The sequence below is a fragment of the Natator depressus genome, chromosome 15 (assembly GCF_965152275.1).
Source record: "Natator depressus isolate rNatDep1 chromosome 15, rNatDep2.hap1, whole genome shotgun sequence".
NCBI classification, from domain to species: Eukaryota; Metazoa; Chordata; order Testudines; family Cheloniidae; genus Natator; species Natator depressus.
In genome coordinates this window covers 5690815-5757454 of record NC_134248.1, presented here as the reverse complement: position 1 = coordinate 5757454, position 66640 = coordinate 5690815, and the positions used below count along the sequence as shown (strand labels likewise).

Genomic DNA, 66640 nt, shown 5'->3' with positions numbered 1-66640 from the left:
TGTGAATTGTTAAGGGTTGAGTGTAATTAACTATTGGAACACAGTTTACCAAGAGTCGTGGTGGATTCCCCATCACTGGCAATTTAAAAAATCAAGATTGGATGTTTTTTGAAAAGATCTGCTCCAGGAATTATTGTGAATCAGGACTCTGGCCTGTATGAGGAAGGAGGTCAGACTAGATGATGACAAAGATCCTGATGGTCTTAAAATCTATGAACAACACAGGCCAGACATGGTGTTGCTCCTTCCACCAGTTCAGGAAGCTCTTCACATGCAAGGGGACCATGACCTGCCTGTCCAAGGTGTCCCTAGTCAGAGAACAGGCAGTTCTCAACCAACATTGGAAGCAGTGGAAGTGTAACCTTGCACGATTGGTCCCAAAGGTACATGCTACCATATTGCCAAGGAGTTGAAGACAGCTCCTTAGTGATGTCTGAGGGCTTCCCTGAATCACCGCTAGCAGTCCCGACAGTCACAAATCTGTTTGAAAGGAAGTACACACCAGCTGTCCCGGAGTCCATGTATGCCCCTATAAATGGTATTCCTTGCACTGGTACTAATGTTGGTTTCTTTACAGACAGCTGTAGGCCCAACTCCTAGAACAGAGCCTTCTGACTGGATGACAACACCGCCTGGAAAGAGCAGCCTTTGAGACGCCAGTCACTGAGGTACAAGTAAGCCACCACAACGGCTAGAACCTTCAAGAACACTGAAAACAGACCAACAGAAAAGCACTTGTTATTGGAAATGATCTTTGCCTACAGTGAATATTTCCTATGTGATGGGTGTTTGGTTATATGGAAAGAGGTTTCTTGTAGGTAAAGGGATGAAAACCAATCCCCCTCCTCTAGAGCAGGAATTATGATTGTTAAGAGTCACTATCCTGGTCTTTTCAGGCTTCACAAATTTGTCCAACTGTCTTAGATCTAAGAGTGGCCTCCAATCTCTGTCCTTTTTCAGTACTAGGAAATATTATGAATAGACCCCCCCGCTACCCCTGTGAGGGGAAGGGACTGGCTCTATTGCTCCTAGCTGGAGGAGAGTCCACCTCTTGCCTTAGTAGAAGACCATGAGAGGGTCCCTGAAGAGGGACAGGGAATGGGTGTGAAAGGGAGTGGCAAAAACTGGATGGTGTTGCCTGATGTTATGACCATCATTGGTCTATGGTGATCCGCTCCCAGGCCTGGTGAAAATGGACAACATGGTCCCCACAGGGAGTGAGGGTGTAACTGTAAAATCAGAGGAATGGAAGGAGTTGAACCTTCATTCAACCCACCAAAGCTGCTGTTTAGATGACACCTGGGTGGTTGCAGAGGGTGGCCCTCTTCCTCTGAAATCTGTCTCTTTCTGGGGAGTTCCCTGGGTCTTTGGTGCCTTGAGAACTGAGCAGGGCATGATTTTTGGGCAGTCTGGGACCTACTGAAATGGTTCTTGCTTGTAGGCCTATAAACACCCAACTAATGTAGGGTAGCCCTGGTGTCCTTAAGCGTGTGCAGGGAGCCATTTGTGGTCTCTGAGAAGAGTTTATGACCATCAAAGGGGAGGTCACCTATTGTGTTTTGAACCTCTATTGGAAACCCTGAAAGTTGGAGTCATGACTCCCTGTGCATAACTATCACCGTGGAGATAGACCTGGCAGCCGTATCCGCAACAGCTAAGGATGTTTGGAGAGCTGGTCTGGTCAACAGTTGACCCGCCGCAACAATAGACTGGAATAGTTCTCTACAGTCACATGGCAGATGTTTAATATTTAATAAAGGCTGTAAACTTCTTGTAATTAGTTTTTTTGGCCATGGCCACCTGATAGCGCGTGATGCAGAATTTCAATATTGGGGACGAGTAAGGAAAGACTGGATCTCTTTGCATGAAAGTCTGATCCTTGTCACAGGGTAGCCCTTGAAAAATACTGCCTATCCTGCTCATTCACAGCATCCACCATGCGGCAGTTAGGTTGCTGATGGGAAAACAAAGTCTGAGTCCTTCAGGGCACATACTACTACTTGTTGCCCTTTTGCATGTTGGTGGCATGGCCTCTGTCATGCTGTCTGAGCTGGATCCAGGAGAGCCTCATTGACAGGCAGTGCCACTCTGGAGGGTGTTGCTAAGTGCAAAATATCAAGCAATCTGTGCTGCTAGTCTTTGACATCCTCCGGAGGGATCTGTAGGGCACTCGCTACCCTTCTAATGAGGCCCTGAAATTTTCATCGATGGAAAGAGGGGGAAGCATGAGTGCCTCATCCAGTGGCAACAACAAAATGGGAGTTTCAGGGGTGACTTCCTCATCTGCCCTCCAACATCTCCTGCCTTGGAAGGGTAGAGGGAGGATGTGGAACCCTGGTCTCCCTAAAGGACAGTACCAGTAGTTTACTGGATTGTTGCAGATAAGTAGCCCACGGGTCCCAATATGGTCATTGTGGGGGTCCATAAGGGAGCAGAAGTTGCGTACAGGGCTGATTCCACCATGCTTGATGAGCCACAGAGTCCTCACTGTGCGAGGGCAGGTTCCTACAGGGCTAGGTAGGAGAACCTCAAACAGAACTTGAGGAGACCAACGGAATCCTCTTCTTTTTCCTCAAAATCTTTCCATGGGGGAGCAGCCACTGAGGACAGAGGAGAAACCTCTGCCAGGGAGCAGCCACTCAGAGACCGAGACCTTGGTACCACAAGATGCTCGGTACCTGACAGCAACAGGGACTCTGGTTCATCCAACACTGAGCGATCCCTCGAGTATCAGAACTTCTGTGGTACTGGACAGGACCCTGGTACTGACACCATACCTGAGGCTGCTGTGGCTGGAGCTGCCAGTGCCAGTAATGAGCATACCACAGGCTTTGTGGGTGTCAAACACCAATGCTTGCTTGGTACAGAGGGTCCAGGCACCCCGAGCTGCGCTTGCATCGGTAACTATGACTGGTGTATCACAGCACCCATGGCTGAGCAGGACGCTTCAGTGCTGATGGGACCGAGCTCAGTGGTACCTTGTGCTTACGCTCCTTAGTGGTGGAGGGCACAGGAGCCCTATCAGCCATGCTGCCTCTCCTTGGAGCCCCAGGCCTTTATGGGCCCACCGGTACCAGAGGAAGAGTCCTCCAGAAGACAAGGGTCCCAAGGGAAAGAACAGTCCTCTTACCTTCAACTAGCAACCACTCTAAACTAACGGCCACAGCAAACAGAGAAGGCTGAGCACTCTAGGCAGACACACCAGGGTTCTGTCCTGGGCCGAGGTGGTAGGGAAGAAACCGAGGGCGGTTTGCCTATGCACCTGAATATAGCCTCTATGTCTGCCACAAGGAGGCTTAGGGGGCACGTGTGGGCTGAATGGGCACCAGGAGCTAGAACTCTCCGATAAGGGCTTGAGGGGCACATGCAGACGCACACCTGAAGTGCAGCACCCATGGGGCCGCTACTCCAAGAAGAAGGGGGAGCACTTGAGTGGAGGGGCAGAGAGTTCAGGAGGAAATTGCAGTGAAGACCCCAGGGGCAGTGGATTAGGGGAAGGATTTGGGGCGGGGGGTGTCAGCAGTTTGTGGGGTTAGCGAGGGAGGGGCTGGAGAAGTGCTCAGGGTGGAGCAGTTTAGGATGATGTTTGTGGCTGGCTGTGGATTAGGGGGAGGGCTATATTTGGAAGTGTTTGAGTTCTGGCTGAGCCCCCTGGTAGATTAGGGAGCACATGCCCAGGGGCTGGGTTTACAGGGAATACACTCACGGACAGAGCAGGGCAATAGCTGATGGTTCAGTTAGGTGGCCAAAAACAAACAAAAAAAAAAAACAAAAAACCGATTGCTTCAGTTTTTCCACCCCAAAATGAAAACCTAAAAAAATCCAGTTTCAGGTCACATGAAACACTGACCGGGGAGTCAAATCAACACTTTTAAACAAAACACGGATTTAGATCGACATTTCATTTCAAAAATGTCATGGCAAAACATTGTTCGGAAAATGTCAATTCACAATGGAATGTCAAAACTGGTCATTTAAAAAAATGTCCAACCAAACCCAACCGTGACTTTTCCAAACACATTCCAGGTGAAACTACTGGCTGAATTTGACCCCGATTAGTGAGTAGGTGCAGTGCCCCTCCCCATGAACTTTTTGGGGCACATTTACTATTCACGAAATTCACCACTATTCACCTCTCTACTCCAGCAGGAACTTTGTGCAACACTTGCTGATACTCTATTGTGAACCCTAAGGCTTCCAATCATGAATCACAAATCAGGCCCTTCAAAATCCTGCGACTTTAAAAATGTCAGGTTCTGTACGTTGACCTTCTGGTGTTTCCATCCCAGCCTCTAGGAGCCACATTCCAGCTTTTCTCCCCACGGAGGAGGGCTAGAAACCGACCCTTATTTTAAAGGTCAGCTGAGATTCTCCCATATTCATGATTCCAGGAGCTGGGGTTTCACTGAATTCATCACAGATCATGAGACTCTCACTAACACCCCTAGCCACAAGCTTTCACTCTTGTCCCTCTCATTAACAGAAGTTGGTCCAATGAAAGGTATTAACCCCACTCCACCCCCAATGCCCTGGGACTGACATGGCTACAATACTGATAACATCCTGAGTCAGCCACACTAGACAGCAATTTGTGGGTGAGGTCGTGACAGTGGTGAACACAATGGTAATGATGTAAGTAGGGCCCTTATCTTCAGGGTGAGAACTACCTGGGGGGAGTGGTGGTTTCGTGTGAGCACCAGGGGGAGCAAGCCCTCTCCCAAGGACTTTGCTTGAAGACTTGTGTGCTGAGGGGAGGAGGAGCAGGAGCTGCATTAGCAGCTGCATTAGCAGCAAAGAGTCTGTCATGGCAGCGTGAGAACCACTGGCTGGGGGGAGGCTAGCTCCCAGCCCCACCCCTTCCACATCAGAGCCCATAGTCCCCCACTGTGGAGGCAGGCCCCTGCCCCAGGCTAGTACCCACAGCCCCAGGAAGGTGGGCAGTGCGGCTGCAGCCGCCACAGCCCTGGGAGGCATGGCCCCAGCCTGAGCTGGGGCCACCGCACAGGAGGAGCAGCAGAGCAGGAAGGGGTCTGGGGGAAGAGCATGCTCAGAGCCACGCCTGGCTGTTTGGGGAGGCACAGCCTCCCACAGTCTAGGGTACCCACCGCCCATACAGCCTCTAGTAACCCAGAGGGGGAACGAAGGAGGGTAGCATTCCTAGGGGCTGCAGCAGAGCTAATCCCCTGAACACCTTTCAGGCAGGGGCACTACTCAAATCCTGCAGCAGGAGAATCAAGAATGAGAACGAAGGGCTGCTTTCTCCTTTCCCTTGTGCACTGCCAAAGGCAGCTGGGCACATTCCTGGTCTTCTAATGAAAGAAAGCTGTTTTAGACTCCTCCCTCTCCTGAAGGGGAAGCTTTATGAGCCAGGAAACCATTTCCACATTACTTTGTTTTATACCCTGCTTGGCAGCACTTCAGCTAGCGGATTGACCAGGGGAGGAGGGAACTGCAAGAGGCAGATACCTCTACGTCTTCACAGGCATGCCTTAGACCCCTGGCCTGCAGCAGGGAAGGCGGGACCCCTCCCCCCCTTCTGCATTTGTGGGATCAGTTTTGGGCCCCGGGAGTAGGTGCAAACAGTGGCAATAGGCCCAGCAGCTACCAAGTCATTTTAAAGGACACTCTGCGCTAGTTCTTCTAGAGGAGGCAGGACAGCAGTTTGAAAGTTTAGGGCCCTTCCACCCACACACCTTAGAGTCGCACAAGACCCTGGCTCCCCAATTTTTCCCTCCTCCAAAAGCAGCCTGCATTTTATTCCCTGCCCTCTTTGCTACTCGCTTTGGGGCTGAGGATGAAGGCTCAGAGCAGATTGCTAAGAGGTACTCAACAGTACTCATCTAACGTGACCGTGCTAGCCCCAGCCAGGACTGCTGAGGGGGAGGTCCTTCTCCCCTGGGGCCCAGGCTCACGGGCCTGACAAACAGCACTGATGCTGGTCTGGGAACATTGGTAGATTTAATACATGCACAGTTCTTTTGTCACCGCAGCCAGCTACAAATCCAAGAAAACCCAGCGGTGCAGACAGCTGGGCCACTTATAAAAAACACAGTTCTGTTCTAAAGCAGCACATTCCCCCTTCCCTCCCTGAACCCCCCCCCACCCAATTTAACCTCATTCCCAGCACAGGTGCTTCCCCTTGTGTTGCAGTCAGCACCCCACCCTTCCTCCTTCAGCTGCAGGACAAGGGAAGAGCTGCCAGAGGCTGGCTGTGTGCAGTCTGTGCATCAGAGACCAGCCGCGCTGCCCCCCAGACTCTGTTCACAGATAGGTTGAGCAGCAGCTTGGAGAGGCATTACCCCACTGGCATGCTCTGCTACTGTTTCTCACCAATCTCCTCCCACCCTACACATTCCATCAGCTAGGCAGGCCCTGGGCTCTAGTGACCAGCATCAACCGCCAGGGCTACAGGCTTTGGCTGGTGAGGGTATAGAGGTGGGGCAGGAAAGGGTGTGATGAAGGCACTAGCCTGAGAATCATTCCTGGCTCTATTAGACTTCCTTCCCGTGTGACCTCAGACCCATCACAAATCATTCTGTGCCTCAGTTTCCCCATCTGTAAACCAGGGACATTCCCCCACATGAGGACACAATTCAAGATTTAAGTAACCCCTAACAATGTGCAGGCCACAGAGCTGCCTGGATGGAACCTCCCACTACAGTATGAACACCCAGTTCTCACCATCCTCACCCCACCCTGGAGAGCTAGTGGGGGTGCCAAGCTAGAACTGCTTTCTGATGACTTAACCTTTGACCCCTGGGGCATGCCATCCATCCTCCTAGGAGCCAGGAATGTGATCGTGCCAGCACCAGGAAGTTGGATGGAGTCACAAGCAGGTGGCTATGACTTGCAGGGACATGATCGAGTCTCCCACTGTTTTACACCTGTGGCTGCTCTCTCCCAAAGCCCTGCCTTTAACTAGGGGCCATTCTGCAGTTGTATTAAATCCCAGAGAGGCAATGGTGTCCTAGGACAACATTTAACTGCATTTAACTTAAGGAAACAGCTGCTGCTGAACCATCCCACAGCAGGGGCAGTGACATGGGCCTGCAGCCGAGATGTTTATTGGAGGGTCACTGGTGCAGGTCAGATATTAATGCACTAGAGAGTGTCTTCGCAGAGGACTGAGATTGGTGGAGAAGGGTAGTTGGAGAAAAACAGCAGCAGTTCTATTAAAAAGCCACTAGGTCTGCCAGTCTGGGATATTTGCCGCCACATGACAGCAGTTTTACTTCTATATCCCAGCCCAAGGCAGGCCAGGTTAGTGGCTTGGATCACAGAAAAGGCTGCCAGTGATCAGTCTTCTCTTCAACTCACTCCAGAGGAGCTCCCTCTCGCGTTTGGCTCTCTTCATGAAGCCCCTGTTTTCCAGAGCCCTTCTGGACAGGTACGGCAACACTTCGTTCACAGGGCCGTAGGGAACGTATTTGTAGACTGGATAACCTGCTTGCCCTGAGGAGAGAAATCAAGGTAACTTACAGGATACAGTGGGCAGGAATCTCTGCTAGTGCAAATCAATCCCACTCCATTGACTGCTGAGATACCAGTTCACACCAGCTCAGGATCTGGCCTCCCAGAGCAAGACTTTGGAATTCCATCTGGAAAATGCTTCTAGAAAGTTACTCAGTGCAGACAGCACTCATTTTAACCTCTCAAGCAAAGGAATTTGCACCCTGGCCTCAAGGCAGCACTTTCCCAGCCCAACAGAAAAAAGTCACCCTACATAATCTGCTAACACCATTTCTTCTCATTCCTTTGTTACACCCCACCACGTTTACTACGGTGTGACAGCGGCACATTGAACCCTTTCATGCTTCAAGTAGAGATCTGCAGAGACCTCAAGACAGGGTGTAGTGAGGAGCAAGAGCAGGCCCAAGGTGCTACAAGGGCGGAAGGACAATTCTGGAAATGCTTAGAAGGTACCAGCAAAGGGACTCAACGGGCAGTGATCAATGGCTCCATGTCTAGTTGGCAGCCGGTATCTAGCAAAGTGCCCCAAGGGTCGGTCCTGGGGCCAGTTTTGTTCAATATTTTCATTAATGATCTGGAGGATGATGTGGATTGCATCCTCAGCAAGTTTGCGGATGACACTAAACTGGGAGGAGTGGTAGATACGCTGGAGGGTAGGGATAGGATACAGAGGGACCTAGACAAATTGGAGGATTGGGCCTAAAGAAATCTGATGAGGTTCAACAAGGACAAGTGCAGAGTCCTGCTCTTAGGACGGAAGAATCCCATGCACCACTACAGACTAGGGACCGAATGGCTAGGCAGCAGTTCTGCAGAGAAGGACCTAGGGGTTACAGTGGACGAGAAGCTGGATATGAGTCAGCAGTGTGCCCTTGTTGCCAAGAAGGCCCATGGCATTTTGGGGTGTATAAGTAGGGGCACTGCCAGCAGATCAAGGGACGTGATCGTTCCCCTCTATTCGACATTGGTGAGGCCTCATCTGGAGTACTGTGTCCAGTTTTGGGCCCCACACTACAAGAAGGATGTGGAGAAATTGGAGAGAGTCCAGCGAAGGGCAACAAAAATGATTAGGGGTCTGGAACACATGACTTATGAGGAGAGGCTGAGGGAACCGGGATTGTTTAGTCTGCGGAAGAGAAGAATGAGGGGGGATTTGATAGTTGCTTTCAACTACCTGAAAGGGGGTTCCAAAAAGGATGGATCTAGACTATTCTCAGTGATAGCAGATGACAGGACAAGGAGTAATGGTCTCAAGTTGCAGTGGGGGAGATTTAGGTGGGATATGAGGAAAAACTTTCACTAGGAGGGTGGTGAAACACTGGAATGCATTACCTAGAGAGGTGGTGGAATCCCCTTCCTTGGAAGTTTAAGGTCAGGCTTGACAAAGCCCTGGCTGGGATGATTTAGTTGGGATTGGTCCTGCTCTGGGCAGGGGGTTGGACTAGATGGCCTCCAGAGGTCCCTTCCAACTCTGTTATTCTATGATTCTATGACTCAAGAGAGAAAGGTTCAGACTCCAGTCTGAACCTAAGTGACTCTCCCATGAAGCAGAGCTGAGGAAGATGAGCCATAGAGGACATGTCTGAAACATTCAGCAGTAGTCCTGAGAGGCACATAAGATCCCCTTAAAAAAAGGATCCCCTTGAAAAAGGTAGGGGTGGGGGAGAACTGGGAATTCCCCTGAGCTTGGGGAAGAGAGAGAGAGAAGTGGCTGGTGTCACAGGAGGAAACTGTGGGAAACCCCAGAAGCAGGGAGGGTTGGGCCAATTCAAGAAGCACTCAACCAAAAATACCCAAGTTATGACATAAACGTGGTCTTTTCCAGCCAACGGGCCAGTGACTTGGCTGAAGGAGACCAGAGAGGCCAAGCCACCCTCAGCTTGCCACGGAAACTGCTGTGACTCCAGTGGGGTGAGGAGTAACAGCCCAGCACCGCCATTGCGCTATTGACAGGCATGTGAACAGTTACTGGGTACCTCAGCACTCCTCATCCGTGCCAGCCCAGGCAGCTAGAACAGTGATGTCCTACGAGTCACTAAAGCAAGGGTGGGGCAGCGCTGGGCAGCTCTGCACAGTGCCACAGGCAGACCACACCACAACTCCACCCACAAGACATTCCCATGTCAATTTAGTTCCACAGTAGCCACAGCATCATGCACATGTTTCTACCCCTTCCCTCTAGGCATAGCACTCGCCAGCATTCCTCTGCTAACATGCATGTGTCAGCAAAATATGCGGGGAGACTTCTGCGGAGGATGGGATCTGATGCCATGGCTACTTACACAGGCCAAGGAGAAGAAACCACTTGACTCAGCTTTTCCAGTTGTCCCACAAGCCTTAGTGACTAAGAGCAGCCAGCGGGTCCACCGTGAAGGTGCATCAGAGCTCCTGCAGCCAGGCCTGTGTGCACACAGGTATTGCCAGACTGGGTCAGCACTATGGCCCACTAGGCCAGTATCCTGCTTCAGGGCAAGGTGCAAGACATCTCACAATAGGTAGTGATGGGATAGTCACCTGCCCCAGGGGAGTCCCCTTCTGACCTCCAGTAGTTAGTGGGCTCCAACCCAGAAGCAGGAGGGTTGATGTCTTTTCTTGAGCTTTTTAAATTGCATTTAACTCCTCGGGCTATTTGTTACTCATAGAAGTGTCCAATAGCCTTTGAATGTGGCTAGTTCTCTGCCTTAATAATACACTGAGGCAGTGAGTTCCACAGTCTCCTTACACCTAGAATGAAAACATTTTTCTATTCTTTGAATTTTTCACCTTCCAATGTCATTGGATGTTCCTTGCTCTTGTGCTAAGACAGAGGACAAGCACATGATCTCCCTTCTCCAGATCAGCCATTTTATATACTTTTCATATGCCTTATGTATCTCCTTTCATAGGAGACCAGTGCCGGTCTTCTCCATCTCTTCATCCAAGAGCTTTTCCTGCCTCTGGTCATTGTCACTTGTCTCTGTGCCCCCTCTAATTGTGCAACATCCTTTGAGATAGGGTGAAAGGTACAGTACACAGGCTCCAGATGTGCACCAACCACTGATTTGTAGAATAGCATTACGACTATATTGTCAGTCCTGTTTCTTATGCACCTTAAGATCTTGTTTGACTTGACCACAACCATTCAGTGAGCAGATCTTCAGTAAGCTGGACACACGTGCCGGTCCCTGTCCCGAGTTGACACAGTTACAATGTGGCAAGGTGCACAAGCTATTAATTGTGTCCTCTCCTGCACTGCTCAGCATTGAGCTGTCCTCTTGCCTGGATAGGCCCCTCAGAAGCGCTGCCGTGCCCATGTTGGACTTGACTAACCTAAGTTACATCCTCTGCCAATTGCATCACTTCACTACTCGTCCCTTTCCCAGATCACTAAACCCTGCTCCTTACATGCAGCCTTCTGGCACCTGCTCTTAACTTTTGGCCATGACAAAAGCGATGTATTCCTCTTGTTTTGTCCTCTCAGCCAGTTTCTGATCCATGATAACACCTAGCCTCCTATCTCATGACTCGTCTCTAGTAATCACGCATGAAAGATCTTGTTCAAGGCTTTTTTTTTTTTTTTTTTTTTTTTTTTTTAGATCAGCCAGATGGATCTCCACTCACTGACTGAAAGCAGCACAGCAACCCCTTCCCCATCTTGGGCACCAAGAGGAATACACCAGACACTTACCCAGAGGGAAGGTGATCTGGTCACACATGCCCAGCAGCTGCCCAAAGTACACCTTTTTCTCAGAGGGATGAATGCCAAGCTCTGCCATTCTGTAATGGAATCACCAGAGTCACACCAGGAGATGCCCAGCAGGAAACACTACACTAGAAGGACTGACAGTGAGCTGGAGGGACCATGAGAATCCTGCTCCTTTTTCAGAGATCTATTGCCCACAGGCCTAAATTAACTTCCCCCAGAGTAAAAAAGTAGACTGCAAGAGAAGCACAGCAGAGTTGGGTAACTAGTGCCCGTCCCCTCAAAGTGCCAGGCACAGCTCTTCCCTGGAATCACTACATGCCCTTGCCCAGCACACAGTGCTGTATTGAACAGTTTACAGCCATAGCATATCTTTGTCTGGCCGCTGGCCTTCATACACCCAGTGATACAAAAACCCAGGAGTCTGGTATTCAGCACTGGTGTGAGCGAACACATTTACACCTGCAGGCCAGAAAGGTCACCACAGAGCAAGCAAGTCCCTTCCTGAAAGCGGCTTCTGCCAGTGTCTGGTCTCCTATTTGCCAGACACCCAAGGGCCCCAATTCAATAGCAGCCCTGGGGCTATTCTCCTAACGAAACAGGAAGGTACATGAATTCAATTCCAGACCATGCACAGGCCCTCTCCCTTCCAGCCTCTTTCCCCAGCTATGGCCAGCCACCGTTCCTAGTGCAGTCAGATGCTGTGCAAACGTCACCCACACAGTTCTGCTGCCACCCTTCAATCCCTTCTTGCAGCAGCCCCTGCTAGCCCCACGCTAGGCTCCCACACAGCTGCTCTGCTGCAGCACCGTCTTCCACTGCTATTCGAGGCCTGGCACCCATGGCTCTTGCCACGCTGCCACATCAGTGCCCTACCTGCGAAGGACGAACTTCACCGTGTCCTCGTTGTGCGATGCCACCATCATACTGACTTTCCGGCTATACTTGATCTCCTTGAGAACGTAGTCCAGGCACCTGCAGGACAGATCACACGTGGGCCCAGGGAAGTGCCCAGGGCACCACCTCCTCACCCCGGCATCCCAGCTGTGGCCCTCCTACCTCTTGTACATCTCGCTGGTCTCTTCATACGTAGGGTTGAGGAGATCCTCGTAGCCGACTTGGGCAGCTCGAGCCTGCTCTTGCTCCATGTATGCGCCTCTGACCAGCTTGGCCCCAAAGTGCCAGCCCTCGCGGTGAGAGAGCTCCATATCCATCGTCACGTTGTCGTATGCCTCCTGCAGTGGAAAGACGGAGCGGTGACATCCACTGAAATGCTGTCTGGGGAGCAAGGCTCCAAGCCTGCTCCTGGAGTAGTTCTGCCCTGAGACAGGGCTGCTTGCACAAACTGGCATTGAAGCACCCCCTCCTGCAGCATGACCTATCTCCATCCCATTGCCTGCCACCACTGCTTGGAGCACTGCCATCACCACTGCATCTGGGGCCCTTCAGGCATGCAGGCTGTACCCCGCATACTGCTGGGCCCTAGATCCCCTGCCCGCAGGTGGCACTGGCCAGACCCTCACCTTCAGGTAGCACTGGAAGGTGTTAAATATGACTGCCTTCTCCATGTTGAACTTGCGCTGCATCTCCAGGGTGAGCCGGCTGATGGCTGGCTGGAAGTAGGTCTGCTCAGCATCCACCATCAGCCTCACTCCCAGCTCCAGGGCTCTCTGCAAGGGGAAGAACACTCCGCAGGTCAGGCCACAAGCAGTGAATGGGTTCTGCCCAGGTGGAGTCTGCAGGGCCAATGCTGAGCCCACAGCTGTGTGTAGTACTGCAGGGGTCCTGCAGATGGCAGCACTCACCCCTGCAGGCCAATGCCTCCAGGGAACACCTGCTAGAAGAGCCCTGTGACCCTCGCACAGCAGCGTACAGGCCACAGAGAGCAGGGCTTACAATCTGGGGCTCACCCAAAACGCTTCTGGCACTGAGGCCATGCTGGGTCATGGGTGAGCAGGTCCATCTCCCTCACCCTGAGGTCAGGGCCCACTCTACCCCACCCCGGCTTGGAAACTTCCCACCAAGACCCCCATGACAGTCCAGGCAGGGCTGCTCCTAACCGTGGCCAGGATGTCCATCCTCTGCAACATTCGCTTCATCTGCAGGTCTTCCTCTTCGGTGAAGCGTGAGAGCAGGGGCTCCAACTGGCCAGTCTGAAAGGAGAAGCACCGGACAGCCTCAGTGCTATGCCCCCGTGGCCACAGCTTGGACATTACAGACCATAAGCCTTCCCTTCCTCACCCAAGGTGCAGAGCAGGACATGGCACAAGGCCTCTGGACAAGCGCTAACCCTGAGAGCCCATGCAGCTATTCACTCCCTCCCCATTTACACACGTGGGACGCAGGCATGTGGGACAAGCACTGTGTGCTGAGCTCTCTGCATCAAAGTGTGGGGGGGGGGGCCAGCTAGGATCAGGTTCCAAGGAGTAGGAGTACCAGCATGCTCCAGACTCTAAGGGGCAGCCCCCCAGCCCCATTCACCAACCCTGTGCACCAGCCACCTTAGACTGGGAGCTGGAGCTGCTGCTCCCCAGATGTTACAGAAGGGGCGTAGAGCAGTGGCTCTCAAACTTTTTTATTGGTGACCGCTTTCACATAGCAAGCCTCTGAGTGCGACACCCAGTTTGTGAACCCCTGGTGTAGAGGGTTAGGTGCCTGGGGTAATGGCAGCTGCTGGCCCGGCAGGGCCTGGGAAGCAGGATGGAGCCCTTCTATCTGAGGAGCCCCCCCAAGAAGCTGTTTGAGAGAGGAGAATGCTTGCACCCCTAGCCCAGAACTTGCCCTAGTTCCATGCCAGGCGAATGGCTCCACTGACAGGCCTGGCTGAGACAGCCTGGTGAGAGTCCAACCCATTTCTCTGCTCAGGCCAGCACAGCAGCACTGGGCTGTGCAGAGGTGGGGTTGAGGCGGATGCCCAGGCTGGTCTCCCCTCCCAACCCCACCTTGTCATCTGGAAAGAGCAGATTAGAGCACAGCTCGGCTGCTGACACCCGCAGGGCCCAGCTCCCAGCCCAGCCACGAGGGGGTACTGCAGCGCTGCTACAGCTCTGAACTGCTGGAGCTGGATCCCCAAGAGGCAGGAATGCCTCAGACAGAGGACCCTGGACTCTTTCCCCATCCAGGGCAGATGGATTCTAGCCACCCCTCCCCCCAGACCTGCTCCCACACAGGGCTCTGCTTAGCCTGGGAGTTCACTTGCATACACTGGTGTTAAAGGAGCTCCACCATGTGCATCTGACCAACCATCTCCCCCATCCAGTTCAAGAAAGAGGGTAACCCAGGGCTGAAGGGTGCAGACCCCAAGGGAAGAGAATTCTTTATGGTGCATGGTGTACGTAGAAGCAATGGGATGCAATCAAGGGATCAGACGAGTATCAGGATGAAGTACCTGACAGGAAGCACCTCCCATGTGACTGGCTGATCCCGGTTACTTGGAAGTTTTAGAACTGACTGGCTAAAACATTGGAAGGTATGGTACCAAGGGAACTCTCCAGCTGCAGTGTTCCGTGCCATTACCTGGGGTGAGCTCTACTGCTCAGGAGGATTCCCTTGGGGCCTCTCCCTGGGCCAAAATAGTGCCACTCACCCACCTTCATGTTTGGGATGAGCAGCAGCTTGGAGAGTTTCGTTCGGCTGTCAATCAGGCTGTTCCAGTCCAGCAAGTCCACGGTGCTGCAGCCAGAAAGACTCTCGTTAGCGCCAGCTCCAAGCAAACTCCCCAAGGGGTGCACTGGCAACTTCCTCACTAGTTGGGATGGATCAGTGACCCAGAGGCCACTGCTGCCTGTCCTGGCCCAACTGGGGAGGATTTCAGCAGAGCTCCCTGGGTGTAGATCCTGGCACTGGGATTTTCCTTGGTCACCAGGAGCCTGGCAGAGCAGCAGGATCAGCATGGCAACTCTGGGTACTTATCCAGTCAAACTCTTCCACCCGAGCCAGCTACGGCTCCGAGAACTAACACTCCCCTCAAAATGCCTACAACAAACATGGCCACCACCACTTTTTACCCCTTCCCAGTGCAGCTCCCTGGCCTCTGAGAAAGGCAGCCTCTCCCAGGACCCCTGCCCTGAGCCATTGCTCTAGAATTTGGGAAGCTGCCCTCTCCACCTCCTACCCCAGTCCCTTTGACAGTACACACACTGGCTGAAATGGAAGCCTTTGGGACCCCTCCACATGCTCCTTTCCATAGCACCCCCACCCCTCCTCACTCTGCAGCATGTTCCAGGAAGGCCAGAGGGTCAGGCTGGCTGTGGCCCAGGAGGGAGCTCACCCAGACACACCCAGGTCCTCGCCCGTGAACCAGTGCTGGCTCTCTGCTTTGGTCGCAATCCCAAGGTTTGCCAGGGCCTCCTGCAATGAGAAAGGAGCAGGTCAGAGTCCCTGCTGCTACTTGCTGTCCCCAAACGCTGCAGTGAGCAGCAGCCCTGCTGCCTTTGCACTGCAGGCCTGGACTCTGCCCTGAGCCATGACCCTGCTCCGAGACGATGGCTGGGGTTGGACTGTGCCAGTCCCTGCACACCATAACACCAGGTGGCTGAGATGCAGACAGCCCCCGTGGGCTCAATGGTACCAAACAGGCACTCTGAGCTTCCCAGGGGGTTCTCCCCTGCTGCTGAGCAGCTCTTGGGAGAGAAGGGAGCGCTAGCCTCATGGCTGCAAGAGGGCTACTGCAGGAGCTATGCAGGCACATGCACCAGCACCTGGGGCAGACCTCACAGGTACTGGCACAAGAGGGGCTCCCCACATTGCTCTGCCTAGAAGGGGCAACAATAAATCTCAAAAGACTTACAGTGCACTGGGACCGATGAAGGGGAATGGGGATTACAGTGCAACCGCAGCCCAGGGGAAGGACTGGGGGAAATGCACAGAAATGAGCCTGCTTGGAAAGGGAGCGACAGGGCGCGGATTATACTAGCTGCTGCATCATGCTCTTTTGCTCACTGGGCATGGAACCAGAACAATGCTCCTCCCAGAGTCAGACTTTAAGGCCAGAAGGGACCATCCTGAACATCAAGTCTGAGGTCCTGCACATTGCAGGGCACAGAACCTCCCCCACCCACTCCTGTAATAGACCCCTCACTGCTGGCTGAGTGACTGAAGTCCACAAATCAGGGTCTAAAGACTTCAAGTTACAAACAATCCAGCATTTGCACAAGTTCAAGCCAACAGGTGACCCATGCCCATGCTGCAGGGGAAGGCAAAAAACCGCAGGGTCTCTGTCAATCTGACCTGAGGGAAAATTCCTTCGATCCCCAAATATGGTGAGCACATGGGCAAGACCCACCAGCCAGACACCTGGGAAAGAATTCTCTCTAGCAACTCAGCCCTCCCTAGTGCTTTGACCCAAGGCCCCAGAGCATTTCACAACCCCCAGAGAAATGTGGGGGAACAGTCCCCCAGGAGGGTGATGCAGCCAAGGCATGAGCAGCACAGATGCCCATGGGGCAGAGTGGGGAAGACCGCTCCTTTGGGAGCACTGCGCCCAGCTCACCTGCAGCTTCTTCACCTCCAGCTTAGTCTCCACCACAGCCAGCCCGGCCTTGCCCTGCTCCGCTGCCATCTGGTGAAAGAACCTCCTCCACTTCATCAGCACCTCCGAGAACTGCAGCTGGGGGAGCAGACTGCAGGGTGAGCTCCCCCTCCTCTCCCCAGCGGGGATGGCTCAGACCCACCGCCGTGATTGTACCCTAAGGGCACTATCCACCCAGCTGGGCACTCTGCCACGCCAAGTAAGCAGGACTGGCCCTGCTGGGCCCCAAACAGGACAGTGCTGGCACCTCCCACTACCCCAGGCTCCTCCTAGTAAAGATCAAGGCCCCTAAAGCTGACACTAGGCAGGGGTCCCAGTGAGATAGCCCAGCATTTAGCCAGATCTCCATCCTCAAAGCAAGAGGCAAGCTCAGGCCCTTCTACATCAGATAGGAGCTCTGACTCTCTAGGAATGGACTATGGCCCAAGCTGCTGCCCTGATCAGGACACTGGTCTCCCCAGGGAGTCTACTGAGCATCACTGACAGACACAATCCATAAGCATGTGCCTGGCATGGACCCGACAGGAGGGACCATCCTGCCTGGCACCCAGCTCGCTGCACTGAGCCCAAGTGGTGGGGTGCTGCCTGCAAGGAGAGCAGTGAGGCAGATTTGGTCCCAAAGCCCTCATCCAGCATTAGGGGCCGCCATCCTTTCACACGCCAGAGCCACCTCCAGGTGGCAGGAGCTGCAGAGGAACAGTCTCCAAGTAACTCCCAGAGCTTGTCTCAGCCTGAGCACCCCTCCTCCCTGCCTCTCCCTCTGCCATCGTGTGAGCCCTGGCACCAAAAGTCACTCACCAGGAACTGAGGCCTTCCTAAAGCCGTCAGCTTAATGGCCGAAAAGCTGTCCTCTGAGCTGCTACCTAAACAAAGCAGGAGAGAGCTGAGGTGACTGCAGCATCCATAACTCCAGTGCAAGTAAAGGAAAGCAGTCCAGGGGAATCCAGAGAGGGAGGAGGAATTTAGAAAGCCAATCTGAGCTGGCAGATCTGTCCTTCGCCCCTGCTGGATACCCTCCAGAGACTGCAGCAGCCCCTGGCCTCTGCAGCAAGCCACACAGCGCTGACAGTTGCAGCAGGAGGGCACCCGGAGAGCCATGGCCCGGGGGTGACTATGCAGCCTGTTCGAGGAGGGGCACACTGCCAGGTGCTCCCAGAGGGACAGTCAGGCACAGCAGACACAGGGGCACTCTGGGGGTGGCACATGCAGGGCACCTACCTGAGGCCTCGATACAGCGCAGGAACGTGTCCATGTGCTGGTCACACTTTGTTTCGTCTGCATAGAAGTAGGTGCGGGCACTGATGACCTTGTCCCGGCGATCCCCAAACTCCCGATGTGCACGGTACTGCTTCTCTCTCTGGGCGGCACCTGGGGACAGGTAGGGGGAGTGTGCTGCAGACATGGCAAAGTGGGGGAGATCGCAAACAGCCCACATGTCCCTGGAACAAACCCCCTTACTCTTACCATTCCCATCAGCCCAAGCCTCCGGGGATCTCTCAGGCCCTAGGAGAAAGTCCCAGGGCTAGATTCTCATTGGATCGAGGTCCTTCTAGAAGATCTGCTCTAGCTCAGCCACAAGCCAATGGGCTGGAGGCAGGACTCGTGGGGCGGGATTCCCTGGCCTGTGCTATGCACAAGCGCAGATTAGATGTTCTAGTCTGAATACCTATGTGAGAACTCAGCAGCTGCCAGACCGTAGCAATCTGAGACCCCCACGAGCCGAGGCTCCCCCGGAGCACTTTAAACGCACAGTCTGTGCCTGGGTTTTCAGGGTTTACGAACAGATCAAGGTACAATTGGCCATCATGCCCCAGGCAAGGGTGAGGCCCAGAGCCCTGGAGCATGTTGGGGAGGATGGTCTGGGCCAGAGTCTCAATAGATTAGCATCCAACTAGGCTGTGTGAGGAGTGGTTGCATCACTCACCCCCCGTCTCCTTCTCAGATGCAGAGGTACAGGACCTAGAGGAAGGAAGCAGACGGTGAGACTACAGTCCAACCCCCTCACAACCAGCTCTCTTGGCTTCACATGGGTCAGCTCCCTGTACCCAAAAGGCCACTGGGGTTTGGCCAGATCCCCACAAGCCCCTCATCCTCCCTGTTCTTCACTCCAGCAATGGCCATTCATAGAAGCGCTTCTCTCACACGCCTCCAGGGCCAGAGCACTTTGCTGGTGGGGAAGGGGATATTTTCCAAAGCCTCCTTCGGGCCTAAGCCCATCGGAGTCAGTCATGTGCAAACCCCCCCACCCCCGGCCACATGAAAATCAGTGGGACCTTCAGTGCCTTGGAAAATGTTAGCGGAGATTCCTACCCTACCCCACCCCACGGGGCAGCCAGCTCTGGGGTGGAGAAACTGCCATAGGTGAGGAGAGCAAAGTTGCCCCAGTGTCCATGCCCTCTAGAATGGTGGTGGAAGCATGAAAGGACATGAATCTTTAGTGCATCTGCCATGTAAATATCTTGTGACACGAGCTACAAAAATGCCATGTGAACACCTGTTCTCACTTTCAGGTGACACTGTAAACAAGAAGCAGGCAGCATTATCTCCCGTAAATGTAAACAAACTTGTTTGTCTGAGCAATTGACTGAACAAGAAGTAGTACTGAGTGGACTTGTAGATTCTAAAGTTTTACATTGTTTTATTTTTGAATGAAGTTATGTTTTGTACATAATTCTACATTTGTAAGTTAAATTTTCATTAGAAAGTGGTTGCACTACAGAATTTGTATTAGGTGACTTGAAATATACTATTTCTTTTGTTTTTTACAGTGCAAATATTTGTAATAAAAAAATATAAAGCAAGCACTGTACACTTTGTATTCGGTGTTATAATTGAAATCAATATATTTGAAAATGTAGAAAACATCCAAAAATATTTAAATAAATGGTATTCTATTATTGCTTAACAGTGTGACTTATTGCAATTAATTTTTTTTAATCGCTTGACAGCCCTAATTTTAATATTTTTTGTATTTAGTTTACTAGGTTTTTCTAAAAAAAGCGCAAGTCCCCTCATATGCAGCAAACGATCTCTCACAAGCCGTCAGCAAGGCTGGAAGGCACTGTTTGGCCGGATTTTGATAGGGACAGCGAGAGGGACCACCCTCATGCAAAACTACCTCCTGCTAATTTGAGTCTCTCCTCTAAACCAGAGGCAACGTAGATTAGCATATAAACAAGTGGCTAGGACTAGCATGAAGCTGGGGGGAAGGACTGGTGGGGCCCTGGGGTCAGCAATGGGTCCTGGTTGGTTTAGAAGCAGAATGAAATTCCATATGAACAAGCTACAAAGACGTCCAATTGCAGCGAGCACAGCAGCATGGGGCCCCCTTGCTGAACTCAGCGTTTTGCATACTCTCTGCTATGGCCAATGGCACTACTAAGACCAAGAGCAGCATAGGCAATACCCCACCTGCCTCTGCAGGTGTGCATTAATCTGATCGTGGCAGTGAGTGGAGGAAACACCAGCAATTCAAACAAGCCCAGAGAGCTGCAAATACCAGCCCCTCCTCACCCCCCTAAGGGAAAGCTGAAAGAGAAAAGTCAGGAGGCAGCATTTAACAAACAGAGGTATTGCCTAGAGAGAGCAGCCACAGAGCTCGGAGCAAGGGACATGTAATACAGCAAGGCACAGTCCTCCTACGAGTACTGCTGGGCAAGGGACATGCTAGGGGTGGCAGGCCCCAGATTCCATCCATGAAGAGGATTTCTTAATTTCACTAGAAACAAGGAATTTTCAATGTGCAGACACTAGGCTTTGCTAGGGCCAGCCTACCCCGGTTGTGTACCAATTTGGAGACTGACACAGTTCAAGCCATGCAACTCCGTAGTGCTGGTGCAGTGATCCCCGTACAGCACTGAGTGCGTTGTACATTTAGCAGAATAAGCACCTTTTATGCAGGTGTCCCTGTGCCTACACTAAGGGGTTGCACTGGATTAACTGTATGTGCTTTCAAATCTGTACACTGTGTAGCCCAGCCCTTGGGGTTTTCAAGAGCAACTGTGCAGCTAGAGGCTAAGTAGCAGGAAGTGAAACGGGCCCGCCTGGTGTCCCTGCGCCAGGCCGAGTAAAACACAAACTGGAACAGCAGCAAGAAGTTCCCTGTTGGTTTGTTAATATGGGAGAGCGCACTCATGTATCAACATGCCCACCTGCTCAGCATTCCTTTCGCAGTATAATACAGTGCAGCTTTCTGGTTCCTGGCCTGGGCTTTTAAAGTATTGGTCAGAATTGTGCATTCATAGAAGGGATTTTGCATTTTAATAAAGCCAAAAAGAAGAAAAGCCTTTTCCCAGCTGAACAAGCAGACAAGCTCCCGTGTCCTTTTTGGAAAGTTAGTCCCAGCCAGCAAAGAACTCACAGCAGATAACCCAGACTTGCATAAATATTTGCCTACAACAATTTACGGGATGGAGCAACAAGGGAATAAACCTTGTCAGGAGAGAAAAGACATCCCCTTTAACAGAGTGCAAAGCAGCCTGCTGGGACACCAACACACCCTGTGCCAAAACAGCCAGCTCCATGCGCACACAAGATGAGACTAGCCCAGAGCCCGGAGGTCTGGCAGGGTTTGGAGGAATTACACACCTGATAGTAGCACCTCTCATCTCCCAGGGCTCAGCTGACGGTGGTTCAATTCCTTCCCCATTTGTGAACTCCTATGGGCAGCCCAGCTCTGAAGGAGGCAGAGCTAAAGTGTATTTTGATCTACTTGGCACAGTGCCCCACAGCCTGGGACCACCCTGGAAGAGCCTCCGATTCAGGGCCAAGAGCATCATGCTGGCTCTGGAGTTTGGGCCATGATGAGGGCGGTGGTCTCTGGAGTTACAGCAAGAACCAGGTGTTCTGGAGGCCTGGTCACAGCCCAGCAGGGGCTTTAGAGATTAGGACCAAGCCAGTGACTTGAACCTGGAGTGGCATTCTGGTGCCACGTGCCTTGGTGCTGCCGTGAAACACATGGGCTACAGTTAAAGAGGCCTGGACTGATGTTCCTAGTTACAGTCATCCAGTTTCTGAGTGACAATCAGGGTTACTAGGTTCCCACCAAGAGGAACAGCTGCAGCTTCCTAGCTAGCTGGATGATGGGCAGTCATTGGTTTTGCTGTGTGGTTCTCAAGGAGGGGGTGGGGGGGGGGGAAGAGTCTATTAGTATGCTGTGGCTGCGCCTGTGTGAGGCCCACCTCATGTCTAACGGGCACTCCAGATGTCACTGGATCCCCAGACTCGCTGGACACTATTTCTGCTGTCTCTGGACTCAGCCAACCATTGCCCTGCACCTTGTGCAGTGGGTGTGATATGCTACCAACCAGCCCCATTGCACTAAGTGCACAAGGGAATGGTGAATCAGGCTCATTTCTTACACAGCATCAAGAACTCTGCCAGAACTCACAAAGCTAAGCCAGGCTCCAGGCCCTAGAGAAACAGCCCAGTTTACAAAACACTGTCCACACGCAGTCTGATTTGGCTGGAGGGTTAATTCTGACCACTCTGCTTTGGTGAAAGCCTCATGGTGAGGCAGAAGCTGAAGCTGCTCTTCTGGGGAGAAAGCATTTCATTGTTGCTCCAACACAGACGACTATGCCATAGTGTTTCTATGGGAATGGCTGGGGCCTCAATTTCCCCATTTTCCAAAACAGAGGATGCAAAAATGGGCACAGTGAACTGATAAAAATTTAGCATGGAATTTTATGAAAAATATCTCCACAACATTTGCCTTGGTCTAGCCCTGAGCACCACAGCAGCAAGGGCACAGAGATTGCCAGCTGATAACGGCTAAACAGAGATCAATTTCCTTAGCTGTGGAGTTCCAGGGCAGAGCAGGGCTCCCTCTGCCATCACACTCTTCACTGCACACCCAACTTAGCCACACCTACAGAGAGAGCACAACCATTACCAGCTTAGCATAAACCCCTGTGCCAAGTGCACTGTGTACGTCCAGCTTCTTGGTGGTCAAAAGTCACAGCTTTACCAAATCAAAACTAAATTTCACCAGAACACTGGAGATGTCCTTGGCAGTGAGAACCATCTCATGTTCAGCTTTCTGCCCCAGCCAGCTCTGCTGTGTGCCGGGCAGGCATAGTCTCAATGACTGGCGAGGCACTCCCCTTCCCTCACCCGTTGATCCTTGTTCTCAAGCAGCTGAATTTTCTCCCTCCAGCTTACAAAAATGGAATTCTTACAATGGTCAAGGCGGGACATTTTTTACCCAAAAATGAAGTTTCAGAAAGTTCTGAATGCTTGAAAACAGGGGCTTAGAGTGGAAATAAGGGTAACTTCAACTCAGTGATTTACACAAGCACCCTCTAGTCTACACTAGAAGCCCTACACTGGCGCAGCTACACAGATGCTGCAATCTGTCTGGTGAAGATGCCCTATGCCAATGGGAGAGAGCTCTCCCGTTGTGAGGTCTGAGGCCTTTTCTGCAGCCACATTAGGGGAGCAGCAGCCATGACCCAAGAAGCAAAAGGTCACATCCTCACATTCCCTCTAAATTACTTTAAAACAATGTAATATCAGGCAGTGCAGGAGCCTTCTGAACAGCCTGATATTACATTAATAGTACCCACCACCACCAGATACAGATCTTCGGATGTCTAAAAAAAACTTGTTTGATCATCTTCTGTCTGGCAAGGAATCACTTCAACAGTTGTGGTTGTGAAGTCTCTACTTCATTATTTTGAATTGTCTATGGTCCCTGCTTCCCTGTTTATCTGTCTGGTTCTTTGTCTGTTGCATAACTAATTTTGCAAGATTTAAATCAACTAAGGTGGTGGGGTATGATTAGACAAAGAATTGTTTTGCAATATGTTAGGATTGGACAAGGAACTGTATAACATTTTAGTAAAATGATTGGTTAAGGCAGGGGAGGCCGATCTGGGGCTCCGGAGCCACATGCAGCTCTTCATATAGGCACTGACTCTGGGGCTGGAGTGACAGGTGCCAACTTTCCAACGTGCCAGGGGGTGTTCACTGCTCAACCCCTGGCTCTGCCACAGGCCCTACCCCCACTCTACCCCCTCCCCTGAGCCTGCCATGCTCTCACTCCTTCCCCCTCCCCCAAGAGCCTCCTGCATGCCACAAAACAGCTGATTGGGAGGTGGAGGGAGGGAGGGGGAGGTGCTGATTGGTGGGGCTGCCGGTGGGCAGGAGGCGCTGCGAGCAGGGTGGGGGAGCTGATGCATGGGCTGCTGAGGTATTACTGTGGCTCTTTGGCAATGTACACTGGTAAATTCTGGCTCCTTCTCAGGCTCAGGTTGGCCACCCCTGGGTTAAGGTATAGCTAAGCAGGACTCCAGTTTCACTGTATAAACTGGGTTCCAAGAAGGAGACTGGCTGGGCAAAAAAAGGAAAAGAAAGAAAGACCTGGAAGAAGAACTCACCTCCAAGACACAGCCCAAGAGCAGAGCTGCTAGAATCCTATGCATGACCCTGACGTGCAGCAACAAGAACTCAGCTGAGACCGATCTTGCCTCGCCAACAGGTAAAGTCTGCCTGCGTGACCAGGATTGGTGAGCACAGCATTGTATTCTTAGCATGTGTATTCTGCTCTGTGATTGTTAACAGAGGGAGGTTAAGAATTTCTGTGCAAGGCTCTTTCACTGGTAAAAAGGTCCTGCAAACCCACAGAAGAGTACACCTTGATCCCTAGGAACTAGGTAAAGGTGGGTGCCCTAGACCGTGCAGGTAACACAGTCAGCATAATAAATCCACCTCTCCGAGACTTCGCCTGACAACTGCTGTCCATACTGTCACTTAGGTCGGTGTAACTTATGTTGCTGGGGGGGGTGGCTTATTCATAACCGAGGGGGGACAAGTTATACAGATGTAACCTGTAGCATAGACAAACCTTGGGAGGAATCTAGGGACACAAGTCTTGCAAGAAATTGTCCTTTTGGGGCAGAACTCAAGGACACCTCCGAGAGGATGGTGATGGATCCCTGCACCAGCTCCCAGCGGAGGCAGGCAGGCTAGGAGAGCTGCTTGAAGGGGGTACTCAATCTGAGCCTTCTGGGAAGCAGCACAGAACTTGGCAGCTCCAGTGCTTACCTAAAGGCTCTGCCTCTATGACAGCCAATCAAATTGAAGGGGATGGGCCTTATTGACCAATTGCATTACCAGGAAGAAGCTCAAGTCCTTGGCAAGTTTGAAAGGGCACATTCTGTCCCAGGTACTTGCAGGCGGAGGCAGAGAAGACAATTTCCCTTCAACTGCAGCAGGTGCTCCACAGTAATCTAGTCCTCGCCCACTACCAAGGTTACAGCAAACTGCCCCAGGCCAGGCTTGAGGATTCAGCAGCACTGAGCCCACCTCCCTGCGGGGAGGACATAGACCATGTGCACATGGGTTCAAAGCACATGCTGTATTGGTGTAGGTTCCATTCAACACCACAGGCCAGAGACAACCCGGCTTTGCCAAACGCAGCTCTGATCCCACAGCAGAGGCAGCTCCGGGTTTGAAAAGGATGTACAGATCAGAGTGTCGGGTCACACAGGTCGGGTCCTGACTGAGCATAACATGCACTGGCCCTGAATTTCCAAGTGACCAGTGATTTTGGGGATCCAACCTAAGACAGCTTAGGGACCAAATTTACAGAGGGTGGGTGTTCAGAACTTCTTAAAAATCAGACCCTTTGAAGACATCTCAAATTGGGATCCCAGAAAAGAGGCCCTTTCTCCACACAGGAAAAGGAACATGTAAATGCTTCGCCCCACCTTTCAGGCTCTGAGAAAGGGCATGCAGGAGGGATGATGTCCCAGAAGGGGTGCCACTGAGCATTTTCCAACTACACTATCCTTTGGAGGCAGGGGTGGATGGGTGGCTTTTTGGTGCCAAAGCGGAGCAGTGTCAGCACCTGGGAAGCTAGAAATCTGAACTGTACGTTCTCTTTTCACACATGGGCTAGTCTGAGGAGAACATGACCAGAACAGCAAGGCAAGGTCAGCACGTCCATGCAGCACAAACTACAGTGTGAATGAGCGAATGATTTGAAATGGCCATGGTGAACATGTAACAGCGTGAAACTGTCTCCCAAGTCACCAGCTCAAATCTTAACCTTAAGGTAAGTTTGAGGGAGAACAGATATGATGAAGCTGTCATGGGCCTGAAGCAAGGCCAGGAAAGGAAAGCAAAGGGACCAGAAGACAGAACAGAAGCAGCCAAATCAAAACCTGGACATCACATATTATGGGGTGTGATTCCCTAGGAAAGCTCATCATGGACACAACAAGCTCCAGCCATTCCCTTTTATAACTAGGCTGCTTGAGCAACAAGGCCTGAAAAAAGGAGCTTAACTCACACTATCAGATCCTTCCTCCTCCTGTGCCAGCAGCAGCCCTGGAATAACAGAGGCAGGTAAAAAAGGGAAAATCCTCACCAGATGGTTCCCCCTTAGGTTACATCCACTACTGGAGCACAACCAGCTGCCTAGTTCATCTCACCCCACACACTAGCTCTATCCCCCTCTCAGCACTCCCTGGGATACCTTTGAACATCAGGAGGTTTGAAGAGCCAAGCTCTATTTTCTTGCTCCCCTCATGAACAACAAAAGCTCCCCAAAGGTGGTCCCAGTTCTGATCTCAAGCTTTGGGAGGTCTGGCACTACTAGCCATGTTGTATAGGTCAGGGAGGGATAGCTCAGTGGTTTGAGCATTGGCCTGTTAAACCCAGGGTTGTGAGTTCAATCCTTGAGGGGTGCATTTAGGGATCTGGGGCAAAAATTGCCGATTGGTCTTGCTTTGAGCAGGGGGTTGGACTAGATGACCTCCTGAGGTCCCTTCCAACCCTGATATTCTCCGATTCTATTCACATCCCTCAGCACAGGTTGCCTAAAGCTTTGCTTTTAATTGCCTGCAATCTGCAAACTAGCAGTGAGAAGCACTCAGATGCTTACTCCATTTCCTTACGCTCCGCCTCCTCTGGCGTCAGATCCTCCTCCACACTATAGTCCAGCACCGAGCCCACCCCAAACGCACGGTTTCGTTGAATCAGGGGTTTGATGGCCGCTTGGTCCTCGCCAGCCACAAACTGCCCATAGAAGGTCATCTTCATCAGCTTCTCAAACAGCTGCTGCCCCAGCAGCTTCTGGCTGAGGTTCATCAGCTGCAAGACACAAAGCCCGTGTAAGACAGCTTTCCCCAGCACAGGCACCTTCTTGCCCCGCCACACCTGGGGTAACAACTCTGCATTAACTCTCAGAAACAGTGCTCTGGGAATGCCAAGACCCAGATGCACCAGTAGCTGCAGGGCCATGGATTAGTCTGACCTCAGGCTCCAGCCAGTGCTGGTCACACCAGAGCTCTGCCCTTCCACAGCACTTTAGAGCCACTAAGAGGGTCCAAATCACAACCCCCATTTATACAGAGGAGGGAGGTCCCATGATCTTTCCCGAGGTCCCAGAACCATTCCGTACCAGCACCGGGATGGAGCCCAGGTCTCGGTCCGTGCTGGGGGGGGGGGGGGGGGAGTGAGACCATGACAATCGTACCAAAGATGAGATTCTAGCAGCACCTGACCCCAGACCCCCTCTCCCAGCACCCGTCCAGAGACACCCCAGTGCCCGCGTCTAAGGGAGGAAGGAGGCCAGAAGGCATCAGTCACAGGCAGGCTCGAGGGGTCCCCTAGCTGACTCGCGGGGGGGCGTCACTGAGGCTTTGTGCCTTGCCCGGACGCCCACACCTTGCTTTGCAGAGCGCCGGGAGATGCGCGGCCACAGGAGCAGCCCTGAGGGGCCCAGACCGCTCCCAAGACGCCCCCAGCTAGCCCCGCGGGACAGCAGCCGAGCCCTGGCGAGCCTGCTCCGAACCCCCCGCCCCGCGCACGGGGCCGCGGGGTTCCGCTCACCTGCCGACTCCGCGCCACCAACGGCTCCACCGTGCACAGCCCCAGCACCACCAGAGCCCGCACCAGCTCCGCGCTGCGCTTGCTGCGAAACGCCTCCCGCGCGTCCCCGAAGGGCACAGCGGGCGGCAGCGGCTGCACGCGGGGCGTCCCCCGCGGGCCGGTCTCGCTGCTCGCCGAGCCCCGCTCGGGCGGAGGAGGCGGCGCCGTTTCCCCCGGCTGCTCCTGGCGGGCGTCGGCGGTGGAGCGGAGGCAGCGGGGAGAGCGCAGGCTGGAGGCAGCGCGGACCACCAGAGGCCGGGCACCGCTCGCCATGATGTGGGAGACTGCCGGGCGCCGGCCGGAGCCGGTTTAAATAGAGGGAGCTCTGCCCCCCGCCCCTCCCTGGAGTGCCCCGCCTCTTTAGTGCGTAGCCCCGCCCCTGGCACGCCCCGCCCACTATCTGGAGCGTTCCGCCCCCTTAGGGTGTAGCCCCGCCCCCTCCCTGCAGCGCCCCCTGTCGCCTGTTGGTGCGCTGACATAGCAGAGCAGTACCCACAGTCAGAGTTATGAAGGGCCCTACATGGGGGGTGGGGGCTGGACTCCGTGACCCCTCCCCTCCAGTCCTGTGTTCCTGGCGGGCTGTGTCTGATACAGGCACCTATTTCCCCTCCATTAACCCCCCACCTATTTTCATACTTGCTATGTGGTCACCCTTGTCCCGAAGCAGTCCTAGCCTGCCCCTAGGGACTGTGACCCAATCCCCCCTAACCTGCCCCCTAAGGATGGTGGCACAAACCCACCCTATCCTGCCACCAGGGACAGTACCCCAACCCCCCATCCTGCCCCTAGGGACTGTAACCCAACTGCCCTATTTTGCCCCTAGTGACTATGCCCAACACACTCCTTAACCTGCCCCTAGGGACTGTGCCCCAAACCCTAACCTGCCCCCTCAGACCTGAACCTACTACAGGCCCCTGATGGTGTCAGAGAAATCAAAGAGCAGCTCCCTGGTTACATTTCCATCTCCCCAGGCTGTGAAGGCCTCAGTGCATTATGGGGCATGAAAGTAGGTGCACCCAGGGATTTGCAGGGAATCTGGGATCCAATGGCCACGCATCGTAAGAACAACACAGCGAGCTAGGATCTTGCCTGGTTCCCCTTCAGCTGTTGGGAAAGGTGTAACCGTTGCAGTGCCGCAGCCCACCATGCTCTGCACATACCCAGTATGGCTTTGCCTTCCTTAATCAAACCCAGTCTTCTGATTGCAGAGCCATTGGCCATTGTCTTTGAAAACTCATGGCGATCAGACGAGGTCCCGGACGACTGGAAAAAGGCTAATGTAGTGCCCATCTTTAAAAAAGGGAAGAAGGAGGATCCGGGGAACTACAGGCCAGTCAGCCTCACCTCAGCCCCTGGAAAAATCATGGAGCAGGTTCTCAAGGAGTCAATTTTGAAGCATTTCGAGGAGAGGAAAGTGATCAGGAACAGTCAGCATGGATTCACCAAGGGCAAGTCATGCCTGACTAACCTAATTGCCTTCTATGATGAGAAAACTGGCTCTGTGGCTAAGGGGAAAGCAGTGGACGTGTTATTCCTTGACTTTAGCAAAGCTTTTGATACGGTCTCCCACAGTATTCTTACCAGCAAGTTAAAGAAGTATGGGCTGGATGAATGAACTATAAGGTGGATAGAAAGCTGGGTAGTGATCAATGGCTCCATGTCTAGTTGGCAGCCAGTATCAAGCGGAGTGCCCCAAGGGTCGGTCCTGAGGCTGGTTTTGTTCAATATCTTCATTAATGATCTGGAGGATGGCGTGGATTGCACCCTCAGCAAGTTTGCAGATGACACTAAACTGGGAGGAGAGGTAGATACGCTGGAGGGTAGGGATAGGATACAGAGGGACCTAGACAAATTAGAAGATTGGGCCAAAAGAAATCTGATGAGGTTCAACAAGGACAAGTGCAGAGTCCTGCACGTAGGACGGAAGAATCCCTTGCACTGCTACAGACTAGGGACCGAATGGCTAAGCAGCAGTTCTGCAGAAAAGGACCTAGGGGTTACAGTGGCCGAGAAGCTGGATATGAGTCAACAGTGTGCCTTTGTTGCCAAGAAGGCCAATGGCATTTTTGGATGTATATATAGGGGCATTGCCAGCAGATCGAGGGAAGTGATCATTCCCCTCTATTCGGCATTGGTGAGGCCTCATCTGGAGTACTGTGTCCAGTTTTGGGCCCCATACTACAAAAAAGATGTGGAAAAATTGGAAAGAGTCCAGCGGAGGGCAACAAAAATTATTAGGGGACTGGAACACATGACTTATGAGGAGAGGCTGAGGGAACTGGGATTGTTTAGTCTGCGGAAGAGAAGAATGAGGGGGGATTTGGTAGCTGCTTTCAACTACCTGAAAGGGGGTTCCAAAGAGGATGGATCTAGACTGTTCTCAGTGTTACCAGATGACAAAACAAGGAGTAATGGTCTCAAGTTGCAGTGGGGGCGGTTTAGGTTGGATATTAGGAAAAACTTTTTTCACTAGGAGGGTGGTGAAACACTGGAATGCGTTACCTAGGGAGGTGTTAGAATCTCCTTCCTTAGAGGTTTTTAAGGCCCAGCTTGACAAAGGCCTGGCTGGGATGATTTAGTTGGGGATTGGTCCTGCTTTGAGCAGGGGTTGGACTAGATGCAGAGGTGAAAGGAAGCCGGTATGCCCCGGTACAGCATACCGGCAAGAGCTGGTGCACCGTACTAGGGCAGCCTGGCTTCCCCAGGGGGCAATTTAAAGGGCCTGGGGCTCCCAGCAGTGGCTGGAGCCCCAGGCCCTATAAATTGCCTCCAGAGCCCCGCTGCTGGAGCCCTGGGGTAGCGGCTGCAGGGCTCCGGCAGCTATTTAAAGGGCCTGGGACTCCCCTGCTTCTACCGCCCGAGCCCTTTAAATAGCCACTCGAGCCCCGCCGCCGCTACTCCAGGGCTCCAGCGGCTATTTAAAGGACCGGGGTGGTAGAAGCAGGGGAGCCGTGGGCCCTTTAAATAACCCCCAGATCCCTGGTGTAGCGGGGGCTTCAGGGGCTATTTAAAGGGTCGGCGCTCCAGCTGCCTCTGCCGCCCCGGTCCTTTAAATAGCCGCTGGAGCCCCGCCGCTTCCCCAGGGCTCCGGCGGCTATTTAAAGGGCCAGGGCAGTAGAAGAGGGGAGCCCTGGGCCCTTTAAATAGCCCCCGGAGCCCCAGGCTGCTGCTGCTACCCTGGTGGGGGGGGGCACTTACCTTACAGGGTGGGCTGGGGCTGGCTCTGACCCCCTTAACCCTGCCTCTTCCGCCCTAGGCCCCGCCCCTTCCAGGAGCCAGTAAGTCACTCGACTTACTTTCACCCCTGACTAGGTGACCACCTGAGGTCCCTTCCAACCCCGATATTCTATGATTCTATGATTCTGTACAGGAGATCAAACGGCCCGGCAAGGCCCGGGCATTGGGCCCTTAAGTGAAGTGCCCCTGTTGGGCATCATAATTAGAATTTTTAAGGGCCTTTTCCCAACACAACAACGCATGATGCACCTTGGGCACAGCCACAGCTGACAGCTCCAGCCCCTACAGTGTATGGAAACAGGGACAGGATGGAGGTTGCTCCAGCTGTACGAGCAGCCTCTGCTCCAATAACCCTGCACGGCCAGACGCAGTAACACACCTCAGGGTTGTGACCCGTGAGGAGGGAGGGGAGGAAATCCCCATTAATCCAGGAGGCAGGAGAGGTGTCTGGTGATTAGGGCAGGGTAAACATGGGCCAAAGCAAGGTCCAGGGGGCCTTTCTAAGCTGGTGTCAGAGGTCAGGGCTAGCCGTGGCCTCTGAGTAGTGCTGGCTTGTCATTGGTTGGCATCAGAATTTTCAGGCCTGTTTAATACATTTACAATGCTGGTGCTCCTGAGCGTCAGTGCTCGATGGGGTGGGGAGGAGTGGGGGCCTGGGGAAGGGCTGGGAGGAGAGAAGTGGAGATATGGGGAAGAGTGGGGGGTGGGAAGGTGCTGGGGGCAGAGTAGGGGGAGGGAATGTGCTAGAAGGGGCGACGGGGGGGTGGGAAATGCTGGCGGGAGGAGGGGGGAAGTGCTGGCAGGGTGGGAGGAGTGGGAGGTGCTGGAGGTAAGAGTGGAGGTGTGGAAGGGGTAGGGAGGAATGCGGGCTGGGGAAGTGCTGGGTGGGTAGGAGGAGTGGGGAGTGGGAGGTGCTGGGGGGAGGAGTAGGGGGAGGTACTGGAAGGGGTGAGGAGGATTGGGGTGTGGAGAGGTGCTGGGTGGGTAGGAGGAGTGGGGAGTGGGAGGTGCTGGGGGGAGGACCGGTGGGTGAGAGGGGTGGGAGGAGCAAGGGGAGGTGCTGGGTGGGGTGGGAGGAGAGGGGATGGGAGGTGCTGGGGGGAGGAGCGGGGGGGACGTCCTCGTTGGAGTGGGAGGACTGGGGGGTGGGACGTGCTGGGAGGAATGGGGGAGGTGCTGGGGGGAGGACCGGGGGGATGAGAGGGGCGGGAGGAGCGAGGGGAGGTGCTGGGTGGGATGGGAGGAGTGGGGAGGTGCTGGGTGGGGTGGGAGGAGAGGGGATGGGAAGTGCTGGGGGGAGGAGTGGGGGAAGTGGTGGGGGGGGAGGTGCTGGGGGGAAGGAGCAGGGGAAGGAAGGTGCTGGAAGGGGTGAGAACATCCCCATGGAGTCAGGGTCTCTCGTTGCCGTGTGCAGATTTCACTCTGTGAGTCAACTCCCTGAGCTCCCTGGAGTGCCTCCAGGGGACGGGTTCTAAGAGGATGCTGTTAAGGGGGCTCCATGGGGCCGGCTGTCGCAGTTGGCATGGCAACACACTGGCCGACTGGAGAGATGGCGGGTGGTTCATAGAATATCAGGGTTGGAAGGGACCTCAGGAGGCCATCTAGTCCAACCCCCTGCTCAACAATTCTCATTGGACTGGCCGGCATGTGCTATGACTGGGGAGTGTCAATGGCAGGAGATTGCTGCTCCCTCAGGCCAGTGTTTATCTGAGGGTCATTGAAAAGCCGGGGCGCAGAGGAGTGGAGGGTGGAAGCTTCACCATCCTGGCCGCTGCCACCCCCAGCTTCCCAGGGGACCCACCATGGCAACACCAGGCCTTGATTGCCCTGGCCCTGAGCGATCTTCTAACCACACCAGGCCAGAGAGGGAACCGATGACCGCAGCACCTCCAGCTGAGCCCTCTGCAGCCCCTGGGCTGGGAGTCCAGGTCCCTGCTGTCCCCGCACTCCCATGGCTCATTTTTCTCCCCCACCTTCTTTCTCCTCCGTTCTGTCTCTCCTTTTGCCTCTGAGGGGAGTCTGGCTTCCTCTCCAGGACGGCTCCCCCTTGTACCAGCGCTGTGAGCAGAGAGGCAGCCATGGCAACACTGTAACTAGCCAGGCAGTGAGTACAGCTTGCAGGGCTGGAGGTGGCTGATTAGAGCAGGTGCTGGGCAGGTCGTTCAGCGCAGCTGCCAGTGAGAGCCAGCACCAGGGAACAAGTTGCTTTCCCTCTGGTCTTCCTCCCTCTGTGCATGCTTGTCTTGTTTTGTCCTAGAGGAAATAGGATCAGACACTGACAAGGCAACAGCAACAGCTCCAGCCCATCTACCAGACTTTTTCTTCTTCCCGGACAGGACAGTCAATCCCAACACAAAGGCCTAGCAAACAGAGGGAGCCCCTCCCTAACTGCTTAATGCTGGGTCAGCAAACAGTTGCTTTATCACCATCTCCTCCTGTGCTGGGCTGGACACACTCATCCAGATAGCACAGGCAAGGGGAAGGGAGGAGAAGGGGAGGGCGCTTCAGGCCCTGGGGAATGGAGGCGGTGAGGGAGTGAGAGGGCAGCATTGCACAGTCCATTCCACAGACCCCCGTGCACAGCCCACTCCTGCTCCTACCGACCAGGCTGCTGCTCAGCACGGAGACCATTTTAGACAGAAAGGTACCAGTTAGGGTAGCCAGTTTTGGTTGAACGTATTTCTGAAGGTTTCATCACATGACATTAAATATTAATCTTTAATACCTGGAGACTCCAGGCCAATCCTGGCAACCCTAGTACCAGTGAATGTCCTTTCAGTTATCTGAGCTCCCCTGCATTCACAAGGAGCATGGCCTACTGGTTAAAGCAGTGGACTGGGAGCCAGAGCTGTGATCAAGCCCTGGCTTTGCTGTGTCACTGGCCCACTCCTCTGTGGGTCACACTCTCTATGGGGAGATGAGGTGTTGTTAGTTCTCCAGTGTTTGTAAGCCTCTTTGAGATCCTGGAATGGAAGTCACTCTAGAGTTACAATTCAATATGATTATTTTCAAACCTACTGGGCTCGTTTACAGGGGAGCCCTGGACTGGCTCTAAATCATGCTCCAGATTCCCCATAGAAATGTGTTGTGTATCCAATGGAGAACTGCAAACTCAAAGAGATTCTGTTATTCTGGGAGCCCCAGTGACATCTAGTGGCTAGTTATGCTAATCACATGTGTGTATGTGGCCATGTCTACACTGCAACCTATGTTGGCAAAACTTATGTCTCTCAGGGATGTGAATATTCCACCCCTCTAAGTGACATAAGTTACACCGGCACATGTGCGCATGTGCACAGTGCTTCTCCCGCTGACATAGCTTATGCTGCTCACGGAGATGGTTTTATTATGCCAATGGAAGAGCACTCTCCCATCACCAGACGCGCTACAGCGGCTCAGCTGTACTGGTACCGCTGCGGCACTGTACGTATAGACATGGCATTAGAAGAAGCCCTCTATTGGGCAGAACCGATGAAGCAGTAGCAGAAATTACCTGCAAGTATTTGTTTGCATTTGAAAGCACATTTTGATTAGACTGTGGTTGTGACAGAAATAGTTTGCATTATTTTTAAGTACTAGACCCCCCACCGTGAATTTTTGTAGGGGGTTGTGAACTTTTTACACTTAGTTTTTTGGGGGTTTTTTAATTCAAAATCTGCCAATTTTAAATATATTTTTTGCCCGGAATGTCCAAGTTTGGTCACCAGAGGAAGCTTGCAATAAATGAGCAATTTTAAAAATACACATTTTTCCTTCAAAACCAAACAGAAATATATCCATTATTTTCACAAATAATTTAAGAATTAATAGTTATACCTAATTGTTGAAGTTTCATGAAAATATTTTGTTAAATTCATATTGTCGAAGATTATAGAAGTCTACCCTTAAAAATTAGATCCACTTAGCTGCATTGCTCAGGGCTGTGAAAAATTTCACACCCTGAGCACTGTTGTTAGGTCGAGCTAACCCCAGCTGGAGACACAGCGAGGTTGATGGAAGAATTCTTTTAGTGTAGACATAGCCCAACGTTTCCCTTTGTAAACACCCTTTCCATGCATTCCCATAATGTGACCCTAGGAGCGAGCTACAGAGCAGGCTTTTAATAGCGTTATGGAAATAACTCCTTTGAACATCATTACTGCAAGGGGGTTAAATACACCAAGTCCAGCATAGTGGGTTGAACTTGAGGGTAAAAAAGAGTAAAAACATTGTGGTTTGTGTTAAATCCAGAAAGCCGAGGTTAAAAAATTTAAAAAAAAATTATTTGATGTTTTAAAATAAACTAGATTATAAAAAAAAAATCAGTCAGAATCTGACCCTAACATTGCTCCACACCTAACACTAGCACTAACCCTACCCCCAGTCTCACATTCCTGTGCAATCCAGGGAGCACAAGGGTATGTTTTGTACCTGGATGAAACAAGCAGACTCTAATACTTCCTTCTATATTGTGACTAGTGCCCTGTCAGACCCTAACATCCGTCTGCAATGGGGCTAATATCATGGACTTAACATATGCAGTGTGTCAGTCCCACTATCCCAGGATTCACAAGGTGGGGGAGGAATAGCTTTTATCAGATCAACTTCTGTCAGCCAGAGAGACAAGCTTTCGAGCCACACAGAGCTCTTCTTCTGGTCTGGGAAAGGTACTCCGAGCATCACAGCTAAAGGCCAGATGGAACAGATTGTTTAGCAAGAGTAGTTAGTTCATTTTGTAAGGGACCATTCAAGGTAGGATTCCACCTTGCATTTAATGAGAGCCCTGTTGGACCATAATGTCCTCATGCCATGGATACAATGTCAACCTATGTTCTGCCAGGTGGAGCTGGCAGTAACAAGGGCCGGGATCAATGTCCAGGGGTCCCACTAAACAATACAACACAGCTCCAGCTCGAGACTCCACCCAGTAATCTGAGAAAATTAATCACCACCCCAAGGTGCCTCTAAGAGGCAATACTTCCTCTCTTGCAAGCACTAAGTCTGTGTATAGCAGAGAAAACCATAAAAGTGGAACGGAAGCTGGCATTAATTTGAGAAAATACCACAACCATGATCTGAACACATCTGGCCATGAGCAAATACCCAGCCTAGAGTACGTTGGGCGGTGTCTTTTGCCTCCATTTCTCCATTTCTCACCTTACAGTGTGAAAGTCCAACCAAAAAAAGATCCTTTAACACAGTACTCCCCTCTCCCTCCACTCACAGCTGCTGCCCTTGGTCAGTGGAGACCCAGAGTTCAGAGGTGCATTCACATGATTTCACCTCCCACATGGGGGGCGGGGGTTCGAAGGAGGAATGTCAAGCAATGCCTCAACTGCTGTTGCCACCGTGACTGGCTCACAGTTGCTGCTGTCCACTCTGTGTCACTTCCTGCTGCCACGCCGTTGTTCACTCCAGTGCTGTTGTTCGTCATGTCACTGTTTGCGCCACCGCGCCATCACCTGCTCCATTGCCGATAGTCCAGCACCGTCTCCTTATACTGCCACCTGCCTGTCTACTGTGACCTTTATGAGTCAGTCTCCTGAGGCTCCACTCAGCTCTCAGTGAGTTCAGCAGCTAGTGGGAGGGACCCTCACTGCTAGTGCAGGCTGGGCAGTCTTTTCTGCAGAAAGGTTGTCCTGCAGCAGGTCTCAGGCTGAGCACTTAGACCTGATTATCAGTGATTTCAGTTCTAGTGATTATTTAACAAAACAAATGGCTCTGTCTTTAAACAGTGGAGAGGGGCATGTCAAATGGTGCCTACGACTCTTTTAGACAGGCAGAAACACAAACACAACACAACACAACACAACACAACACAACACAACACCTGACCTGTCTCTCTTTCTCTCCCCCCCCACCACCCCACTGGGCTCTGGCAGCCGAACCCCCGGCTTAGCGAGTGCAGTTCAGTTGAGGGTGACCCCTTCAATCAGGACAGGCCAAGCACACTTCTGCTGCCCTTCACTTGTACAATCAGGATAACAACATTTTGTTACCCCTGCATTCTACTAAAGTGATCTGTAACAACAGCCAAAATTGATCACTTAGGCAACACAGCTCTGTCTGCTGGATACCTAGGCAGAGGGGGTGTGTTCATGTAAACACGTGCTGGTCCTGAAGCCTTTCCCCCAGCTCATCATTAGCTGTCATGCTGGAACTCATTCAGACCTGGCTTACACCTATAACCGGACAGATGAAAAACATCACCAGCATGACCAGACTCTTCTGCTTCCCTCCATATTGCAATGAGTGCCCTTCAAGTGCTCACATCCCCACATATCCCAATGGGAAGAATCTTATGTCCTTAACATGTCCTGGGAAAACATGCCTCTTAGGGTGAGAGACTCAAGGAGATCAGTCTATTTAGCTTAACTAAGAGAAGGTTAAGGGGTGACTTGATCACAGTCTAGAAGTATCTACATGGGGAACAAATATTTAATAATGGGCTCTTCAGTCTAGCAGAGAAAGGTCTAACGTGATCCAGTGGCTGGAAGTTGAAGCTAGACAAACTGAGACTTGAAATAATGTGTACATTTTTGGCAGTGAGAGTGTTGGGAGTTGGCTGTGTGCTCTGGGCTGGTAGTACTGCCTAATGGTGATACTCAGGGGTGAAATGCCTAACTGTGAGAGTCCAAGAGTCACTTTACATAAGAGCGGCCCTACTGGGTCAGATCAAAGGTCCATCTAGCCCAGTATCCTGTCTTCTGACAGTGCCAATGCCAGGTGCCCCGGAGGGAATGAACAGAACAGGGAATCATCAAGTGATCCATCCCCTGTCGCCCATTCCCAGCTGCTGGCAATTTCAGTTCAGGGTAGTGTCACCCACTGGCAAGAGTCCAAAGGCCACTTTGCCTGGCAGCAATAGTTTGGGGTGTGTCCCCTGCTGATGAGAGTGGGGGGATAGAAGAACCTGGGCCCAACCTACTCCAGTGGGTTCCAATCCAGGGTCTTTCGAAACAGTGGCCCTTGCACAGGGCTCAGGGCCTGAGACCCCTAAGTCAGTGGTCCTCAAACTTTTGAGGGTAACTCCCCCTTGCCCCTGTCCGCACCCTCCTGCCCCCCATAAAGGGGGCTGGGAGTGGGGCTGTGGGTATGGGGGGGCATGGACATGAGTAAGGGGACTTAGGCTGGGGCCACAGCTTGGGGTGGGTCAGGGGCTGGGAGCGAGGTTGCAACCAGGGGCCAAGGCTGGAGGTGGGGGTGGAAGTGGAGCTGCACTGGGGCAGGGGCTGGGAGTCAGGGATGCAGCTGGTGATGGGACCAGAGCAGAGCTGGGGCGGGGAGGGGCTGGGTGGCGCTCCCTCCCTGTCCCCCGGGGGAGCTGGCCCAGGCCCCACCACACACTCCTAGCTGTTACTCTTCGCCCCTCTAGGGGGGTGCGCCCCACAATTTGGGGACCTCTTCCCTAAGGCACTCCCTGGGTCACTTCCTAACCTTATTTCAGTCCCTTCGATGTCATCACGGATTGGATTTGGGGTCCCTCCTGTGTTCCCTTTTAAATGTTCCCTCCACTGGGATCATGCCCAGCAGAGGCGAGGGGGGCATGGCCTCTTGGGCCCAGAGCAGCTGTTTAATGCTTGCCTCACCCGCTAGCAATCTGGCAGCATGAGGGATTGGTACAGCCTGTCCCAGAGGGTAATTAACCATTGGAACAATTTGCCAAGGGTCGTGGTGGATTCCCCAGCACTGACAATTTTTAAATCAAGATTGGATGTTTTTCTAAAATCTCTGCTCTAGGAATGATTTGGGGACGCTTCTCTGGCCTGTGCGATACAGGAGGTCAGACTAGATGATCACAATGGTCCCTGCTGGCCTTGGGATCTATGAATATGAATTTATAAAACAATGACCCCATCCTTAAAGTGATCTGAACAAAGTGAGGCACTATCATAATCTGGGAGCAGCAGCTTTGGGAAGACAGTACTGAAAGCGCAGCCCTCAGCAACCCAGCTCAATTTTTAATTGTTTTTATGCTGGATCTGTGACCTTCCCCACTTCAAGAACTTTATTGGACCCCCTAATTGCTAAAATATCCTGAGTCCCCCTCAGTCACTTGTGCCTGACCCTCAGGTCTAGCCTCCAAACCCTCCCATCTCTCCTAGTTGACAAGCGCTGACCCCTCTGTCAGCTGCTGTTCCCTCCATCCCTGCTCAGTGAAGGACCATCCCCCCTGCCAACTCCAGAATGAGCAGGGCCTTCTGCTTGGCCAACCTCTAAGGGCACTTCTACACTTCTAGCCAGGGGTGTGATTTCCATGAGATATACCCATAGTCGTGCCGATCAAGCTAGTACACTAAAAATAGCAGCATAGCCACAGCAGTGTAGTTGCTAGCCTCACTAATTACATACACATCTGAAACCCCCAAACTCAGGCAGCTGGTCCCTCCTGCCACTGATGCCATAGTGGTAGTGTAGCATGCTAGCTCAACCAGAGGCAGTTTGGGGGTATCCCCTGGGGCTTGAAATCACACCTCCGACAGCCTTCTATTTTCTGTCTCTTAGAACAAAGCCAGGTGTGGATCAACAGATAAGCACCATCCCCACTCTCTGATCTTCACTTACCCCATGGATACAATGGCACCTTGCCTTTCCAGGTATCTGGCACGGGAGGGAGCGAATCCCAGAGGACAAGGGCCCTCGCTCCTCTAGAGAGACAACTGAGCATGAATCTCTCCCCTTCTCCCTGGGCTGCTCAGCCACACCTTGATGATTGTGCCACACCGGGGAATAGTCTATTATTGATGGCCTGAGAATCCATAAAATTTAAGGAAACAAAAATGAATGCAAGACAAACAGATGAGAAGCGGATTCAGTGCTGGAGGAGATGACAGTTTGGAAGGGAGGAAAGGCACTTCATGCATATTTCATAGGCTGGTGCTCAGCAGAGGGGCTTTTTGACGCAGCAAAAACAACAGATGGCAACAAGTTATGGCAAAGACTCAGGGCACCTGAGAGGGAAATTTATGAGGTGAAAATTTCGCCTTCTGCATTTTAGTAAAAATGTCAAGCTGGCCTCACAGGTGATTTCCCTGCGAACGGCCCTGGTGCAGCATATGCTAATGGACTCCCTGTATGAGCCAGCCATGGGTGCCTTAGCAATGGGCTGCGGGTGGTGAGGGTTTCACACTGCGGGGCGGCCTAAGGGCGAGTGCTCTGCTGCCTGCGGCCATTCCACTGAACCCCCAGTGGGATTCTCAGAGCTTGCATATTTCTGTCGGACCACACAGAGCAAGGTCTCGGTGCAGGCTGTGCATACGGGCTTGTCCATGCCCCTCAGAGGTGGAGAGCACACAGCCAGCCAGGCATCTGCCCTGATCCAGGCAGAGAAAGCTGGAGGAGGAGGACAGGTGGAGGGTTGAGGAGAGGGCATGTGAGCAACTGGACAGGCTGAGGGTGCCAGAAGCTGCTGTGCTGGGACTTGGGGCAGCTTTTCCCACCTGCCCCCTGCGAGGCCTGGGCCAGAGGGCTGCTCTGCAGACCAATAACAAACCATAACAGCAAACAATAGCCCCCTCCCTCCCCCATCCTTTGTGGAGTTATGAAGCCTCCCAGACAGTCCCAGTTGGCATCATGCCCGCTAGCAATCTGGCAGCATGAGTGCTCAGTGCAAAGCACAGAAGCACCATGGAACCCTCACATAGAGCATCCCCAACGTGGCTGCAGGGGGAGCTGGAAGGCAAGTGGGGGTCCGCCATCTCCATGCATAGCAGCCTGACAGCTGGGGTCCGGCCAGCACCTGGGGGTGCACAGTGTTTCTGCATTCAGTGGCCATCATGGTGCCCTATGTCCCATGTGAGGAGGTCGAGTAGTCAGCTCCTGGAATGCTCTCCCAGTCTGTGCATTCTGCACCATACACCGGAGAGCAGCAGGCCAAGGCAGGTGGGAGAGTTGCTGAAGCCAGCCCCTAGCCAGAGGCGGAGGTCTCAGTTCATTGCTAACAGGTCCTGGGGTGGAGGAGTGCTCTCCCCAGCTGGTGGTCGTACTGCCAGGGGGCCTTTCTCATTCACTCTTAGAAGCACCAGGGTGCCCCATGCAGGGCACATGTCTCTCCCCTTGCTGTTGTGCAGGTGTTAAAGCAGCTGGAAGCAGGGCATAAAAGCTGCCAGTATTCCGGGCCTTTCTCCAGGAGAGTCTAATGAACTCCCCGTTTCCATCAGATCTGGACACTCTGAGGCCAGCTGCCCAGCCCTGTCCCTGTACAGTAAGGCCATTGCCCCTCTCCAGCAGTGATGGGAGGCCTAGGCCAGGCCAGAGAGCAGGAATGACCATTATAGCAGGGGTGGGAGGTTCTCACTCTATGAATACGCTGTCCCTCACCCCACTGCTCCCCTCCTCTACCCCCCAGATTAGTCTGGTACCCCTCAGGGAAGGCCTGCGCAAGTCCAGCTGGCTGCATGCTTTCCCTGAGAATCAATTGCCCGCACTCTGTCTGGCCTGCATATCCAAAGCTTTGTACAGTGCTGCCAGGCATTCCCCAGGGAAGAGCGCTGGATCAGAACGCTAGCAGCAATCTGCTACCCCCCCGCACCCTCCCCCCAGTCAATGCACTCATTCAGTACATGACACGAGAAACGCAGTCTTGCCAGATTTCCTGTCCAAAGACTTGTGGTCCCTGCTGGCCTTGGAATCTATGAATATGGTGGTATCAGGAGAGACATATACATTGATACAGTTACAGCCAGTGCTGCTGATGTGACTAACTGGATAGAGGCCCTTAACCCCCCCCTCCCCCCGATTCCTAGCAGACCGCTTTCCCTGGACACTGTAGGGGTGGCTCAGCACACTTCTCTTGCCCCTGGCATCTCTTCTGCAGGGCTACTACCCGTGTGCTGATTCCAGGCTGCCCTGACAAAAAGAGGCTTATGCAGCCTGTGAAAACTGGCAATCCAGTGCTAACACCGTGGTGAAAATGGAGATGCTAGAGATGGAGACAAAATACACTGGAGGGAGAAATGTGCTAGGTATAAACAAATGGAAAACTGCCCAAGGGCATGGGAAGCTGAGTAAACCATGGTTCACATACAACTATGGCATTTAAAATCAACCCACACTCTGCCTGCTGAATCTGCTCGTGACAAACCCTGAACTTACTCCTCTTGCTGCTAGAGAGAATCAGGGCGCAGGGTCTCCCTCAGGCCCTATCAGTAGGGACAGGGCTGCCACCGTGGGCTAGCCAGAGTCCAGCAACCTCCTGGGTTTCCACTGAATGACACTTGGAAGGGACACAGGAAAGTTCATTGCCCAAATGCTGCTGCTAGAGCCGATGTCGTGGTTGCCAGTCATCTGCATTTAGAGTGTGGTTGGGGTTTCAAATCAACATCTTGCCAAATTGCAGAGGAGTGCGTTAGAACCTGTGGGTCAGAACCTGCAGAGCTGAGTGGGAGATGGGCAAAGGTGCCGCCCCGAGCTCATCTGTAGGGCCTGGAGAGTGGTGTGTGTTCTTCCTGTTCAGGCACAAGGAGCTGGTGTTACCAGGCACATTATTTTTATTTAAACACGCCATAACCCAGCAACATAAGCCAGCTGCAAGCTGCAACCAGCTGCAGTGCTGCCCTGCCCTCCAGCATACAGGGTGCCCTTTGGTGTGCCACTAGGAATGGGGAGTGTGACCAACTAGCCACCAATGCCAGGAGTCTGAGGCCCCAGGGCTTGCATAGATGCAAATGGGGCAGAATGGCTGTTCGAGGACTGTTAATAAAAATAATCACCTGACTGTCCATCAGAAAAGTAGCTTCTCCTTGTGGAACATTCCAGTTTCCTGCCCTGATGATCTCCAGAAATACATAGAGGAGATCCCAGTGTCATCTGCTCTGGCAGACCCATGCAGCTCAAAGCCCTGGAGCAAGGGGCTGGTGATAGTACTGAGCACAGAACAATAACCACACCCGCAGGAGAATCCATTCCAGGTAAGCTCCTTTGCTTTAAGCTGGGGAAGGAGTGGCCAAGCCAGAGACCTGAGGGAACCTGCAAGAATAGCCAACATATCAGAGAGCTGCTGGGAAGGGTTTGGTTTTGAGAAATGCATTTCTTCAGTTTTGTATTTGTATCGTGAGAGTGCCGAGAGGTGTTCCCCGAGTTCAGGGCACCAGAGTGCTGCACACAGTGAGACAGACTCTGCCATGAAGAGTTCTAGACAAGACAGTCAGAGGGTGGAAGAAAGGAAGGATTATTATCCCATCGTGCTGGTGGGCAACTGAGCCACACAGAAATGAAATGACTTGCCTGAGGTCACACAAGCAGTCCTGGGCCAGTGCCTTAACCGCTAACCCATCCTTCTGCTCACTGGACATTGCTGTTGATTTTTTCATTTGCAGATATTAGAGAAGCTAAAGTCTGTCCATAATCTGCCAATCATAAACTCCCACCGATAATGCAAACACCTACCAGCTAGCTACTGATGTTCTCGGGTGGAAATCTCCCTGGAGACTGTGACTATCTCTCTAATCTTCCGCTGCTTTACACTCTTCTAATTCCATGGACTTCAGAGGACTAACTTCTGATCTACACTAGTGTAGATAAGACCAGTATCTGGCTGTGGGACTGCTCCAAATTCCCCTGCATTTTCTAATGGATTAAAACAGACATTCAGTGACTTACTTTCAGTGCAAGAAATAAAACTTGAGTCAGACTCTTTCTGAGTCTTGCTGTGAGTTGCTGCAGGTCTAATATTGCTGAGCAGCCAATGGGAAATACCTTGGTGAATTCCCATCTCCAGAAAGGTCAAACCTCTGCAAAAAGGAGGTTGCTTCTTAAAGGACATCTGGGAAATATTTAAGAGCAAGGAAGCAAACATCAAATTTTCCCAGGTTGTTTTTTTCTTTTTTTTTGCAAGGGGCCCCTGTGGTATTCCATCAATTCTGAGAATCTGTCAAGCAGAGCTCAGAGCTGGGGCATCCTGGGTAAAAAGCAGGACGCCTGAGCTGGCTGTGCATGGCTGTGGGAAGAGGGAAGGTCAGCGAGTGCCTGCAAGAATTCTGAAGCAGTGAGGGACTAGAAAAGAACAAGTTTAAAGGTTTCGACAGTAGCGAGGCTGGGCTGAGGAATAGCTGTAAAAAGTCTTTTTCCAGGCTGGTTCCCTGGGCTGGTAAGTTATTTACAGCATCTGGATTTCAAAATGGCTGGAAGAGAATCAGTTCTATTTCAGACCCACGCAAACAATTTCAATGCCTCATGCTAAAGACAATTCCCAGAAAAGCAGAGGGAAAAAGTTGAAGGAGGAAAGGTCTCAAGTATGGTGCTTAGAGTCCCCAGTGCAGGGAAGCTAGCGTAGCACCTGAGAGATTGAGACAGAGGAAGCAAACTGCAGGAAGCCACCTGAACCCCCGCAGCAGCTGGCCAGGGCTGTCTGAGCTAGGGGGGCAGGGGCAGAGGCTGTTGAAGGCAAGGGGAGAAATGGAATGAAGGCGGAAGGAAGTGATTCGAGCCACGGGGGAAGTGGGGTGTGCGTGTGTGTGAGTTGGGGACAATTCCTAGGTGTGGGTAGAAGTTGGCTCAGCCACAGTAGATGGAGTCTGCAAGACAGGATGGTTTCTGCAGCCAATGATCGCTCTGAGTCAGGGAGTCTGACAAAGCTCTGCTTCACTGAGGGTACGTCTACATTTGAGCTGGGAGGTGCGACTGCCAGCTGTCGCAGACATACCCACGCGAGAGCTGCATGAGGTACCACCTAAAATGGCAGCGTGGCCTTGGTGGCTGCTCGGGCTACCTGCCCTGACTACAATCCCTTCCAACCCCTGGATATGTACTCAGTTGCCTTGCCTGAGCAGCCACCCACGATACACAGCTATTCGTAGGTGCTTCTGGGTCTGTCCGCGCGAGCTGGGAATCCCAGCTCCCTGCACAAACATAGACTGATCATCAGCATTGCCTAACGTGAGTCTCTGCCACGGCTTCCAACTAGCTCTTGCCAGACTCTCTGAAGGGGACAGTTTCCCACACGGAGCACACACTGATAGAGACTAATAAACGGACAGCTCCTCACCCCTTGCCACCACCCAGGCTCCCCGCCCCTTCCCGTCTCCTGCCCCTACCTCCCTTCCTGTTGCCCCATCATCCAGTTCTGCCTCCCCCTCCTTTGCCCAGCTCTGCTGCCCTGCCTGTTCCCAGCTCTGCTTCCCTGCCTGTTCCCTCTTGCCCAGCTCCTCCTCTCCTCCCATCCCCTTTTCCCATGTTGGTACTTACAGATCATCACCCCTGAATCTTCTCTTGGGCTCCTTTATTTCTCCCTCCAAGGCCAGTTCTCCAGACTCATTTCTGAACCATACCCAATTTGTCAATGTCCTTTCTGAAGTGTGGACACAAGACCTGGACATGGTATCCAGTAATGCCCTCCCCAGGGCCTTATACAGAGGTAATCTCACCTCCCTGCTGGTCCTGGATAGTCCCCTGCTAGTATATACATGGATTGTGTTAGCCCTCTTAGCCAAAACATGGCACTGGAAGCTCATGTTCAGCTGGTTTGCACCATCACTTCTCAATCCTTTTCTGAGTCCCTGCTTTCCAGAATACAGTCAGCCCCCATCCTGTCCCACACATCCCCAATGTAACCTGCATTCTTCATTCCTAGATATGTGACCTTGTGTCTGGCTGTACTAATACACAAGTTGTTCAAGTGAGAACAACTTACCAAGTGTTCCAAACTGCTCTGTATATTTGACCTGCCTGTATCATTATCATGCTACCAATTTTTGTGTCACCAGCAAATTTTACTAGCAGTAATTTTTAGGGCTGTCAATTAACCACAGTTAACACACGCAGTTAACTCAAAAAATTAATCACGATTAAAAAAATTAATCATGATTAATCAGTTTTAATTGCACTGTTAAATAATAGAATAGCAATTGAAATGTATTAAATATTTTTGGATGTTTTTCTACACTTTCAAATATAATTGATTTCAATTACAACACAGAATACAAAGTGTACACTGCTCACTTTATATTATTATTTTTGATTACAAATATTTGTACTGTAAAAATGAAAAACAAAATCAATAGTATTTTTCAGTTCACCTCATAAAAGTACTGTAGTGCAATCTCTTTATCATGAAAATGCAACTTACAAATGTAGATTTTTTTGTTACATAACTGCACTCAAAAACAAAACAATGTAAAACTTTATAGAGTCTACATGTCCACTCAGTCCTCATTCTTGTTCAGCCAATCGCTAAGACAAACAAGTTTGTTTACATTTACGGCAGATAATGCTGCCCACTTCTTATTTACAATGTCACCAGAAAGTGAGAACAGGTGTTTGTTCGCACGGCACTTTTGTAGCCAGCATTGCACGGTATTTACGTGCCAGATATGTTAAACATTCATATGCCCCTTCATGTTTCAGCTGCCAGAGGACATGCTTCCATGTTGATGATGCTCATTAAAAAATTAATGCTTTAATTAAATTTGTGACTGAACTCCTTGGGGGAGAATTGTATGTCTCCTGCTCTGTTTTACTCACATTCTGCCATATATTTCATGTTATAGCAGTCTTGCATGATGACTCAGCACATGTTGTTCATTTTAAGAACACTTTCGCTGCAGATTTGACTAAACACAAAGAAGGTACCAGTGTGAGATTTCTAAAGTTAGCTACAGCTCTCGACCCAAGGTTTACGAATCTGAAGTGCCTTCCAAAATCTGAGAGGGATGAGGTGTGGAGCATGCTTTCAGAAGTCTTAAAAAAGTAACACTCCAATGCAGAAACTACAGAACCCGAACCACCCAAAAAGAAAATCAGACTTCTGCTGGTGGCAACTGACTCAGATGATGCGTCGGTCTGCTCTGCTTTGGATTATTATCGAGCAGAACCTGTCATCAGCCAGGACGCATGTCCTCTGGAATGGTGGATTAAGCATGAAGAGACATGTGAATCTTTAGTGCATCTGGCATGTAAATATCTTGCGACACCGGCTGCAACAGTGCCATGTGAAAGCCTGTTCTCACTCTCAGGTGACACTGTAAATAAGAAGTGGGCAGTATTATCTCCCATAAATATAAACAAACTTGTTTGTCTTAGCGATTTGTTGAACAAGAAATAGGACCGAGTGGACTTGTAGGCTCTAAAGTTTTACATTGTTTTATTTTTGAATGCAGTTATTTTTTGTACATAATTCTAACTTTTTAAGTTCAACTTTCATGACAAAGACATTGCACTACAATAGTTGTATTAGGTTAATTGAAAAATGCAATTTCTTTTGTTTTTTACAGTGCAAATATTTGTAAAAAAATAAAGTGAGCACTGTACACTTTGTATTCTGTGCTGTAATTGAAGTCAATATATTTGAAAATGTAGAAAACATCCAAAAATATTTAAATAAATGGTATTCTATTATTGTTTAACAGTGCAATTAATCATGCAATTAATCATGATTAATTTTTTTAATCACTCGATTAATTGCGATTAATTTTTTTAATAGTTTGACAGCCCTACTAGTTTTATATTTTCTTCCAGATGAGTAATAAAAATATTGAATAGTGTAAAGCCAAAACCAGATCCCTTTGAAACCCCACCCCCCATTGGCAGATGATTCCCCATGAACAATTACTTTTTGAGATTTGTCATAGAATCATAGAATCATAGAATCATAGAATATCAGGGTTGGAAGGGACCCCAGAAGGTCATCTAGTCCAACCCCCTGCTCGAAGCAGGACCAATTCCCAGTTAAATCATCCCAGCCAGGGCTTTGTCAAGCCTGTCCTTAAAAACCTCTAAGGAAGGAGATTCTACCACCTCCCTAGGTAACGCATTCCAGTGTTTCACCACCCTCTTAGTGAAAAAGTTTTTCCTAATATCCAATCTAAACCTCCCCCATTGCAACTTGAGACCATTACTCCTCGTTCTGTCATCTGCTACCATTGAGAACAGTCTAGAGCCATCCTCTTTGGAACCCCCTGTCAGGTAGCTGTGTCCTAATCCAGTTTTTAATGTGAATTACATTGATTTTGTACTGTGATATTTTTATTAGAATATCATGTGGGACTTAGTCAAATGCCTTTCAGAAGTCCAAATATGTTATGTCAACACAGTTATCTTTATCAGGCAAACTTGTGATTTTATCAAAAAACAATATCAAGTTTTTGGACAAAAAACAAAAATCCCCAAAACAAAACCAAGAAAACCCAACAACAAAAGAATACAAAACAACCCCCCCAATCATGTTGATTGTCATTACTTAATCTGCCATCCTTCATTTTTTACTGTTTGCATCCAGCATCCACCTTTTCTTGATTTCCTTGCAATCAATGTCAAACAATGCAGTTTATAGGGGCACCTGGATCATCCCATGTACTCTTTTAAAATATTAGCACAACTCTAGCTTTTCTTACACTCCTCTGGGCCTTTCACAGTATTCCAAGAGTTGTTCAATATTAACATAAATGGTTCAGAAAGCTTCTTGTCCAATTCTCTTAAAACTCTTGGGTGCAAGTTATCAGTCCTGCAGATTACAAAATATTTAACTTTAGCAGTTGCAGAGATTTATTCTTTGCTTTTAGGCCATCCCTAGTATTTGAACACAGAACCTTCGACACATAAGGAAAGCCTATACCACAAAGCCACTGTTAATCAGTCTTCTTATTTTGTAATCCCACAGGTTTGAAGAATTCAGTGGGTTCTTTTGTCAGGATGGATGTTTGGTCTCCAGATAGATCAGTGCTCCTTTTTTAAATGGCGATATACACACCCAGAATACTTTGCCAGTTACTGAGGGAGCCTCTTTGATATCCTGCAGAACTGACAAGCACTCCAGGATGTGTTTTGGTCTGAATCTGCTAGAGGAACTGCAAGCAGTGAATCCAAATGTAAGCAGTGTCAGGATGAGCTCCACCTTGACATCTGGTGGTGAGGTGTGGCAAGTTGTGGAAAAGAACTTCAGGGGCTGATCTCATTTGCATAGGCACACCCACCTCGCCTAGAATGAGGCCATAGCTGCCCAAATGGTCACTTTGGCTGCTGTGGGATCCCCAGTGTCTCTGTTATTGGGGCAGGAAGAATAAATTGTTATTACCCTGATTATGGGAACTGTGCTTGGAACTGTACTTGGCCTTTTGTTATGATGGAGGGACTCACCATCAACTGAGTAGCACTCGCTAGGCAAGGGTCATGGGTTCCAAAACTCTGTGAATTGAGAGAGGTTGGGGACAAGTATTAATACTTGGTGGCATGGGCCCCTTGGTGCTAATTGCACTTCCTCTTCTCTCCACTGTGGAATATCAGAGCTAATTTTGATTTCATTAGGAGTCTAGTTACAGGCTGCTGAGCTCACTTTGGGCTAATGGTGCACCAGCACTGAGGCTCCCCTACTACAAGCTGAATTCACCAAAGAGCTGAACTGACTAAGAGCTGAAATCACTGAGCGTTGTGTTAAGTAGTGGGGGAGCCTGAAGATATATTGTGGAGCAGTTTGTGGGACGGCTGGAGTGCCTTGTGGACAGGCTGGTGGAGCAGTTCATAGAACGGCAGGAGCTGCTAGTGGGATGTAGAGCAGTTTGTGGGGTGGTGGGAGCTGCTTGTGGGCTGCAGAGCAGAGCTGAGTGAAGCAGTTCGTGGGGCGGCTGGTGGAGCAGAGCAGAGCGAAGGCCTATGGAGCTGTGGGGCAGTCAGCTTCAGATCATGTAAGGTGCCTTTTACCCCCGCCCCCATCTCCACCTAGGTTGGGAGATAAAGCTCTGCAGATAAACTTTTGAACTCTGGGACTGCCCTGACCAGGGACAGAGACTTTTGGGTCATTGGACTTTTGGAACTTTGGGTGATTTGGGGTTGCTGGACTCAAGAACCAAAGGGAAAGGGCATGCCCTTGGGGTGGGTTTTTGCTCATGGGTTGTGTTATGAATCCTGTTGGTGGTGTTTCCCCAACATAATGCCACATTGGTTCTCTCTGTTATTATAAGGCTTTTTGCTACACTCAGACTAGGTGCTTGCGAGAGGGGAAGTATTGCCTCTTGGAGGCGCCCAGCGGGGGTGGTATATATTTGTCCCAGGTCACTGGGTAGGGGCTCGAGACAGTTTGCTTTGTGTTATTGGAATGGATCCCCTAGATATTGAACCCGGCCCTTGTTGCTGCCAACTCTGACGGGCAGAAGGGTTACACAAAGAAGAAGGAATACAGAGTAAAAAAGCTAGGCTGGTTGTGACTGGCCTGCTGCCTGGCTCCATTTAACAGAGCAGGAGCATGCACTAAAATCCAATGAACTCTGCTGGAGAGGAGAGCTGGAAAGCAAGAGGCAGCTACAAACAGGCCCCAGCAGGTCAGGGAGACAGAAAACCAAATGCTGGATGCCTGGTTACAGAAAAATGGAAAATTCCATGGCCACAGAATGAGAGCATCCACAAGGTTCTGATGGAGATGAATGGGCCAATTCATTCCCTTTAGAGCTATTGTCTCAAGCTCTTTGCAGATTCAGGCAGGCATCACTCCATCCGTTAAACAGATTTCCTGTTCATGAGGTTATCTCAGTGACCAGAAGGGCTGGGAACCATTCTTTTTACATAACTGGGTAAGAAAGGGAGAAAAGGGAGGGTGCTGGCAACCCTCTTAAAAACTGTTTGTGAGGATATGGCCAGAGGCAACAGGGCTCAAGACAGCAAAACCCAAGCTGCCTGGTGAGGGGAGAGCTGCCTCCTTTCCCCCATGATCCTTTTCTTCTGTTGGATTGGGGACCGCTCCCACCTCAGGCTCTGTGGTGAGACTTGAGAGGAGAGGAAAGCCCCCAGACCCTCCTGCTGGTCTCCGTAACAATACTCCTTTCCCCAAGGGAAAAGCCTTTCTAGCAACCCCTGCATGGCTGTTTCCATCCCGTCCCCCACTTCCAACCATCCAGCATCCAGGGACTCTTGTAAAAAACTAATAAGGGTACAAATGAGCATAAAAGCCAGCGTGCTCAAATCCCAGTCTCCGAGAAGCTGGCCCAGCTCCTGCCTTTCTTCCACTGCTGCTGTCCCCAGGAGGCCAAGCCGTTTGTTTTCAAAGGGAGAGGCTGGCTTCAAGGGGCCCTCTGTGGTTCAGTAACAATGAGCTGGGTCGGGGCAGTGGTGTTCTCCGGAGACTGCTTGGGTGTTCAAAGGCCTCTCAGTGCATTGAGAAGGAACATACACCCTGCTAGAGCTTCCTGCTGGAGTAACGGGGAAGGGACCTGTGCAGTCAGCGTGTAATGCTCTGACATGGCATGTCAGATGGGTGCTGTCAGAGCAGGCATGCAGCATTGTATGACTCTGTGCGTTGTTATAAATGTGGGCCACGCCTGGTGCAGCCAGGAGTCTGTGCGGCGTTAGTCAGTTAGCGATGGCAAGGAGGAGGTCGATTCACTGAAAGCCAGCTTTACCCTTGAGAACTTGGCTGTTACGTATTGATCACTGTAGTGTCTGATGCGTCTAAAAATATACCCTTAATTACCGAGCCTCAGGAAGACGAGACGGCTCCCAGTGCAACCTCATCGATTCCTCAGCCCGCTACAGACGCAGTAAAGCCCTTTTTTGTTACAGAGCAGCTTTGATGTCCGGTTCACAGAGCGAGTTCCTTTCACAGCAGCTGGAGCCCTGCCTCACGGGTTGCCAGGAGTCGACGTAGGGTCTGGCGGGCCACGACTGGCAGCGGGGCAGCAACACTTTCTCACGTCAAAGTCTCACTTTCACTTTCTTTCTATTTACTGGAGAGAAAGTAACACCGAGGAACCTGGCAACATTTTCCCAATGGCAAACAAATTAAAAAGTCAGAGAAAGTACTTTCCCCCCTTCTCTTTTTAAAATTATCACCCCTCTTTCCACTGGAAGGAAGGGGGGAGTGAAAACCCGTTGTTTTCTCCCCACTTTGTCTCACTTTTTTACTGTCCTCCCCCCAGTGGAAAAAAAGGATGGGAAAAATGAAAAGGCACAAGAAGTGGGATTGGGCCTACACAAATGAAAAGCGTTTGAAATCTGGCCTGTCGTACAGAAGGGCCCTGCTGGCTTTACAATCTAAGGCTCTCTGAATCATTTCCAAATGAAAAAAAATCAGTTCAATATTTTCGTGACCAACAGAACTTTTTGCAAATCCTTGTAAATGACATCACTCTCTTTTCATGTGTTTCCATGTTCGTGGAAAAGACGAGCCGTTTTGCCCAGCTGATGCAGCAGGAGCTGGGGTTAGCAGCGTACCGCCGAGCTGGCCAAACCAAAGGGATGTGATGGGCCATTCTTCTTCCAGCCCCAGAGCCCTTTTCATAGAATCATAGAAGATCAGGGTTGGAAGGGACCTCAGGAGGTCATCTAGTCCAACCCCCTGCTCAAAGCAGGACCATCCCCAACTAAATCAAAATTTTCTGTGAGATGCAGCAGGAACTCATCCTCCTTGATTGCCGCATCTGTGTGGCCAGCAGCAAGGCCAACCCTCGCGGGTCTGCTGCAACTCTATGATGTGGGGGCGGGTATTTCTGGTCTCCTGAAAACATGATGCAAGGGGCCAACTCACACATTCTCCCTTGCAAAATGGTTGCCGGCTCCCATTCCTGTCAATGGAGCTGAGCCAACAAGACACTGTCTTTCCCCTATAGTCCGCAAGCAGGGGGAAGGGAGGCTGCCCTTAATAAAGTTGGCTGCCACCTCCCACTGTTTTCAGTGAGATTGAAGCCGGGCCTAGAGACAATGTGGTGGCCCTCTATAGTTCAGGGGCTGGGCAGGACACAGGGACTGGGAGGGGCAGCAGAGATAGAGAGTGAGGGGGAGCAGGCACTGGGAGGAGCAGGAGGATTTAGGGACTGCTGGGGAATGGGTGCAGGGGGATGTGGGGGCAGAGCAGAAGCTGAGGGGGGAAGGAGATGTGCGGGCAGAGTGGAAGCCAGTGGGGGAAGGGGATGTGGGGGCAGGGAGAGTCTGAGGGGGTGGAGAAGGATGTGGGGTACAGATGGGGGTAGGAGATGGCAGGATGATTGGCAGCTCCCCCAGCTGGGGGGCAGTGGTGGGGAAGGGGAGCCCCCTGCAAGCAGCCAGGGGAAGGCCATGTGACCATGTTATCAGCTCTCATGAGCTAGGAGTGAGTCATGGGATGTTGGTGCCTGCAGGAGGCACGGTCACAATAGTGCAGGTAGCTCCTCCGATCCCGTGATTGTCAGGGCTGGGGCACAGGGGCAAAGCTGTGTGCAATGGACATAGGGCTGAGGGCACAGACCTGCCCTGCCACTGAGCCCTGCCTTCAAGTATGGCCCTGGAGCAGAGAGAGGGTCTGGGGGCAGCGGGAGGCAGGGGAGGGGTGAGCTGGGAAAGGGGTGTTGTTGGGACCAGGGAAGAAGAGAAGCCCTGTGTAGGGGGTGGTGCTGTCGGGTGCCAGGGGGAGAAGTCCCAGGGCAGAAGGAGGCAGAGACATGGTTGCCTTGGGGTCAGGACAGATCCAGGAAGGGGAAGGGAGTTCCTGCCCCTTGGGGGACAGGGTAAATGGAGTCTCCATCTGAGTAGCCAGGGAGAACGAGGACATGTCCGTGCATATTAAATGTTGACTTTCAACCTGACATTCTTACACACACACTGATGGAGGCAAGAGGGGAGTTGCTTTTTTTGCCTCTGTCTTCACGAACGAGGTCAGCTCCCAGACTACTGCACTGGGCAGCACAGCATGGGGAGGAGGTGACCAGCCCTCTGTGGAGAAAGAAGTGGTTCGGAACTATTTAGAAAAGCTGGACGAGCACAAGTCCATGGGGCTGGATGCGCTGCATCCGAGAGTGCTAAAGGAGTTGGCGGATGTGATTGCAGAGCCATTGGCCATTATCTTTGAAAACTCATGGCGATCTGGGGAAGTCCCGGATGACTGGAAAAAGGCTAATGTAGTGCCCATCTTTAAAAAAGGGAAGAAGGAGGATCCTGGGAACTACAGGCCAGTCAGCCTCACCTCAGTCCCTGGAAAAATCATGGAGCAGGTCCTCAAGCAATCAATTCTGAAGCACTTAGAGGAGAGGAAAGTGATCAGGAACAGTCAGCATGGATTCACCAAGGGCAAGTCATGCCTGACTAATCTAATAGCCTTCTATGACGAGATAACTGGCTCTGTGGATGAGGGGAAAGCGGTGGACGTGTTGTTCCTTGATTTTAGCAAAGCTTTTAACACGGTCTCCCACAGTATTCTTGCAAGTAAGTTAAAGAAGTATGGGCTGGATGAATGGACTATAAGGTGGATAGAAAGCTGTCTAGATTGTCGGGCTCAACGGGTAGTGATCAATGGCTCCATGTCTAGTTGGCAGCCAGTATCAAGTGGAGTGCCCCAAGTGTTGGTCCTCAGGCCGGTTTTGTTCAATATCTTCATAAATGATCTGGAGGATGGTGTGGATTGCACCCTCAGCAAGTTTGCAGATGACACTAAACTGGGAGGAGAGGTAGATACACTGAAGGGTAGGGATAGGATACAGAGGGACCTAGACAAATTAGAGGACTGGGCCAAAAGAAATCTGATGAGGTTCAACAAGGACAAGTGCAGAGTCCTGCACTTAGGACGGAAGAACCCCATGCACCGCTACAGACTAGGGACCGAATGGCTCGGCAGCAGTTCTGCAGAAAAGGACCTAGGGGTTACAGTGGACGAGAAGCTGGATATGAGTCAACAGTGTGCCCTTGTTGCCAAGAAGGCCAATGGCATTTTGGGATGTATACGTAGGGGCATTGCCAGCAGATCGAGGGATGTGATCGTTCCCCTCTATTCAACATTGGTGAGGCCTCATCTGGAGTACTGTGTCCAGTTTTGGGCCCCACACTACAAGAAGGATGTGGAAAAATTAGAAAACGTCCAGCGGAGGGCAACAAAAATGATTAGGGGACTGGAACACATGACTTATGAGGAGAGGCTGAGGGAACTGGGATTGTTTAGTCTGCGGAAGAGAAGAATGAGGGGGGAATTTGATAGCTGCTTTCAACTACCTGAAAGGGGGTTCCAAAGAGGATGGATCTAGACTGTTCTCAGTGGTAGCTGATGACAGAACAAGGAGTAATGGTCTCAAGTTGCAGTGGGGGAGGTTTAGGTTGGATATTAGGAAAAACTTTTTCACTCGGAGGGTGGTGAAACACTGGAATGCGTTACCTAGGGAGGTGGTGGAATGTCCTTCCTTAGATATTTTTAAGGTCAGGCTTGACAAAGCCCTGGCTGGGATGATTTAGTTGGGGATTGGTCCTGCTTTGAGCAGGGGGTTGGACTAGATGACCTCCTGAGGTCCCTTCCAACCCTGAGATTCTATGATTCTATGAACAAGTCAAAAGCCTGACAAAAGCCTGACTTGATTTCTTTAAAAATCTCACGATATTTTGGGCCAATCTCATGATTGGGGAGGGTCTGACACATGATTTTTGATCTCTTAAGGTTGGCAATACTGAGTCTCCATCTCATTACAGGCGTGAAGTGTTGTCTCCCAGGTGGCTGCCCAAGACCCAGCAGCACCTGCCTGGGAAGCTGCTAGTTGAAAGAAATCCCGGGTAAGCCCTCTGTGAAAACAGCCCAAGCTACCTATGGGATCACTGCACCCTCCATGACCATGGACAGTTGAGTACCACTGGAGCAATGGGATTGTGAGACACAAGGGTGAGGCCTGAGAGGGAGGGTGGCAGAGGTCTCCCAGAAGCTGTGCCATGGCTTGGAACTCACAACTGAGCACGCATGAACCTCATGTCACCCTGCTTCAGCTTCCCTTTCCCACAATAACCTCACATTCAGACAAGGAAAGTACGACAGAGGGTAGGACAAATGTTGCCTCGGGTGGGTAAATGCCATAAAGAAACAGTGGCTTGAATGAAAAGTGACCCATGGCTGCTGGAAGCCTATGGCAGCCTAGGAGGCTGCTGTGCCTGGCTTCATTCCTAGCAAGCATTTCCAATAGCAGTGTGCAAGCCATCAGTCATCTGACAGATGAGCCTGGCATGGTTTTCTATCTCCATCTGCCTCTGCCCATGCTCCATGTACTCTATCTCCAGCTCTCTTCTATCTGCAGTCCCGAGCTCTCATCTTTCTCCTGCAGTCTGTATTCTTATTATTTCATCCAACCCCTCCCCTGCCCCCCGCCATTAAAGAAACATTAAGGTTGAAAAGACAAACAGTCAGAAGTTAGGAAATGTCAGAGCTAAGGTTCCCTGCGCAGCCTTAATTCAGGTCATTTGTGCATATGCATCATAGTACAATTTGACTACCTGAGCACGTGCTATTTTTTCCCACAGGACCCTGCCTCATTCAATGCACAGGATGGACACTGCTCACTAAATGGGCAGCTATTCAATATTTCATTTTATCCTCCACATGCAACGTGTGGTCCTAGACCTTATTTACTGCACCCCATCCAAACTCAGCACTGAATATAGAATTGTTAATTGCTCATAGGCACCCATCAGTGTAGTGTCCGAGCACTTCACAGACATTAGAACATAAGAACACAGAACATAAGAACAGCCATACTGGGTCCATCTAGCCCCGTGTCCTGTCTTCCAACAGTGACCAAGGCCAGGTGCTTCAGAGGGAATGAACAGAACAGGGAATCATTAAGTGATCCATCCCCTGTCACTCAGTCCCAGCTCCTGGCAAACAGAGGCTAGGGACACCATCCCTGCCCATCCCGGCTAATAGCCATTAACATTAATTAACTTATGTTCTCAACACCCCTGTGAGGGGAGGAGATTTTACAGACAGGGAACTGAGACGCACAAAAGATTAAGGCCAAAATAGTCAAATGTTTTCTAACTTTGGTTACCCAAATTGAGATGCCTAAGGCCTGATTTTTCATAGTAATTAGCATTTTTATAACACTTTATATGTTGAAAGCACAGCTCCCATTGACTTCAGTTGAGTGCTCAGTGTCAAGCTGTCCTGCAGTGACTCAAGAGCGTGAGGACAGAGCCTCAGGACAGAGTGTTGAGAACCAGGTCACAAACCCCAAATTGGTTGTGAGCTCTATACTTATATTTCACTAACCAATTATCCAGTGTAAATTCCTCAGGCGATATAACAGCCTTAACATGGAGTCAGAGACACTCCTCCTCAGTTGCTCTGATCTGACTTGCCACCCTGGTAAGCCTGCCTTTGTGATGGCTGGTCTATATACCATAAATCATAGCAAAATTCAGGTTACTTCCAATCCCAAAGGACCAGTCACTTACCCAGGTTAATTGCACTTTAGCTCTCACACCAAAAACAACACTTGTAGCCAATCCTATAAAAAACTATAGATTTATTAATAAGAAAAGGAAATAAGGGAATTATTTACAAGGTTAAAGCAGGTAAACATACATACAGAAATGAGATACAATCTTAAGTTTGAAATGGTAATAGAAGCTGCCATAATAATCAAGCTCTGTACATCTTTTAGGGCTAACCCAGGCTAAGCACTGGGGATCTTTTGCTTATGCTTAGTAATCTTTTCCCCCCAGAATCCAAGCAGCATAAAGATACTCCTTGTTAGGGCTTTTTATTCCACTCTCCCCTTGTGCTTTGGGCTGCAAACTCAGCTGATGGGAGGAATTCACTTGCAAGACTCATCTTCATGGTAGGTGGAAGAGCAAACAATGAAGTATTTTGTCCTCTTTAATGTTCCACTCCAGTCCATCTTGTGTTGGTGGGCCTTCCTTGTTGGGCAGGACATAACACCTAATTCTGGAGACCAGCACTTCACATTGATTAATGTCTCTTTACTGTCTTGTGAATTACACAGTTGTGGAGCCTTACAATGCAAATGCTCAAATATTACCTTACAATATGGGATACAGCTGTTATAAGTGAGATTAATGTGGTAGGATCTCACAAGCATTCAATAAAAACTAAACACTAAACACATTCTTATGATTCTACTACCTATTTGAACAGTACTAACACACAGGTGAGCCAGACTGATCCCAGCCACGGGACCTTGGTCTGAGCTGGCTCCTGGTCTGCCAGTGTCACACTCAGTTCTTCTGCAAATCAGACCCCAGATGTCTCAAGTTGGGCCCCCCAAAACGAGGAACACACAATTAGCGACCAACTGTGCAGCAATACATTGGAACTCTGTAGCAGAGGCAGGGATGGAATCCAGTTTTCCAGGGCAGCATTCAACTACCTTAATCAAGAGACCATTCTTTCTCCCCATTCAGTTCCCTGCCTCATTCACCACACACATTCCACCTTCTGCACAAATGAGGCAGGGGTCCTACAGACCGCAATGTCCTTCACTATAAAATCCGATTCTTTCCTTGAGCACCATCCATCTTGTGCCGTGAATGACATAGGGGTCCTATGGCAAAAATAGTACATGATCATGTATTTATAAATTATACAATTTATAAATTGTATCATAATATATAAGCAGAAGGAGCTGGACTGAGGTTTCCCAAACACTCTTAATCCCATTTATTAACTTTTGAGTGCTTGACTTTTTAACTTTAACTTTATTTTAATAAAGCTTTTTTAAAAATAATTGTCTGTATTTTTAAAATGGCAATTGTGATGGTGTGGACTAGGTCCAGAAGTCCCCCGCTGGAGGCTTCAGGGTCCTGCTCCACTCATCCTAGGAAAGGAGCAGTACAGGAGTCCTCCAAACAGCCTAGAGAGGCTGCATGGGATGCGGTCAATCGGGGGAGGCTGCAAGGGGCTAGCCAATCAAAGGGTTGCAGGATAATATAAAAGGAGCTTCAGTGCAGCACTGAGTCGGTTGCTGCTTGGAGCCTAAGGAGTTAAGGTGGTGCTCCTGGCTGGCCAAAGAGAACTGTAACACCATGAACAGCTCAGTGCTGGCAGGGATTGGAGGAGACAGAAAGAGGTCCTGCTCGGTTGCTGGGCCTGAATACAGGAGAGCCCTGAGGTAAGGGTGAAGCATTGGTGAAGGCTGGGGCTGTGGGGAAGTGGCCCAGGGAACTGAAAGCACTTTGGTTAAAGGGATATGGTGGTGTGTGGCTGCTATTCTTAGGGTTCCTGGGCTGCAACCTGAAGTAGTGGGTTGTCCTGGGTCCTGTCCCACCCCTCCACAGTTAAGCCACTGGGGAATTGGCCTACAACTGGATAGTGATAAACCCCCAGAAAGGGATCTGACCTGTTAAGAGGCCCAGCTGCAGAGCTAGGGCCAGAACAGACCAGAGTGGATGAAGAGTCTCCTGGATGCATGCCCCTACCAGGGCCAGAAGCGTTTAAAGACTTTGTTGGACTAATAACCCAGAAGGATCTGCTTGAGTTGTGTTTTGCACAGACTGTGTGTGACCTGGCTGGAGGGCTGTCACTAGAAATTGCCAGAAAGTTGCCATCTACCTGCACAGACTGAAAGAGGTGCAGACACACACCCGAACAAGAGGGTGCTTGTGAGAGCAATTTTAAACAACAGAAATCCCATTATGTGAAACCATTTTGACCCCCACGTGGGATGTCAGCAAGGTTAGAACCTTTAGATTTCAGCACAGACCTCTACCACCTGAGCTAACTCATTTACTGCTAACAGCAGTAGGCTGTTATCCTCTATGTGGAACAGCTGTTAGAGGAAGAGCAGACACACATTTTGCTACTGGGTATCATAGCTATAGACAGAAGAGGAACCCAGGAAGCCTGGGTTTTATTCCTGGTTCTGGACAGGAGTATTTTTTAGTGGTTATAAACTCTTCTGCCCTTGTCGCCACATTGATCCTATTCTCACTTCCCCGCCCTTGCCTCTTGTTCCTGTTTCCCTCGTCTCCATCCCTCAGCTCCTATTATCCCTAGTCTACCATGCTCCTACCCCTGCTCCTCACCCCTTTGTATCTGAGCTAGGTGGCTTCCTCCTTGCTCTCCACGCTGCCTGGGGTGGGGAGATTGAGACATAGGAGGGACAGTCTCCTTGCTGTCAGTTCTGGTGTCAGGTGTCCCAGCAGCCAGGAGAAGTAATTTCAAGGGAAGTCCCTCTCGGCCCCCTCAGCTCCGGGATGACGCATGCTCAGTTGCTCTGTGAGGATGGTGCATGCGCAGTCCAGTCACACCTAGGAGCTGTAAGGGGATGGAGCGTGCTGAATGCAGATGGATTCTTTGAGAATAATGCTTCCAGCCTCTAAAAGCTTCCACCAAACATGTGAATTGAAATGTTCAGAGGCTTACAACTTGGCTAAACTTGTGCTGATTTGCATGGAGACAGCATATCCCTGGCATCAAAGTCCACGTTCCTGCTCCTCAGCATGGAGGTGCTAAAACTTCTCAGTGAAATAGTTATAATTGTTTTTTAACTTGGGGGGGAGAAGTGTTTTTCTCTAATCTTTCTCAGAAACATTTTTGCTGAAACTTTGAAAGAAAAAATGCAGACAGAGGCAGACACCCAGCATAGAACAATTCAGTCCAAATGGCTGCAGGTTTGGCAAAGTTACAAGCAACAGAGCTGGGGCTTATAATAGGAAGTTTTGGGCAACCTCAGGTGTAGGTAGTGCTACCTACCCTGCCTATAATCACCATTTATGTTCAGCAGAATCCCCTTTGTCTTAATCTTCTGGGCATCTCCCTCCAGGACCAGTATAATTCCTAAGCAGCAGCAGCCGTACCTTTCTCCTTCCCTTATGCTTTCACCATTCAGATCCGATCAGTTCCGTTCCATTCAAATTCTAGTGTCTAGTTTTCTCAGTACACCTGCTGTCTCTGCAGCCTCACTGCATACTCCCCACTTTGGCTACAGTGGTGCCTCCCTCATCAGCTCCTACTGCAGCTTCTGGAATGGCCTGGCTCATGGCATCTTCCTATCCTCGGTTTGCTTAGGAGCTGGCACTTCCCTTCTTCTGACCATGAATACATCACAAGAGCATGGGGTGAGATGGGCCAGCAATGGGTGTTCCCACCCTTTCTTGTTTTATGTATCTGGGACTTGCTCTGTCAGGCAGAGAAAAAGCCAAGGTAAGAGCCTGTCATCCTGTGAATGCTGCTAGTTTGGCATCCAATTTCTTCCTTGTTCACAATGATCTCAATAGCATCGAAGGGCTAATTTATGTTACCCCTACTCATGCTGAATAGTGGTTTCCTCCATAAATAAGTCCTCATGGTTAGTACTTGCACAGAGATGGAAAAGCCTGTGGTTTCCCAACAGCAATGTGGGATTTTTAAAGATGGCGGGTTGTGCTGGAAAGACAGGTCAGCACACTTTGATGTATTCAGTGTACAGTTGTGCAAATCAGCTTGTCAACAAAAGGCAGTGTCGCACCTAAATCACCCCCCAAAACCATCTCACCTGAGTGTGGTGGTGCTTTCAATCAAGGCTAGCTGGCCTGACTGGGGCTGTAGGCTAAAGCCCAGGAGCCGCTTTCATATGGGCCAGTAACCTGCAGTGAGGATGCAGGCCAAATCACCTGAATGTTGATAGTTCTTCTATGCCTTCCCACAATTCCCTGGGAAAACATTGTAGAGCAGCTCAGTTTACTGCAGCCTAAGAACCATGGGACATGCCCCTAGAAGTCCTGGTTTCATACGCAGGGGAGTGCAGCACCGGTGAGGACACAGTAACGCAAGTGTGGCTTTGCAGGGTGGCTGCCAACACCTGGGCCAGGATAAGCAGGGCTCAGACCTTGATACCGATCAGCCATGTTTACTCTGCAGTGAAGACACCCCCCCCACCCCCGCAAAAGACTTCAGTGTCACAGAGGAGGAGGTCGGTAATTGAGCACACCCTGGCCACATCCAGTCTCACTCGGTTCTTATTCTGCTGTGATTTAGGTGAAGTTCTAGTTTAAATCAATGGAGCTTTTCTTGGCTAACAATCGAGTGAAGCCCCAGCTGATCATAAAGCACATTTGTTACCATTTAAAACACAAAACAAGTGTTAATCTTCTCCTGACCTTTAACCCTCTACTGATATATCTAATACCCTCTGAAGCACAGTTGCCAACTTTCACACGGTAAATAAGCATCCCAACTTTCACAATAATCCAAAAATCAAGCTAATCCCATTTCAAAACAAGCCAGTCCCTAAGAACCCCAAACTCTATGGGACTAGATCCCCCCGGCATGCAGTCTGGGACTGTGATGGGCGTGCTGTGCACCGTGACTCTCTCTCCCCCCGCTTGCCCCTGCTTGCTCCCCCTTCCCTGCTTGCCGGGAGCGGATCAAAAAAAAAAAAAAAAAAAGAAGCAACAAGCTACAAGCAAAAACCTAGCCAACAAGCAACTCACAAGCCAATTAAGCCAAAAAAAGGGCCAATTTCTGCATTTTTTCTGCGGATTTGGCATGTCCGCTTGAAGGTGTGGACCATGGTACTGGAAGGGAACTCCTTAGTCATCAAGTCCAGTCCCCTGCTATTGCAGGCAACTCTGACAATGAATTTTAAAGGAGCCTTTTAGAATCTAAATTAAATGGTCAGTTTGTAGCATTGCTGTATTATGGAGACGTGGCAGACTCCACCCCACAGCTAGGGGTGCAGCTCGCTTCCCTCATAAAACTCCATCTTAGCCCCTCCTAACTTTGACTTGGAAAGCTTGGGAGATAAGCCCTAGCATGGCTCTAGCATAACAGATATTTCCATAAGCTCAAATTGCCATGTTGCACTGTTGCAAGGACAAATGATGTGACCAGCTATTTCATGCAGCCAAAGTCTGTGTGGTGTTTTCCTTGAGTGATGTAGAAGCATCCTTTGCTGTCTTGGCATCATTGCACCCTCTTTTGATACTTTTGCCTTGGATGGTGCCTCCTCCTCTTGACCTGTAAAGAGAAACCCTGGGGAGGCATTTCTCCATCCTCCACTGCAAATATGGCATCCACCTTCTCTTCTCTGCAGGGAATTGACAAGACTGGTATGACGTTTCCTTCTGGTGTTATCTGGACCGGTGATCTGCTAGGTCACTCCAATCCTTGACTCTGGGAGCCAGCCTTACTCTGCTCTGCTATGAGAACCCCCCACTCCTGGGCTGTTCATGCACAGTCTCTGGCATGTAAACTGCTCCTTGTATTGTGCAACTGAATGACACTAGCCAATATCTCTGGTCCCAGACACAACCCTAGGAACCTCCATCTTGCAGTGTCCAGTTATAAGCGCTGGATGCTGCAAGCTTATATGAGTTCGTCAATTTAACGAATAAATGGATATGTACCAGACTTGTTCTCCCAAGGGGAGTCTCTGACACACTTCAAACCAAATGCTTCAGGTAGAATAAACAAACAGATTTATTAATTATAAAGATATAATCACTTAAAATCTAAGTCAAAGCATAATAAGTCAGATTTGATCAAATGAAATAAAAGCAAAACACATTCTAAGCTGATCTTAACACGTTTAATGTCGTTACAAACTTAGATGCTTCTCACCACAGCCTGGCTGGTTTCTCTTCAGCCAGGCTCTCCACTTTGATCAGTCACTTGGTGTGGTGTCTGTAGATGTCGGTGGAAGAGAAAGAGAGAGCATGGCCGACGTCTCTCCCTTTTATCATGTTCTTTCTTCCCTCTTAGCTTTGCACACACACCCCCGCCCCTTCAGAGTCAGGTGAGCATTACCTGATCGCAGTCCCAAACTGACCAAAGGAAGGGGAGTGACTCACTCAGAGTCCAACAGATTCTTTTGTTGCTGCCTAGGCCAGCATCCTTTGTTCCTGTGAGGCTGGGCTGTGTTTGTCCCATACATGACCTGATGAGGTGTGAACTGCGTCTCTGCTCTTGGAGAGTTTTTGTGTGGGCTTGCTTTAAGCCACGAGGATACTCAGCTTCATTACTATATACATGAAATTATAACCTATAACATTACTAACAACCATGCTCAGTGCATCATGAGCCTTCTGAAGACACCCGACATGACAAACTTTGCATTGGATACTACATAATCATTTTACAAGGATGAACATGGAGGTGTAGGGTGTTCCCCCGAGGTACAGAGCGTCACAACTGGGCCTTTAGATTGGCATGCGCTGCAATGCTCTATGTCCCCTCCACTCTCCAGCCTTGAATCAATGGTGGCAGCTCAATGGAGGAATGAGAATTCCGATATCGAGCATCCAGATTTTGGTTCCAGGCATCTGCCAGATCATTGTAACCCTGGAGGAAGAAATTCAGTTCACTTCCTGCAGAATCCATTAATGAAGTCGTTTGAAACATAAATTCAAGCTATGTACTGTACAGAGCAAACTGTAAGTCCAGGCCAAGGCTTTCTGAAGTACAATGTGACGCATGCCTGCAGGAATGAAGGTGCTGAGGAATTTAGGGTTGAATGGACAGGTTGGCACAGTAGAGACATTACACAAGAGAGATGCCCTAGAGCTGGGAGAGGGACCCAGGTTTGGTCAACTCTGTGCAGCACATCAAGGAACTTGCAAAAGCAAACTGAAGATTGCTGTCCTTCGCTGTCACCATAGTCCTAGAGTTTAAGGCCAGAAGGGACCAGTGGAGATTGTGGGGGAGGTTTAGTTTGGATATTAGGAAAAACTTTTTCACTAGGAGGGTGGTGAAACACTGGAATGCGTTACCTAGGGAGGTGGTGGAATCCCCTTCCTTAGAAGTTTTTAAGGTCAGGCTTGACAAAGCCCTGGCTGGGATGATTTAGTTGGGACTGGTCCTGCTCTGGGCAGGGGGTTGGACTAGATGGCCTCCAGAGGTCCCTTCCAACTCTGTTATTCTATGATTCTATGATCCTCAAATCCTGTACAGCACAGGCCAACACCACCACCCAGCACCCACACACTAACCCCAACAACCAAAATGAGACCAAAGTATTACAGCCCTCAGGTGACTAGACCCATGGTTTTCAACCTTTTTTCATTTGCAGACACCTAACAAATTTTGAATGGAGGTGTGGACCCCTTTGGAAAATTTAGACATAGTCTGTGGCTCCCAGGGATCTGTGGACCCCAGGCTGAAACTCATTGTACTAGACTGTTCTGTGCCACAAGTGCAGAGCAGGGTGGACCAAGGTGCACTCCACAATGGCAGGGCAATGATTACGTGAGAGATACCCAGATAATGCTGGCAAGTGACCTGCACCCCCATGCTGCAGAGGGCAGTAACCCCCTCAAGGTCACTGCCAATTTGACCCGGTGGGAAATACCTGCCCAACCCACAGATGGCGATCAGTTACACCCCAAGCAAGAACCAGCCAGCCAAGCACCTGAGAGAGAATGCTCAGTGCCACCTAAGAGTCCCGGCCCTTCCCATCCTATGTCCCTTCTCCAGCCATGGCCATCCCTGATGCTTCAGAGGAAGGAAATAAAAAAAAATCCCAGAATATGCTGGGGAGAGGGGAGTGGGGGAGGCTCTCTACCTGACCTCTGCTGATCTGACACCCTGAAGCATGAACTTTAGGAACACTAGACAGATACGGGAAGTGAGCCCCAGAGCTGCCGAGCCATGCCTCTCCCACCATCATAAGCAATCCTGTCATACAATCCCACTCATAAATTTGTCCAGCTCTCTCTTAAACAAATTGTTTGCCCACACTGTTCCTACTGGAGGCTGTTCCAGATCCTCACCCCTCTGATGGTGAGAACCACCTTCTAATTTCCAGCCTGAATTTGTCTCTGGCCAGTTTATCCCATTTGTTCTTGTGCCAACACTGTCCTTTAGCTTATACAGCGTTTCCCTTTCCCTTGTGTTTATCCCTGATGTATTTATAGGGAACAATCAGGTCACCTCTCAGCCTGCTTTTCATCAGCTAGACCCTGCGTTTCCCTGGTCAGTCTAGCAGATCTTCTCTGCCCCGTTCCAGCTGGAATTCATCTTTCTCAAGGATGGGTGACCACAGTGGCAGACAGTGTTCCAGATGAGCTCTTACCAGTGCCTTGTATAGTGGCATTAATACTTCAATATCTCTGTTGGAAATGCCTCACCTGATACAGCCTAGGATTGCATTAGTCGCATCACACTGGTGGCTCAGAGTCTGGTGGCTCCTGTGATCGATACACATGCCCAGATTTCCTCCCCTGTCATTTCCAACTGATGAGCCCACAGTGTGCAGCAGAAATTCTTATTAGCCCCTCAGTGGATGACCTTGCACTTCATGTTATTGAATTTCATCCCGTTTCTGTCACTTCAAGGCCATCTATGTCTTCCTGTATAACTTTCCCATCCACATCACAGACAAAAAGAAAAGGAGGACTTGTGGCACCTTAGAGACTAACAAATTTATTTGAGCATAAGCTTTTGTGAGCTACAGCTCACTTCATTGGATGCATGCAGTGGAAAATACAGTGGGGAGATTTATACACACAGAGAACATGAAACAATGGGTGTTACCATACACACTGTAACAGGAGTGATCAGGTAAGGTGAGCTATTACCAGCAGGAGGGAAAAAACCTTTTGTAGTGATAATCAAGGTGGGCCATTTCCAGCAGTTAACAAGAACGTGTGAGGAACAGTAGGGGAGAAATAAACAAAGCGGCTGAGACTCCTTGAGTCCTTAGTGCAGGGACCATGCGATTCATGTGCCTGCCACTAGATGGCACTGCCGCACTGCACTCTCCTGGGCTCTGGCTTTCCAGATTGGAGGGGATTCGATTTTAGTCACCTCTCAGAGATGCCTGGTGTGAACTGGCCATGCCCCTGGCTCCCTCTGCTGCTGGGTGGGTTAGGCCTCCAGCCAGATGAAACCCTGCCCTTCCGGTGTGAAGGGCAGTCCCAAAAGCAAATAAAATCCCTTTCTCCTATTTCTCCACTCCCTGGGCCGAGCTCTCTCCCCCTAGCTCTGTGTGAATCTTCCCCCGCTTGCCCCTCAGGGTACAGGGGTATGAACACACCGCCGCTAGGTGGTGGCTCATGGCCTCCATCCGCCATGGACACCAGCACACAGCCCTTTCGGCCTAAAGGGTGTTTCTACACTGCCAAGAAAAACCCGCAACTCAAGCAAGCCTCAGATCCCGGGGTCAATTGATTTTGGGCTCACGGGGCTTGGGCGGTGGGCCTAAAAATAGCACTGCCGCACTGAATTCTGATTTCCCCCCTTTGACCCCCATGCAAGTGGGTGCATCCCAGCAGCACTGAGATTCCCCCAG

General features: G+C 50.8%; 1 protein-coding gene across 2 annotated transcripts; it reads right to left on the bottom strand.

Annotated features, from left to right (window-relative positions):
- Positions 1 to 6139: 6139 nt before the first annotated feature.
- PRODH (proline dehydrogenase 1) lies at positions 6140 to 27833 on the bottom strand. Of its 2 annotated transcripts, XM_074972320.1 has the most exons (14): positions 27522 to 27675; positions 26572 to 26780; positions 18607 to 18641; positions 17901 to 18050; positions 17481 to 17545; positions 16644 to 16760; positions 15423 to 15502; positions 14743 to 14824; positions 13213 to 13305; positions 12676 to 12822; positions 12212 to 12387; positions 12029 to 12127; positions 11138 to 11226; positions 6140 to 7452 (listed from the first exon to the last, which is right to left on the bottom strand). In XM_074972320.1, exons 2-14 carry the CDS (start codon positions 26775 to 26777, stop codon positions 7262 to 7264), a joined length of 1530 nt encoding a protein of 509 aa, XP_074828421.1. In that variant the 5' UTR covers positions 26778 to 26780; positions 27522 to 27675; the 3' UTR covers positions 6140 to 7261. The 2 variants fall into 2 exon arrangements, with proteins under 2 accessions (XP_074828421.1, XP_074828422.1); XM_074972321.1 differs by lacking the exons at positions 6140 to 7452; positions 11138 to 11226 and having other exon boundaries at positions 12025 to 12127; positions 27522 to 27833.
- Positions 27834 to 66640: the final 38807 nt, after the last annotated feature.

Bases quoted from the DNA above. Each gene is read 5' to 3' on its own strand.
- PRODH (XM_074972321.1), bottom strand. From the start codon at position 27,833: ATGGCGAGCGGTGCCCGGCCTCTGGTGGTCCGCGCTGCCTCCAGCCTG. The intron at 15,503-16,643 runs GTGAGCTGGGCG...TTCTCATTGCAG, and splicing joins TGGAGGTGAAGAAGCTGCAG to GAGGCCCTGGCAAACCTTGG. The intron at 14,825-15,422 runs GTGAGCTCCCTC...TTCTGGCTGCAG, and splicing joins GAGGACCTGGGTGTGTCTGG to CACCGTGGACTTGCTGGACT.